This window comes from Malus domestica, chromosome 16 (genome assembly GCF_042453785.1).
Source record: "Malus domestica chromosome 16, GDT2T_hap1".
Classification (NCBI taxonomy): Eukaryota; Viridiplantae; Streptophyta; class Magnoliopsida; order Rosales; family Rosaceae; genus Malus; species Malus domestica.
Window position 1 is genome coordinate 28,006,806 of NC_091676.1, and position 70,460 is coordinate 28,077,265.

Here is a 70,460-nt window from a genome sequence, read left to right on the forward strand (position 1 = left end):
AGGATGAAACTTTTGGAATTATTCTGACCCGCAGCAAAGAGAAAAGAGATGTCCTCGCCGTACTGAGAACGTACAGCGTCGAGCCAAGAGGTCAACTGAGCGATAGTTTCCGCCGATAGGTCAGCATTTGCCGCTCAGTGTGTCAATTCATTTTTGAACTTGGTTTGAACTCGTCGGTATCGACTCATTCGGCAGCATTCTAGTTCAAAAAGATAAAAATGGCGACCTGATAATTTCCAATTCAGAACAACTAATATGGAAGGCAAGTGGATTCTACCCTCGACCCTAACTGACCTCGACCATATATTTCTTCGACCAATAACTTTGGTCATCATGTCAAGGTCGTTGGTCATCAAGTCAGAAAAATGTAATAAAAACATGTATGGCTAACAACATCATTTCAAGCCTTGGTTTTACCAAAAAGCCATTTGTTGGCATTTGTTTGAAATTTTATAGTCATGGCCAACATCATCATTTCATGGGAATAATATACATATATATATATATATATATATGTATATATATATATATATGTATGTATATATGTGTGTATGTCTTGTCACATCGGGATACCATAGATATATACACCAGTCGGTTATAGGGATATATATATATATATAGCTCTTCAGGATGCCATTACCAAGAAGTGATCAGAGCATTCATGATTTATGGCAGGCCCAGCTACCAAGAGTCAGGGTTTTTTTTAGTAGCCAAATGACAGTAGTGGATGGTTGATGACAGGCCAAACTTGGCCGAATGTAATTATTTCAGAAAAGTGTGCAACATCTTTGATGGATGACAAGCCGAGCTGCCATAAGTGGTTTGTCTCGGACTCTCGGCCCCTATTTTTTCTCGACTCTCCAAATTTTTCTCGACCTCGGCAGTTGAGAGCTACGCCAGGTTTTTATTGGCTACGAACATTAATTTCCTAAACCTTCGGCTTACGAGCCGAAGTTCAAGGAAACTGGGGGGCAATGTTTGGACCCAAATTTACACCATCGGCCCGTGTAATCAAGGCCGTTAAGTAAGCATAGTTCTCAACCGTCGGATGGAAAAGTGAAGATATTTTTGTTCAAGGATAATATTATGGTTTTTATCATAATTATCTTTTAATATGAATTATCTTGGCATATTCTTAAACGGGATGGATAGGATGCAGATTATATCCTCAAGTAAGAGGTACAGTTCAAATTAATTTGGATGTCTGGCAATGAACGTGCAGATTGAAAAGCTTGGGGATTTGAGGATTTTAAAGTCATGGTCTTGGATAATGATGGGATAAGGAACCTAGGTAGACTAGGCCTTTTTGCATGGTGATGGATGTTGTCAGATGGGTTTAAAAGCTATTGATGGAGTTTTGATGATAAGAAGTCTAGGTGGGCTAGGCTTTTTATGAGATATGATAAAGCCTAACTTTTATTAGGTTTGAAAAGTCAAGGAAAAATATCACGGATCAATTTGAGGGATGTGCCTTGGTTTCTGATGTGGATCAATTTCAATTCCACGAATTAGAGTTGCAATGGAACTCTGCAAAATTATCTGGCCATGCCAAGCAAAAGATATACAGCTACTATAAATACAAGAGGTCATGCACCATTCAAATGGCCTCCAATTCAACACACAACTGCCCTGCGCAAACTCTCTCAACAACTTGAGATTTTTATTTTCTCTTTTCGCTGACACATTTTCCGTTGGCATCAACAGCACTATGAAAGCAACCGATGATATCTTCAGTCGGCATAGATAGCTCTGTCGCCGTAAAATCAGCCGATCTCGCAGCATCTTCCGTTGGCATCAACAGCATTGCGGCGAGGACGGTTGGTTACCTATCCAAGTCTTGGTCGAAAAGGGTTTCCGAATCCTTATTGATTGAGGTCATCTCATTGACCTTCTCAGCGAAGTGAGGTGTTACAGCTTACTGAGCTCGGCGCATTGCACGCCGAGTTATTTTATGATTGGATACTCTCAAGTGGGATTTAGAGTTCCGCAGTCAGACAGCCGAACCACGTTCACTATTAAGACTCATATCCACTTCGAGTATTTGTGCCCTTACACTTTGGTGTCGATTCGGCGTGAGTTTATTCTGACGAATACCACCCCTATGACCGAATCCGACGACGACGATTTGTGAACTTCGTAAGAATAGTAGCCTTATCTTCAAGTTCGAGGACCCAAGAGGCCAAGACGTGTTCCTTCCTCGGCCGCAATCGCAAGACGCAGAAGTCAGCCGCGCACCCAACGCAAATCAACAAATTTACTCCTCGGCCGACCAGTTGGCACGCCCCGCATTCAACCGACGGACGTAGTTAGCTTATAGATTACTCGGCCTGCGCGCCACGTAGGCTTGGTAATTTTTGGGGTCAACACAACTTAAGTCAAGTTCAGGAACACCAACTCTGGCATCAACGCCTTGCCCATCCCTCTGAACATGTGATGACCAAGTTGTTTCCCTTTTTTTGTAAAAACACACTAGAGTGTGAAACTTGTCAAATGTCAAAAGCCACTAGACTTCCTTTTGTTTCCTCTAATTCTAGAACTAGTAAACTTTTTGAGCTTGTTCACTCTGATATTTGGGGTCCTTCTCGTGTAGAATCCTTTATTGGGTATAGATATTATGTTTTACATTTATTGATGACTATTCTAGAGTAACCTGGTTGTATCTTTTAAAACTTAAAAGTGATTTGTTTGATGCTTTTAAGGACTTTCACAACCTAATCACCAATCAATTTTCATCTAAGTTATATATGTTAAGATCAAATAATGGTACCGAGTACACTTCCAATAACATGAGTAATTACTTGAACAATCATGGCATTTTGCATCAAACTAGCTATGTTGGTACACCACAACAAAATGGTATGGCAGAGAGAAAGAATCGAGACTTATTGGAGAAGACTCAATCACTTATGATCCAAATGAATGTTCCTAAGAAATTTTGGTCTCAAGCTCTACTCACTACCACATACATCATTAATAGACTGCCAACTCGGGTGTTGAATACTAAATCTCCTTTTGAAGTCATGAAGGGCAGGCCTATAAGCTTATCACTTTTGGTTGTACTTGTTATGTGCACATTCAAGCTCTTCATCGTGACAAACTCGACCTCGAGCTGTCAAATGTGTGTTTATGGGATACGCCAGTTCTCAAAAGGGTTATAAAGTGTACAACATTAACACGGGGAAGCTGGCAGTCTCTAGAGATGTGTGATTTGATGAATATTCACCTTATTTCCACAAAGGGTTGGAGACTAATGCTAATATGGAAGATCTTATGGACCTATTTCCACTACCTATTCCAGCAGAAATTCATGAAGTCACTCATGCTCATATCAGCACTGATAATTCTCAACTCATTGAGAGTGCAATTGATGCAGTGCCAAGCTCCTCTGAACCATCAGAAGCTTAACCAAATCAACAAGATATAAGTGCACCAAGAAGAAATCCTACACGAGATAGACATCCACTAGTGAGGTTACAAGAGTATGTTACTTACACTGCAAGGCATCCTATCTCTGCAGCCATTTCTTATAACAGATTCTCATCTTCTCATACTTCTTTCCTTAACAAATTGTCCCACACTTTCGAACCAAGGAATTTTCATGAAGCCACAGGCATGCCTGAGTGGCAAGATGCTATGACTAAAGAGCTTCAAGCTCTGAATGACAATCAGACATGGAGTGTGGTGGATCTTCCAAATGGCAAGAAGGTCGTGGGAAGTAAGTGGATATATAAGACCAAATTCAACTCCAATGGAAGCATTGAAAGACACAAGGCTCGGTTAATAGCTCAAGGCTTTACTCAAACCTATGGCATTGACTATAAGGAGACCTTTGCTCATGTTGCCAAAATGAACACAGTGAGGGTATTGTTGTCTGTGGCAGTCAATAATGCATGGCCCTTATTCCAAATGGATGTGAAGAATGCATTTCTTCATGGGGATCTTGAAGAAGAAGTGTACATGAAGTTGTCTCCTCGTCATCCAAGAGAAAATGAACCCAACAAGGTCTGCAGACTTCACAAAGCCATATATGGTCTCAAACAGTCCCCTCAAGCTTGGTATTCGAAGCTTAGTTCAGTCCTTGAAGCTGCAGGGTTCAAAAGGAGTCATGCTGACTCTTCTTTGTTTGTTCGAAGTAGTAGTGCTGGCAAATTGGTTGTGCTTATATATGTTGACGATCTAATTATTACAGGTGACAATATAAGTGAAATCAAGACGCTTAAGCAGTCACTTCACCAAAAATTTGCCATTAAAGACTTGGGGCCCTTGAAATACTTTCTTGGAATTGAGGTGGCTACCTCTTCAAAGGGATTGTTCTTGAATCAAAGAAAGTATGTTCTCGATCTTCTAGATGAAGCTAACATGATGGAATGTAAACCAGCTCGGACACCCCTAGCTAGCAAACTTCAGTGGCATGAAAAAGGTGAACCTCTCTCGGACCCTAGTGTTTATCAACGAATGGTTGGGAAACTTATTTATCTCACCATTACTAGGCCAGATATCTCATATTCAGTTAGCATAGCCAGTCAGTTCATGCACTCTCCTACTCTAGTTCACTGGGAAATCATCAAGAGAATACTTCGATATCTCAAGGGCTCAGTAGGAAAGGGGATAATTATGAAGAACAATGGATCAAATCACATCTTGGCCTACACAGATGCTGACTGGGTTGGAATTGTCCTTGATCGAAAATCCACAACAGGTTTTTGCACATTTGTTGGAGGGAACCTTGTCACTTGGAAAATCAAGAAACAAACTATTATTGCTCGATCTAGTGTCGAAGCTGAGTATAGGGCTATGGCAACAACAGCCTGTGAACTCATATGGTTGAAAGGTCTTCTTTTCGAGCTCAGATTCACAAGCATGGCACCTATGTCCTTGTATTGTAATAACCAAGCTACCATGCACATTGCCTCCAATCCAGTATTCCATGAAAGGACCAAACATATTAAAGTTGACTGCCATTATATTCGTGCTCAAGTTCAATCCAAGGTGATAGACGCCGTGTTCACACGCAACCACGATCAACTTGCTGATTTATTTACAAAAGCACTAGACTCTACTCAGTTTCAGCGTTTGTTGTGCAAGCTTGGATCAATCAATCCCCTTGATCCAACTTGAGGGGGTGTATTGAAACCGGTTTGTATGGATGGGTTGTATGTATGAGTTGTCATCCTCACTTTAGCTAAGTCATAGGCTAAAGTCACTTTCCATAGCTTGTCATTCACCTTACATCAACCTTTCTTAGTTGCTTGTAAAAGCTTCTTTACTTGTAATTTGGTTTTTGCTTTTCCACTTGTTAGGGCAGATTTTAGGGATTGTGTTTGTGTAGTTATCTTACAATCTATTGTAGCTTTCTTTTGGCTCTCTATAAGAGTTGTCTTCACTCTCTTGTAACATTCATAATGAAATATACAACAAATATTGAAACCAAAACTCAACACATTCCAAATCTCACAACATTGGGGGAAAATGTCACCAGTATAAGTTCATTCTTGTTGAATGCAGCCATCCAACTACTATGTTGGATTTTGGAAAGCCGAGAAACCCCTTGTTCCGAACAAAACTTTTGCTTCTTTCTGAAATGGAGCCATTTCAGATAAACAACTTTCAGTGGAGGTGCAAGAGCATGGATATAGTGAAACAGAAAAGACCAGATAATATCGTTACGAGCTTTTTAATTGAGCAAAATACTTGTTGGTATCCTCGGAACAGTTCAAGGGCATTTGGGATGCAATATGTTGACAAAGTGCAGAAATCAGATTCAATTCATGACTAGTATTTTAACAAAGGGCAAGACGACGTATTTCTCTACAGACATCTATTAGAGGAAACATGTCCTCAATATTCACCAGACATTTGAAGAAGATTCGAAATTGATGACAGGGATCAGTTTGTGTACCGTCAGAAGTCTGAGAACCACTATGACAGTGGTTGCAGTGAATATAGTCTCTGTGCAGATCCAAGTCGAACCAAGTAGACCAAATACGCACAAGAAGAAAAAAAACATTAGCTGCCCTGCAGAAAATCATTCGGCAAACTGATTAAGAGTTTCCATACCAAAATACAGCGATTTATACAAAATGGACAAGATGGAAAATGAAACAAAAAATGTAAAGAAATTGAAAGACTAATAAAATAAGATTGTGACCAAAGTCTCATCACAGCAAACATACAGGATGCAATATTCGTCCACTTACCATTCCTGTGAACAATACTGACACAACACCAGACAGGCCAAGACCACCTGCAAGCATGTAATTAGACAGAAGATAGTTCTACATCAATTTGCAGATACACTAGAATTAACTACCAATTTATGCTCATACCCCAAAATTGACTACAAAAATGACTGAATTCGACTTCCTCAGGCCAACTCCCTTTCTCTTCCCCTAATGCACCTCCAGCTCCCTTCCACTTCCTCAGGCTTTCCCAGAAATTTTCCCAGGTTTTACCCATGAACTTTACGGGTATTGAGATACACTCAAACACCCGGTTCCACAGATACACTCGGCTCATCTCCTCCATCCGATTTAGGTCCGCACCTTAGAAACGCCCGTATCCACATAGGTACCGCCTAGGCGCTAGGCCACAATCCACCGCTTGACTAGCGCCTATCGTCTTTTAGAACATTTTGTGCACCAGATCAAGCGCTAAATTCTTCTTGTAACAGGTTAATCATCACTTCTTATCTTTAACTCACATCACGCATGTTACGTCATGTGAGAGATAATCAAGTGCAAATTATTACATGTATTCAATTATTTATCACTTCATCCTTGATTTATGACTTACACCTCGTGAATCAGGCTTGAGATAAATAAGATGAGATATATAAAACTGGATGAAATATTAGTCAATAGTAAGACCCAGGTAGATCCCCAGAGTATTTTATAACCCCCATTTTACCTTCTAGAGTCTCATGATTAGCAACATAAGATGGCTACAAAACAAAATGAAAATATTATGTTGTTTAACTGCGTCTGTAAAACCTATTACATGAGTAAACGCATCATAACGTATGGAGATGGAGACTGAACTTCGTCAAGAGAGAGCGACTGCACAAGTAGAAGTAGCAGCCTCACTCATTGACAATTTGATACGTGCAGAGTTAAATATATAAAACCTGCAGTTGGCAGTCGGAGAGTCACTGCAGACAGTCCTTTCTGGCACTCCACGAACGAAAGATGATCGTGCACTTGTTCCGTAAAAACATGAAGTGAGAAATGTTGCTGGCACTCCACAAACGAATGATGATCGTGCACTAGTTCTGTTCAAACATAAACAGAGAAATGTTAATCACTGTAAAAATTGATAATCTTTATAAATCAGAGCAATCAAGGAACATTAATCCGAAAGTCGAGGCAAGATTATTATCAGAGCTAAGAATCAATTTTCCACTTAAGACAGACTTGTTCAAACATTCATTCAAATTGGCAATAACAGAAGCAGATTAGCACAACTAGAAGCTTGTACTCAGATGTATAAAGCAAATCATATACAAGTTTTTTGATCCAGTAGAATTGTATCACTTCCAAGATGTCCGTCTGAAAAATCATTAATACTAAAACCAAAATCCAACATAAATGCAAATAACGCTGTAGCAGAAAATCCGATTAAACATCAAAACACATCTCAACCTCAATGCAGCCAACTTCTGCAAACCAGCAACAACCATAATGTACTTACATATCAACGCAACAAACTGTGATTCAGCTTTAAAGTTCAGCAAGATCCGATAAGTCAACTAGTTCCACAACAAGACAGAAAGAGATAAGTAAACTAGATTGATAAATGAAGGACAAGTAAGCAAATCATACATGTGTATAATCCGTGGAAAGTAAATATTGTAGCATACAAACCCGAAGGCACAATTTTGGCAGGAATATATATCTGCATGAGGTGGTGAAATATATCTACACGAGGTGGCTGCACACAAGAGCTGTAAAATTTCTTATCTATACATAATCAAGCATGCCTTCTGCTCAGGCGCCATGAGTTGGGCTCATGATATCTGTCATACAGTGGTTCAGTACGTTCTTGACGTTTTCCGTTGCTCATCTTTGTAGGATTTGCCGCCTTAAAGAATCTTGGAACCTGCTCCATCAGCCACATGGGTTCTATGGCACTGACCTCACGCATGTACTCCTTCGTGGTCATCACAAGCTCATTGTAGATGACCCAAGCTGGTTGTCTCTGGAAAAGAACGCTGCTCGGGTGGATATAAACTTGCTGATTATCGACTAAGGTTCTATAACCCTCCTTTGGATCCTTTCTTGCTACTCTGAAGAAGCATCCAGCAATTATTGCCTTTCTGACCATTACGACATTTCTTCCTGCACTTACAACCTCTAATTCATACTTGCCCATGACAGTAAGAAGCTGTTTCCTGATATCCCTTGCCCTGCTCAACGACCGAAACTGTAAAAAGTTCTCAGAACACCAGGGTTTAGAAAAATCCTTGGCTTTCCAAGCCTCGTAAACAGTGAGCAAAGTCAGATGGTCTCCCTCAGGCTGGAAAAACTTGGCCTTCTTTTGATCTGCTTGGCTTTGTTTTGCTCTAGGCCTGTAGAAGATATTTCCGGCCTGAAGCATGGCAATGATTGTCACAATCTCATCACTGCATCCAAGGTTCGCACTGGCAAGCAGCATTTTCGATAAAGGTGGATCCAGAGGCAACACTGCCATTCTTCTACCCAATTTGGTCAGTAACCCCTCCTCATCCAAAGCTCCTAGACTTTGCAGCTGTTTCATGGCAGACTCGAGCGCCTGGGATGACGGTGGATCCATAAAATCAAAAGATTTGAGGTCGTGTATCCCCATTGCTTTCATCATAAGTGTAGTATGCACAAGATTTGTTCTTAGGATTTCTGGAACCGTGGTAGGAGACATCTCATTGTGAAAAGCGCTCTCAGTGTAAAGGCGGTAACATTCCCCAGCTCCTGTCCGCCCAGCGCGCCCAGCTCGTTGTTTGGCTGATGCTTGAGAAATTGGAGTTACAACCAGTAAATCAATCCCAAGCTTTGGGTTAAATACATTTTGCTTTGCAAATCCCGGATCAATTACGTAGTATATCCCATCAATGGTCAAAGAGGCTTCAGCAATATTGGTAGCAACAACCACTTTTCTCTTCCCTGAAGGAGCAGGCTTGAATATCTTCGATTGCTCTGCACTCGGTTGGGCACCATAAGCTGGTAGAATAATCAATTCCGGAGCTTCTCTACCGAGTACTTTCATCCTTTCATACAGAGACTGACAAGCAAATTCAATCTCCTCCTCACCCGTCAGGAACACAAGTATGTCACCTTCGGGTTTAGTCAAGTGAAGTTGCAAAACAGTCAATATAGCTGCATCCAAGTAATCACTTTCTGGCTGTTTCGAGTACATTAATTCTACCGGATAAGTTCTACCAGGAATCGTAAATATCTGACAATGAAAGAAATAATCTGAAAACTTCACTGCATCCAATGTGGCAGAAGTAACAATCAAGCGAAGATCAGGTCGCCTTTCAACAAGTTGCTTCAGCAATCCGAAAAGAACGTCAGTGGAGACTGTTCTTTCATGAGCTTCATCAAGGATGATCACGGAGTACTGAGACAGGTTTTTATCACTCAAAATTTCCCTTAAAAGCGTCCCATCGGTCATGTACTTGATCACAGTATCCGGTCCAGTGCAATCATCAAATCGTATAGAGTACCCAACTTCCTCCCCTAATCGACAACCAAATTCCTCAGCAACTCTCTTGGCCACAGACGTGGCTGCAACTCTTCGCGGTTGAGTGCAACCGATTTTTCCCCTTGTGGTGTAACCTGCTTCAGCAAGATATTGAGTTATCTGCGTAGTTTTACCCGAACCAGTCTCACCAATGACAACAAGAAGCCGATGTTCTTTCACAGCCTGAATCAGTTCTTTCTTCAACCTGTAAACTGGTAAGCTCTGGCGCTGTTCGCAAAGAGAAAGGCTTGAACTCTGCCCAAGATCCAGGGCTCCTTCGTAAGCACTCTTGTTCCACTCGGGCCTGTCATAACCCGAAAAGCGAGCAGCAGTAGCACCCTGAAGCTCTTGTGCAAAATGCCTCTCACCCCTTCCCGGCATAGGGTCTTCCCAAGCGCGATTCAAATCCTTTGGAGCTGCATTGAGCCTCATGTTCTCTTCCACTCTTGTTATTTCTCTACTCTCCTTTTGCAGCGCTGATCGAAGAGCTGCTGCACGACTCAATGACCCGTTGGGATTCGGCACAATCCTAACCGGTGACATATCAATCGAGTATCCACTCTGCCCTTGCAAAAGTGCTAATTGCTCCTCATCAAACTCGGTCTCATGCTCTTCTTCCCCAAAACCCTCTTCTCGAAATTGCAATTCGTGTCCATCACGCATTGCAGCACCCGAAACACCGGAGGCAATCAGCTGCTTCATCTCCCATCTCTCCTGCTCATCCTCTTCCGAATCCGAATACCTCCTTCTACATCGGTACCCGGTCCTAACATCGTCATCGTCATCGTCATCCCTCTGCCTCTTGCTCCTCTGAATCCTTTCAACTCCTTCCTCAATGGCGGCAGGGTTCTTGTGAGAGTGAGAGTGAGAGGGGTTTCCCTTTGGAGGAAGAATAGCGTGGATGATCTTCAACAAGGAACGGCTGAGATATTCCGGCATGTCCGCACCCTTTTGTTTTAAGGTTGCCTGGAAGTCGTCGACAACGTCGGAGTTGCGACCTGTCTCGGCTATGAACTCGGCCAAGACTCTGTCGGATATGCCGAGGTTAGCTTCGAGTTCAGAACAAATGTTGGAGACAAGCGAAAGGTATTCGAGCTTGTTGAACGCTGACCCTCCTTCCATGTCTCGCTCTCTCTCTCTCTCTCTCTCTCTCTCTCTCTCTCAAAGGAAAGGAAACCAAGGCGGCTGCTTGGTGCTGACTAATTTATCTTTTCCTTCTAGGATTAGGAATATTCTTATTTTCTTGCTAATCAAGTAAAAACAAAGTTAAATTATTATAAGATTGGTTCGGACAAAAATCCTACTTGCATAAGAGGTCGGTTGTGCTACACGGTGTATCACCCTAATGATACCTTGATTTGATACGAAACTTTAACGAAAAACTTTCAGTGTTCATTTTAACGAAAATTCATATTTTTACATTAAAAAGTCAATCATGATACTATTCACTTTACCCTTTATTTTATCTTTATAATTAAAACTCAAATGTTTCAAACCCTTTTCATTAGTTTTCCTTGTATTGTTCTCCTACCAAACTGAATAAATCAAACACAAACATCCAACATAATTAAATAAAATTGTGTATTTTTTTCTCAAAAAAAATAAAAATAAAACTGTGTAAAAACAAAAAAAAAAATTGATGTGCTTGTCGATTCTCATTTTATGTTTTATGTGCATACACTACGATATTTTATGTTATTTTTTATTTTTTGTCAAATGATATTTCATTATTAGAGTAAACTTCTCATAGATTCCTTGAAGTAAATTAGCTTTTGATTTCCCCTCCAAACTTTTCAATTGGATAATTAAGGACTCAAACTAATTTTTTTTAACCGATTTCCCCCTACTGTTAATTTTTTATTCATTCCATCTAAATTTATGTTAAATAGAAGCATGTGCACAACATATGAGGGCAATTCAATCGCTTTGTTCTTTAAAATAATTGAAAACTCTATATTTCTAAAATGTCGACCTATGCAAAATCTATGTTATTTTATACCTTTTATGTTTGAAAGTCTAGCGAAGTGACCATTTTTTCCTTAAAAGAGTCATTTAACGTTAATTTAGATGAAATTTATGAAAAAATAATGGCAGGGAAAAATCAACAAAAAAAATAGTTTATGTCCTTGATTTTCCAATTAAAAATTTTGGAGGGGAAATAAGCAGTTTACCCTCATTATTAAGATGTGAGAGATAATGAGGATGTGGGAGATGTAGGGTTAAAGACTAGACCGTATCGCCCAAAATTTTACTACGAATTCGTTATCCTTGACAGACTTTACCTATGAAATAAAAGAAAACTACCGAAAAGTTCAAAAAAACTTTAGTTTTAATGAAAAATAACAAATAAAAGTGTAGTGAATAGTACCAGAAAAAGGTAAAAATGTGTTTTTTCATTAAAAATAAACAGTACCGGAAATGTTTCGTTAAAACTCCCATGAAATAATGATGGCAAATGAAGGAACCAAACCAACGGATGATGGTAAGAGAAAAAAACCATACGGGGCAAATGTGATCGATGAAACTATTGTACATGACGAGACAAGAGAGCAACTTTTTTCTTTCAAGTCGTAACAAATACTCATTCAAAAGAAACTAACACAACGGAGAAATACAAATTTAGAACTTCGGATAAACATTAGTCGCATTTACTAATGAATAGTCGGACAATTATAGATCTACCCAAAAACACTTCAGATATGACAGTAAAAAATCAAACCAAAAAGGTACACCAGGCCATTGATAAGACGACCGCTTCGAGTCCGATGAATGCTACAAAAATCGATTGATGCGTCCCAATAATCTCAGGCGCCTAAATGGCTGAACAATGTCAAAAGAACAACAGTTAGAGATCCAAATGTGCTTACACAAAACGCACAAACAATACACAAGAAGGTTTTATAAATTTATTCGAGGAAAGTTATTTCAAAAGAAGTTAGCACCTTTAGCAGAAGGCTCATCCTGTGGTTTCATAGCCGGGAAGAGTAGAACTTCCTGTCCAACCACAAACAATACACAGTGAGAAACTGCTCACACTTAACAAATACAAGATGAGAGAGAGAGAGAGAGAGAGAGACAACACACACACAAACCTTAATATTCTGTGAATCAGTTAACCACATACAGAGCCGGTCAACGCCCAAACCCCAACCACCAGTTGGAGGTAACCCATACTCAAGAGCTCTGCAAAATGTTTCGTCCAGTGCCATTGCTTCATCATCACCTGATTGTCGGTCCTGAACTCAAAACCATATATCATTAGAAAACTTTCCAAACAGTTTTCAGTAAGATACCATAACTAAACAATTAAGTGATACCTTGAGTTGATCAGCAAATCGTTGGCGTTGTACCACAGGATCATTCAATTCTGTGTATGCATTGGCAAGCTGGAAAGCAAATGAAAATTGTTAACAAGTTTAATGACAAAGAAAAAGGTAGTCAACAAAGAAATCATTCAAATCTTCAAGTTGGTAAGCATACTTCATGCTTGTTGACAAACAATTCAAAACGTTCAGTCAGCCCAGGTTTTGATCGATGCCACTTTGCTAAAGGACTCATTATCTCAGGATGGTTAATGATGAACGCGGGATTTACACACGTCTCTTCCAAAAAGTGCCCCACAAGCTGCAAAAATAGAAAATGAACCAAAAAGTAAAAACTGATGATCAAGTCATTTTCCATACCCATCACACATTAAGATTCCAAGCAAATTACTAGGTTTTTTCTTAACTGACAAATGGAAAGAAAATATAGACATCTTTAAGACCTTTTGATAATTCGCCAAGCAATAACTGACAAATGCAAACAAACCCCAGAGCAGGACAGATGCAATGACGCAAGATTCATGGGAATTGTTATGAACAAAAAAATGTCATATCAGAAAGTATTATAACTGAAAATTGTCATCAACACTAGAAATTTGAGAAAAGCATAACATCGCATTGATTACAATGCCAGTCCCTGCCATCACATAAAACCAGAGGTGGTATCCTGATTCATGTACTTGATTTTAAAGAATATATGGGAGGAAGAAGAAAATGAGTTACCTTGTCCAACAAACGAGTTGTTGTTTCAGGAGGGGAACATTTGATATCAAATTTCTTGCACGCATCCTTAAGATATTGGTTAGCTTCTGCACTGGAGAGATTCTCCGGATTTATGTTGAGACCTGCAATCTTATTTAATTCCTCAACCATGTCGATCCTTCTGCAGCAGTAACAGTTAAAACCACCAGATAAGTTTTTTAACACATGTTTAAGCTGTAACATGCATGACCAAAATACAGTTTACAGACCTGAAAGGAGGAGTAAAGTCAATCTCAATTGGATCTTTGTCGAGCCCATTCGAATGATACTTGATTTTATATCCACCAGTTAGTTCCTTGACCATCCCTATTTTAGACTCAATATATTAGCAAACAAATCCAAGTACTCTCAAAAGGGAAAGGGATAAGGTAATCTATCTTCAAGACATGCATCATTTGAGCCATACCACTCAACATTTCCTCAGTCAGTGTCATCAAGTCATTGTAGTCTGCATAAGCCATATAGAATTCACAGGTAGTGAACTCAGGATTATGAGTCAAATCAATGCCCTCATTTCTAAATTGTTTTCCAATCTCATAAACACGATCCAGGCCACCAACAACTAGCTGTTTAAGATAGAGTTCAGGTGCAATGCGCATGAAAAGCTTCATGTCAAGTTCATTGTGATAAGTCACAAAAGGACGGGCAGCCGCTCCACCAGCAATCATATTCATCATAGGAGTTTCGACCTGAGGGTGGGAGAATGTAGAAGCAAATGACAGATAGAAAAGACACCAAAACGTAAGAGACTACCAACAAACGAACATGGAGACGCAGTGAATACAAAAGGCAACCTGAAGAAAGACTAACCTCTAAGAAGTCCAGATTGTCCAGGAACCTTCTAATATATTGAATGACCTTAAATCTGGTCTTGAATATTTGTCGAACCTCATTAGTCAATATTAGATCCAAATAACGTTGACGATAGCGAGTTTCCTACCAAGAAAGACAATTAACATGTAAAACAATAGAAAATGAACCACATAAAATCTTGAGAATATAAAGGGAATAACGTCATATGACTATTTACATTTAAAAAAAAAATAGTCATAACCAACTCAAAAATTGATCAAACAAAACAGAAACGAGGAAAAAGGGTGGAACAAGACAATAGAGTCAACAAACAAAAACCTAATAGAGAAATGGGGGTACAAAGTTGATTTGGTAGTTATCTCCAACACTTCAAAAAACTAAGTATGTCTACATGATTAAACTTTCAAAACAAAGGTCAATACCAAAAGGACCAGAAATATACTTTCCTGAGTTTATAAAAAAAATACATCAAGTTGCTGTAGCATAAGATTTATAAACAGAAATCAATAATGCAAAAACAAGAACGCATGTTTTAGATAGATATAAATCATTAGTAATTCCGACCCAAAACTTTAATCTTAGTGTGTTCAAAGCTTAGCAAAAAAATAATTGTAAAAGTATTTTTTTCAATCGATACCTGGTCTTTTAAAATGTATGCTTCAGGATTCCTGGGACTTCCTGGGACCCATCGATCAGTTTTCTGCAGAAGTGTACGTAGTGGTGTCATGAAAAGAGCCCAGGTAGCATAAACAAAGTCAAGATACAATCATTGCTCACCTTCACATTAGCACTATCAGAAGCAGGACCAGGTTTCTGCCTTGGCATCATATGAAGACAATGTGATAACACTATAAATGATCTTGGGAAAATGCTCAACTCCCCCCTCTTAGTCTTTCCTGTGAGATGAAAAAAGAAAAACAAAACAGAAAACTGTATAATTCAGAACAACTAACAGATCATAATCCGAAACAAAGCAAAATCCAGCAGAGCATGCATCATTAGATGCCTAAGGACATGTTACATCACAAGGCCCCATTGAATTAGAGAGAAACCACAAAAGTAAAAAAGCAGATGTTCTAAGTTGATAATGGCAGAAAGCTCAGAACGATGTCATGCACATGACCGGCCTATACTGACAAAATGAATTTTCGGGACCCTAAAATTAAAGCTTCAGTCAACTAGACTGGAGAGCAGGAAAGCCAAACTTTTTATAACATTAAAGAGTGAGATAACTTGAAAGTTGTTTTGCATGAAATTTTCATTAGATCCACAATCAGTCAGACAAATAGCAAATCCACAATGAGTGCAAGCACAAAGAATCTTGTAACTCTGGCTTATGAGTATGAGATTAAAGAAAATATGCAATATAATATGGCAAAAATGCGAAGACTAGGAACCCAGCAACCTTGTAATTTTTTTTCTCTTTCATTGTAGCTTTTGAACCTTCTCCCTTATCATTTTTTAACCAAATAAACGTTCTCAAAACACACAAACATGGAGTGGCTAATCAAATTGATCAATAATCTACAAAACATAAAGCAACTAAATCCTTCCACTGATTGGCCACACAGTGAATACCAATTCAGCAATTTGTTTTTCTTCTGAAAAAAAAAAGGAAATTCTTAACTATTATAATATATGGGGAGAGGATTTGAACTCGGCTCAAGGGCTCGCATTTTATATATATATATATATAATCATATCATTCAAAAATAAATAACCATAACTAACATGTAAAGGGTAAATGAACAGCTAATACAAACCTGGAAACCCAGTAATACCAACAATATCACCACGCTTAACACTAGAATGGAACTTAGAAAATTCAGATTCATCCAGCTCTGATTTTCTGCATGAAAAACGAAGTCCTTGTAAAATTGACAAACTAAATAAACCCAAGAAAGGGGATGTACTAATATAACTCAACCACATCTAATGAGAAGCAAAAAGCTTGCATCTACCTAAGCAGGGATAAATCCAGAATTTCCATGGGAATCGCAATCCAGCAATCCTTTAAGACAATGATCAGATTTCTAATTTATGCAAGACTAATTTCACTATATCATGTGATCACAGAATTTCAATTTCATGGAATTGGGAAATTAGATGGAAGACAACTAGAAGAGAAAGGATGGATAGAATCAGGGGCTATTATTTGCACACAAAAATAAGTATTTGACATTAAATGCAATGGCAGAAAAAGTGGCTGATTATATTGTCCTAGCTACTACATTTTGATGTATTATATTCATTTAACACATGAAAAGAAACGCAGAATTAGAGATGAAGATAGTAAGCCACACAAGTCCTTTATTGACCAAACTACCAAATGTCCAACAACACTTGATAGAGCATAATCAACAAACCATCACTTTTTGTAGCCAAGTTAAATTTTCCATATAGTAATGACAAAGCTGAAACAAGTTTACCATTTCTTTCATTTCTTACAGGACTACAAAACAAGATACTGGGGAAAAAAGAGAGAAGAATAAGAAGAAAGTGAATATTCAATGTGGTCGTAACTAAAAGAGTGTAATTGGACAATAACACAAACATAAAACTGTCTTAAAATTGACATTCATCCTTCTGCATTGAAATTCTTTATTTTTCATTAAGTTTAATCTCACATAATATTGTCTTAAAAAGAACATTCATCCTGTTGCTAATTAATCAATTAGTTATTGAACAGCATCAGATAGTTTGTAGTTTTTAGTCCTTCAGAGTTCTAACAAAGAGAATTAAAAAACACACTGGCCTCCAACTAAGAGAGCATATTTCCCAATTGGTAAACCACACTTCAACAAAAAGAGGAAAAGAACTGTTAGAAATGCACAAAGAATAGGAGCTAGAACAGTTTTATACCTTAAATCAGCCATCACTTGGACCTTCTCACCATCAGGTCCTCCACCATGTAAGTCATAAAAGAAAAGTTTTGAGCTAGACGATCTTTTACTCATGATTCGCCCTTGCATAGGAGTAAATTATTCAAATCAGCCAAACTAAAATGAAAGTGACGGATGATACCATATAAATATTAGCCCATAAATTTATATACCAGCCAATGAAACACTGATATCCTCAAGATGCTCCCCATCGCTTAAGCCTGCATACTTCTCTACACATTCGCACACGGTGATTGAACAAGAGAATTTGTGAGGATATGGATTTTTATCTACCTTCTGGGTAGCAAGATACTTCAGTCTGTTTTCATAGTATTGCTGCAAAAGAACAAATAGTCACGATGCTCAGGTCATAATTAGGTAAGATTTGAATTCACACCAAAGATTTAGATGGAAAAACTATATTACAACACAAATTAGAAAGTACCGTTGGATCCATTTCGTCATCTTCAGTTGCTACATCTTTCTTAACTTGCGAGCTTGCCACGGCAGCAGCCTGCAAGATAATATCAAATTTATTTCATATAAAGATTCCATAATCAAATACGGTAAGCAATCTCCTAGACAATAAGCAATTACACACTATCATTCAAGTGTATCCAGATTTCAGGTGACAATTTAGTACCAATTCACACTAAACATATTGATTTTATGTATCAACAAAACACCAAATATATTTGGGTTAATGAGAAACCAAAACTTATATAGGCAACAAATGTATCAGATTGATTAGCATAGCATTAATGCAAATTCGTGAAAAAAGTAAAAAAAAAACATTATGCTGTATCATGACTTTGCGTATCAACTCATTTCCAGGGTCAAAAATTGATTTTATGAAACAAATTAATAACCAAAACATACTGAATAACCGCAAAAAACACTACTTGCGTAAAACTAGATAAAATACTTGGTCAAATTCGGATAAGAAAACCGATTATGATGTTCACGCCCATTATCTATCAACATACGTGACGGAACCCGCCATCACTCTATAACCAAAGAAAGAAATAACAGCATTGTAAGACAATAGGTACCTGCTTGGCCTTCTCCTCCTCTTTCCGGCGCCTTTCTTCTTCCCTTTGCTTGTTCTTCAACTCCTTCTTCCGTGCACTGTAAGCACCCCACAAAAAATTCAACACAATCAAAACCAAGAAATAAAAATTAACAGCTTTCGCAGCTAAAACACAAAACCATTTGGACTAAAAACAAAATAAAAAATAAACATGGCCGGAATTGGATATCTTTAATCGGTTCACACGCAATCTTTTATTTTCCCAGGAACCAAACAGGGGTTAATCGGGACGTACTTTTTGCTCATAGCTCCTTCCGATTCCAATGTCAAATCTGCGACCGCTTTCGCCGTTTTTTCGGGTGTGCCTGCCATTGTAGCGATTCAGTACTAGAGCGGGGAGCGTTGAGTGAGAGGAGGCTTTTCTGGGGTTTTTGTGTGGCAATGGATGTGGAAGCTAGCTAGGGTTTGCAAATGGGTATTAAAACATTTGAATCCGTTATAGGCCGGTCGGGTCGGGATTAGGATAGGCAATCTTACCTAATTTATCCATAATCGTTTATGTTCATGCCTACATAATCGTTTACCTGTTGGTTAATTGCCTAAACGGTTATATACATACTCATAATCTTTTATAAATGGTTAACCATATCCATATTTGCATACTCATTTAACTACAATCGCTTAATACCTATTTATCATTTTTAACCCGTTTATCTTTTTTTTTTTTTACCATTATCCCTTTTCACCCGTTTATATGTTTTTTAACAACTTGAAAATTAAAAAAAAAATTGTCCATAATTTTCTTTTTTTTGACAATTAAACACCGTTATAGTTACATTCATCATACATTTCAGTATTTTAATTTTTGAAGTCCTTATATCATTCTAATAATTGAAATAATAGTTTACGAACGATATTTTTAACTGTTACCAATGAAGGTAATATAATATTTGCTAAGTATTCTTGGGTTACGAAAACTGTTTAGAAGACAGTATTCTTGGGTTATTTAACCCATAATGTAAGGTATTAACATAATATATATAATGAGCTACATTATATTATAATTAGCTATATAAACCATGCACTATAGTCAATAGCATTGATGTAAGTTTTGTCTGATAAAGAACATGGTTTGTGTTAATTTTACGTGTTAGAGTTATGTAAAAATATAGAGAATAATCTAAATGATGACTTTGAGGTACGCCTTGAATTGTTTCCTTAAAGTGTTATTTACCCCCACTCGAATGAGTTTGCTAAAGGGTTCTTGGCAAATCACTTTCAGGATACAACAAAGTATGGAATATTCGATTAGCAAAACCGAATTGTATTCCCTTAGAAATAACTAGAAAGAAATTGTATGAACATGATAGAGAGAGAAGAGAGAGCAAAGAAATTATGTATACAACAAATTTCTAAATGATTTTCTCTTCTTCCAATGTTATCAATATATAGAGAGAATTGCACATGATTAAGTTAATTACAAATACATAACTTTTGAAGTCATATTAGTTCTAGAGGTCATGTCTGTTTGAACATATACAAAGTATTATCCAAAAGACATTTTAACGAGTATGCCTGATGGAGAGCACCAATAACCTAAAGGCCATATTTGTTAGGAGAAGGATTACACTTGTTGACCATGAATCATGTCTTTTCGGCAACAATCAAAAGATGCAGCATTCAAATTGAAGAGATGTGATTGTTGGGTTAATAACACAACTTCCCATCCCATATCAAACAGCCCCATATATATAATTTTATTTTTAAAATATTAAACATTACATATATAAAATAAATGGGTAAACAGTTACCCGTTTATAATCGCGGTTAATACTCATAACTACCCATTTAAATTTCACTGGTAAACGGTTATACCCATAACCGTTTATTTATCTAAACGGTTACCAATAACCATAACCGTGAAGTTTAAATGGGTGGGTAACCATGGTTACCCATAACCCTGGGTATTTTGCCCATCCCTAGTCGAGATAAGGTCGGGTCTGTGATGGGTTAGTGTCAATACCTTCCTTTATATTGGGTCAATGATGCACTCATTTTTCCTTCTCTCTTTCCGAACTTGCCGTCCAAAGTTTCACTTTTGAATATTTTGTTTTTTAGGTGGACCTTTCGATCAAGGTTGGAAAATATGTTATACGCTAGTCAGATGGCGAGTTTGAGCTTTTTGTATTGAGAATTTGAAAAAGTCAAAACATAAAACTTAAGCAATCGTGACATTGCCATCATCACAATCTAATACAGCAAAAATAAGAAAAACCCAAAACTAGAAAACCAAATTCAAAAGTTTACTAATTCATATACGGGTTCTTTTTTAATAAGTTACCCAAAACACCCTTTAACTTAATTAAAAAAAAATTAAAAACAATGGAAACATGTAACAACTAGTCCTTAATTTTACGATTTTATTAATTTTAAAGGAGTGAATGGACGAAAATACCCTTAGAGGCGAGATTGTTGACTTTCATTGACTAGCATTTCAAGACGCGTATGAGCTATTATTTTACCCCTAACCTCGAGGTAATCAAAGGTACGAACGAATAGGCATAGACGGAATCGAATTTGAAGTCACGATGAAGATCTTACGGAACTTTGAATCCGAAAAATACTTTTGTGAAAATTACTATTTTATATTTTATATTTTTATATTATTATTTTAATATTTCTGATTTGCTATTTTAAATATTTTAATAATTTATTTTTGGCTATGGAGCCCACACATCTCAAAACTCTCCACTCTCTCTTTGCCGTGTGTATCTTATCCTTCTTCCCTCAATCTCTCTCGTCCCTGTAATCTTTCTCAGTTCTTTATTACCCTATCACTCACCCTCCCTCTCTGAGAACCACAACATACCACCAGCGCCACATCGTCGTCACTCTGGCGAGCACCATCACAAACCCCACCTGACCACCTATGTCAGGAACTTAGAACCCTGGACTGGACACCCTCTCTCTCCACAGTGGCGCTGCCACTATTCACAAAAATTCCTCCGGTGAGTTCTCATCGTCCCCAGCAAAGGTAAGTCCCCAAAACCCCCCAAGATCTTCATAGATCGTGCTTAGGAGTACAATTAAGATGTTTTTAAGAAGTTTTAGTGTTGTTTGGATGCAGAAATACCACAGGAAAACTTCCCCAATTTTCCGGTGAAGGACCCATGTGTTTGCATGCTATTTCCAGCCAACTTCGGCCACGACCCAGCCTTTTTTTGGTACGAATCTCTTCTCCTCACTCGAAGCTTCATTTCCATAGGTTGAACGTCAATTTTGGTTAAGAATCGAGCTTGAACAAAGCTCATGAAGTTTCTTGGCCAAACTCGGCCCAATCCGGCCTTCTTCTTCGTTGGGTCCTATAACATCTCACATCGACCAACAGAGACGGGATGATGTGCCTTATATGTACATGCCCACCTCCATATAGCATGAGGCCTTTTAGGAACTCACTGGTTTCGGGTTCCATTGGAACTCCGAAGTTAAGCGAGTTCGAGCAAGAGCTCTCCTAGGATGGGTGACCCATTGGGAAGTTCTCGTCTGAGTTCCCAGAAACAAAACCGTGAGGGAATGGTAAGCCCAAAACGGACAATATCGTGCTACGGCGGAGTCGAACTGGGATGTGACATAATGGTATCAGAGCCACTCTGTCGTTCTGTGCGAGTGTGCCGACAAGGACGTCGGGCCCCTAAGGGTGGTGGATTGTAACATCCCACATCAACCAACGAAGTGGGGGTGATGTGCCTTATATGTACATGCCCACATTCATATAGCACGAGGCTTTTTGGGAACTCACTGGCTTCGGATTCCATCGGAACTCTGAAGTTAAGCGAGTTCAGGCGAGAGCATTCCTAGGATAGGTGACCCGCTGGGAAGTTCTCGTGTGAGTTCCCAGAAACACCTCTGTGAGGTACCGTTTGGTACATGGGACTGGACGGAACGAAGTGGGATGAGGCATTCCGTCCGATGTTTGTGCGCCTAAAACGGGTGGAACGCGCTGTTCCACATGATGAATTTTGGGTGAATTTTCGTTCCGCCTCACCCCCTGGAACGACTCGTTCCACATCCATAGAACACAAAATTATAACCTTTCCGTCTCCTTCTCATTCCTCCTTGTTTCCATCCGAGGGCATCTTTGCTCCCTTTCCATTCCATCCCGTCCTGTCCCTTCCCGTCTCGTCTTGTATGCATACCAAACGATACCTGAGGGAATGGTAAGCTCAAATGTGACAATATCGTGCTACGGTGGAGTCGAACTGGGATGTGACAGGTCCAGCCGACCCGCAAGCCCAAACGGGTCAACCCAACCCAGGAGGAAAAAAAGGCCTAAGCCTAAACCTGGCCCAAGCCTGACCCAGTTCCGAAATGGGCTCAAAATATTCTTGGAATATTCCCTAGAATATTCCTAAAATATTCCCTGAAATTTGAAATTTTCTCGGAAACCCTCATATGTTAATTTCGATGCCTCAAGTCTATTTTTCACATCTATTTAGTGAAACTTTGAAGTTTTAACATAGTTGACTGGCTTGGCGTCTCGGTTGACTTTTTGAGTTGACCATTGACTTTCCCGTTGACGTTTTACTAAATTTGCCCGAAACCTCTCTTAGGGTAATTCGACTCCTGGTTCCAAATCCGCACTCCATTTTCCCAAATTCAATCATTTTAGTACGATTTTACTAATTATTCCCTTTATGTGCTTAGGTGCTTTTGTTAGTGGCGATCTTGTCCTCCCTAGTTCGAATGGCTCTTCGGCGACGGAGTATTTGTGAGTGGACCCCTTCTTAAATTGCATGATTCTTTATTAAATGCTAGGCTTGCATTCATGAAAACATGATTTCATGATTTTACATTTTATGCATTATTTATGATTTATTGAATTTACGTTTTATGAAACGTTATCAATTAATGGATTTACGCTTACGAAATATTACGAATTTACAAATATGTTTTATTATGACTTTGTGAATATGGTTTATGATAATAATTTGAGCTAGAACGCTCCTATGGATTTATGATGTGATGCTTTGAGCTTTTGAGCTCCGATGATTTGATATGAGAAATGTGATTTATGTTTTATGTGCTTGCTTAGTGGGTAATCATACAACACATACACACAACCTGGTATGTATATGTCTATGGCCATAGGACAGTTGATGAGTAGTGAGATATTTATGACATACTCCCAGCTTCACTGGCGAAACTAGTGTCAGACAACTTCACTAGCCACGGCTAATGTCAGTGTGTTATGTTATGTTTCTTCTCTGGCGTAACCCAGAGTTGTACAACTTCACCTTCGGGTGATGGGACCTACCATATTTTTTCACTGGCGTAACCCAGTGTCGTACAGCTTCACCCTCGAGTGATGATTATGCCTTCAGGAAACTATGATACCCCTAGTTGAGTACTTTATTATTTTGGATTTACGAAGGTTTTATGGATTTGCCTTTAGGCGACTATGTTATCATTACTGAGCATTGTTTTATACATACACGTTTTAGATGTTTTCATGGCACGTTAGGGTTTTCAGAAAAATCTAGTACGTGGTATTATATATATGTGTTTTCAAAATAGGGGTTTAGTATGTTCAAAAGAAAAATGGTTTTACTTAGTATTGTTATTATAAACTTTGGTCCACTCACCCTTTTGTTTTGTGCCCCCTTTAAGACTTAGAATCGAGGCGTACGATCTCGACGTTAAGGCACACTCGTATCAGTAGCTTCAAGTTCCCCTCTCGGTGTAGGATCCACTTTCTTTGTAATCTCATTATTTTATAATATTCCTTTCATACTATTCTTGATTAGTTGTATGCTCTGAGTGTCAAACCGCCTTGCCCACCTAGGTAGCTTCCTAACCCCTACCCGATTTTTCTCCACATATTGGCTTAAATCACATCGATCTTCCACCACCTAGGCGGATTGTTAGAACATTGCCTATGAATTATTTCCTATGCAAGTTTTTATTTTGGCAAATTTTGGTCTTCTGCTTATACTATTGTTTTTTTTTTGTTGCGTAATTATTGTATTACTTGTTTACCTAAAGTCATTTTTTAGTTTACAAAAATACTATTAGGTTCTTGACATTTATCGCCTAGCCCAAAATTGACCATACAAGTTGAGTCTATTGTCTGATACTTCTAGGCGAATAAAAGATGGGAAATTTTATTTGAACTCATGTAACATCTTTCTATACCCAACTTACTCTCTACATCTATATTATTTTTTATTAAAGAATTAATATCTCTTTAAACCCAAATTTTTTACCTAAACTACCTTCTTAAATCCAATTCAAAATGTAAATTTATCTTTACACCCAATTATAAATAAAATCTCTAATTGAATAATATTTTTTCAAAGAAGCTCGAAAATAAAAACATTACGCATCCTTAGCGCCCCCCTCCTCCTAGCATCTTCTATGGCTACTGTTTTTTTTGCTACAAAACCAAGATATTTGCTCTCTTTACAAACCAAGACACAGGTTCTCTCTCTCAACCAAACCAGTTACTTGGGTTGCTATCAACACCACCACAATAAATAACCCCCATCACCTTCTCTTATCAAACCAACTTTCCTCTCTGCAAATTTTTGTTCTTTCGAAAAAGAACAACTCCACTGTTAATGTAAGTTGTCATTGTTTGCCTGATCAATTGTTTTCTCAAAAATTTGAAGCACTCCTAGTTTTGGAACTAATTATCTGGGATTAAGCAATTCATCTTTTCCTTACTTTCTGATCAATTTGTTTCTACAATTTGTTGGATTATAATCAATGAGCTAATTGATCGTTTAAATGGCTGAAGAAGTTAATTGTAAATTCTAATGAGAAGCTACAACCATTAGAAGCTGCAAAACTAAGTGCTTACAGATGCAAGTATAAGAAGAGCCATAAGACCAACCAAACCAGCACGACAACAAATTGTCAAACAAGCACGGTAACAAATTGACAAACAAGCATGGCAACAAATCGAATCATACCTTAGTTAGAGAAATTAAAACTTCAAAATCATCATCCATCGATAAAAAAACTTATTTTTCTCTATAAGAGCTACTAGGATTTTAGCTAAAATGAACGTAGGATAACAAGGAGTGATGTATGGTTTAATTATAGTAGGTGGGTTTATTGATACATTTTAGTTATATTTTTAATTCATCTTACATGGGTTTAAATAAAATTTCCTCCCATTATAACATTTTAAACCAATAACACGAGTCATGTAGAAAGGTGATTTTGTCGCTTATCTTTTAGAACTTGAACGTCCATGTTTCTCTTTTCTTCTTTCCTCCCTCTTAAGAATTACTTTGTATGCAAATTTTATTTCCAAAATTTTAAGTCTCATTATATTTATTTATTTTTGTTTGGAAATTGTTACGTTAGTATTTGTTTTTTTTAAGGGAAACTACTGGTAGCAAGCCAAGATTATCCACCATTTCTGAGCTCAAAGAGGCTTTTAGAAATTTCACTCTACTCGTGATCACAGTCAAGTAAACTCACCAACTCGGAGCATCGAACCCCGGACCTCCCACATTTTTTTGTTTATTAAGGAGCCACAGTCCACCCTCACCAATGGGTCACTTGATGTGGTTTACATTAGTATTTGTTTACCTAAAGTCATCTGTTAGTTTACAAAATTACTATTAGGTTCTTAACATTTTTGCAAGTTACTAACAAATTAATACATAGGAGAAATTTCACGTATGACTTTCTAGACGTGCTGGCCTCTGCAGCACAATCACACCAAATGTAGGCTAGGTTGTATTATGTTTCACCCACTTCAAATTGACTCCATAAGTTGAATTTATTGTTGCATACGTCTCGATGAATAGAAGAATTCCTCCTCCGGTATGCCGCCATAACATTATAAGTCAATAACGCGATGTCATCAATGGCGTAGAAGGTGGGATGTAGTCCATGGAGGTTTTCTATAAAGGTAGTGCTATCTATGCACTTATTTTTACTTCTCACACATCCCTCTCAATTTTCGGTTGTTCGAATCTAATGAGTTGGAGATGATCACTGACAAAAAATTAATAAGGCTGTATTCGAAGTAAAAATGGGTTTGTGAATAGAACTATTCTTTTTGTAAACTCATGCTTATAGCTTGCTCAATTTCAATAGAAATTATTATTTAATGTATATTTTATAGAGGATAGGTAATAAATAATACGTTTTATGCTAAAAATTATAAATTAGTTCTCTCTCCAATCTCTCTTTATCCTATTCTTTAAGGAAAAAGATCATTTACCCTATATAATTTAGCCTTTGTGCTTCTTACTCAAGAAAAGAAAAATAATTTCTTTAAATCCACAATTAAATCATTATCTCCGCAATTTCTTAATTTCCGTTGTGATTTTCCAATAAATGTCACCTTTGGTACTTTCTTAATCTCTTTATTATTTACTTATTCTTGATTTAATTAGTAGGTTAATTATTTATATGGTCCTTGAATTTATTGGTTAGGGTTATGATTTTGAGTAGTGTTCTAAAACATGGCCTAGGAGCTAGACGGCGGTGTTCCGCCATGATTATCCCGAAATCATTTACTAAATCGGCAAAGCTATTAGGTGGCGTAAGTCAGACACCTAGGCGGGCTAAATGGTCGTTGGGCAGGCTAGATGGAAGTTGGACGGTCTGGGTGGCCTGGGAAAATACGATTGCCTACCTAGAAGCAGGTAGACACTGGAAAACCTGGGCGCTATGTGTTTGACCGTCTACTCTAGGTGTGACGATGGTCTACGAGAGAGAGAGAGAGAGAGAGAGGGAGGGAGAGAGAGAGAGAGTGTGTGTGTGTGTGTGTGAGTGAATATGCAATTGCAGATATGGTGATAAGTAGACGGCTGCAATGGTTTTTGCTTAGCAGCTTAAGGTTTTTTTTTTTTTTTTGAAAGTGAATCAGTGATTGGGAATCGGGATGGCTAAATACAAGTGTATTTGGTTTTTTTTTTTTTATTCTAATAGGATAATAAATGGATTAGATGACTTTGCGTTTTTTGTTAGGATCCATTATGCCCATCTATAATAGACTTAACAATTCTATTTAATGTTAAAACAAGGAATGCAAGGCCCAACTTGCATTTTATTTAGGGAACTTTAACGAAAAGCACCCGGTACTGTTCACTTTAATGAAAAACCACATTTTTACACTAAAAAGTCAATCCTGGTACTATTCACTTTACCCTTTATTTTGTCCTTATCATTAAAACTCAAAGTTTTCAAGCCCTTTTCATTAGTTTTCCTTTTTATTTATAGCCTTACAAAATGATACAAAACTAACAAAAAGAGTCTAAATTTTTACATATTTTCATACATATATTTTTTATCTTTTTAAGAAATAACATATTATTCAATGTTTATTTACATATTATATAGTAAATTTACTTAAATCCGCCTAGGCTGCCTAGACTCCCGCCTGGGCACCTAGGCGCCAGGCCCCAGTCCGCCGCTTGACTAGCGCTTAGCATTTTTTAAAACCTTGATTTTGAGAATAGTTTATATTATATTATTGTTCTTTTATATTGATTATTATATAAGTTTATATAAGAAAAAAATAAATAAACATATGATTTTATTGTACTATTTTCAGTTAGCCCACACAAAGAAAAAATCCTTAACTCCACCCTTGGATGTCATGTGATAAAGCTAAAACACAATTGCGCTAATTCGATAGAGATCTCTACACAATAGCAAATTAAGTGTACGTAAGTAAGCCCTTATCCTGATATGCATGCTTAAATTTTTTTGAAACTTTTCAAACTAATGTAGTTTAAAAATAGTCGGTTAGTACTACAATATGGTGGTATTCCTCTTCATTTGTTGTTATGTTACATCTCAGTCTCAACTCCGTCATAGCACGATATTGTCCACTTTGAGCTTACCATTCCCTTATGGATTTGTTTCTGGGAACTCAGACGAGAACTTCCTAGTGGGTCACCCATCCTAGGATTGCTCTCGCCTGAAGCTTAACTTTGGAGTTCTGATGGAATTTGAAGCCAATGAGTTCCCAAAAGGCCTCGTGCTATAGGGAGGGAACTATGTACATATAAGGCACATCACCCCTTCTCCGTTAGTCGATGTGGGATCTTACAATCTGCATCGAACGGCAGAGTGGCTCTGATACCATTCTGTCACATCTCAGTCTCAACTTTGGGCTTACCATTCCTCACGAATTTGTTTTTGGTAACTCAGACGAGAACTTTCCAATGGGTCACCCATCTTAGGATTGCTCTTGCCCTAACTCGCTTGACTTTGGAGTTCCGATGGAATCTGAAGCCAGTGAATTCCCAAAATGCCTTGTGCTATAAGAGGGAAGTATGTACATATAAGGCACATCACACCCTCTCTGTTGGTTGATGTAGGATCTCACATGTTACGTGTTGCATGACACTTGGTTTAACCTTGATAATTATCCTTGATAACGCTTTTGTCCCTATTGAGCTGTGGTTTCGCTCACCTTTTACATTTTAGACCTTGCAGGTTTGGTACAAGATAAATAAAAGGGTAGACGGGTTGAGGTTGTGTTAGACGGGAGATTTAAGGGTTTTATATATTTCTGCACACCTTGTAAAAGGAAGAGTTATATGTTCATTTTATTTTATTTCTACTGGTGCACTGGGCACAAGATTTATTTTTTTTTTCACCAACTCCGAGTCGGGGCCTAACAATATTGTATGTATTAAAACAAAGGAAAACTAATGAAAATGGCTTGAAAACTTTGAGTTTTAACGATAAGGACAAAATAAATGATAAAGTGAATAGTACCAAGATTGACTTTTTAGTGTTAAAATGTGGTTTTTCGTTAAAAGTGAACAGTACCAAGAGCTTTTCGTTAAAGTTCCCTTAAAACAATGAACCTTGAAATGACATTTCTCTAATTGGGCTACGATTCTTTTGCAACTTTTTACGATGGTTAGGATCTTCGTTGTCTGACTCTATCTTGTTGGGTTGTGAACTATTTTAGTACATATATGCAAAAGCGTGACGGGATGACACAAGCATAAAAAATCATATTAACATGCATAATTAGTGGAACATTGAATTCCGTTTAATCATATTAAACTAATCCACATGATCGTGATTAATCAATGTACTTGTGATCATGCAAAAATGAATGAAGAACACGTGCATGAACTTAGATTAGGTTTAGAACTCCAACATTAGATTTCATAAACGAACGGATTCATTGAGATTTCAATGTTCATTATACTTGCTTAAACTTCAATTTCAACCAAATATTCATAATATTTGCTTAAACTTCAATTTCAATCGATATGCAAAGGTCTTACGCCTCAAACTTTCCAGCTTTTCCCCGGAAACCAGGCCGGGACGGTGAAATAATGTACCAAGGAAATATCGGAGAGTACAATGTACGTTGAATAACCCAGCAACAGCGTTCGATTGTTACCCCCTAAGATTCCGAAAGCAACCTTTACTTTGACATAAGTTGCATCGTCATCTAACAAGCGGTATAAGTAGATACTCAGCGTAGAAAAGCTGCAAGAAGAAAAAAGAAAGAAATGAATAAAAAGTATGCCACATTGGAATTTAAACATACCAAAATGAAATCACAAACAAGTTGTGTACAATCCATAAAATCAACGCTAGCAAATGGCACGTTGAAACAAGTAAAGCTGGAAATCGGTCTTAGGTTGGAGTCTCCAGACGGAGTCCAACTTCCAGACCGCACAAACCAATGGTTCTTAGAGTTTTTGAGGGATTTTCTCATCTCCAAGAATATAGGCATTTGTTGTGCCTGAACAAAATTCGAGCCCTCGATAAAGATAAAGCATCCAACAAGCAATACTTGAAACAGCAGTATGAGGGCTTGAATTAGCGTGTGGAATGTTTGTAAGATGTTAACAGCAAAACTGATGAGGCAAATTAGGGTCACCTTTGGTTTTTGACATACTCTATTCCACTGCAATTGCATTCAAGTAGCAGTAGCAAGCATTTACCTTCCATATAAACATGTAAAAGGATGTGATTGCAGCTTTGCTGTTGAGATCGACAGATTTGGCTCTGTTCCACAGTACCAAAGCCAAAATTGTATGTCCCAAAACCTAAAACAATGCAAATACAGAATAAATCAATATCTGCGTTCTTGGCGCATTCTTCAGTTTCCAGTATCTGAACAAAGAGGTTATAGATGCACAAAACTCAATAGAAAGATGGGATTATGAAAACGCACTTAAGGTTCCCCAAAATATTATTAACTTCTCTTGAGAATATAGGAGCACCGCTTGTTCTCATGTAAAACCAAACACATGAAAAACTAATTCACATGCATACAATACAAACTGAAGTGGCCTCATATGACAGTTTAACACTTCATATGTTTGCATTTGAAAAGGAAGGCAATGAGTTAGAATCAGAAATTTAGAGTTAAAGAGCGATCGGTAGAATTTTAAGAACCCTTTACGTGGACACCTAAACTTCACAACATTACCAACTATTTCATAATAGCGAACGGCATGTGAAGGCAGAAAAGTACCAACTGAAAATAAATCATTAAATTCATGCTTTCCACTGCATTTATACGTTCTTCAGAGTTAAACGCGTATAATTCAAAAATTATAGAGAAAGGAGAAATTGTGCCATTCGGTAACCTAGAATAAGTGAAGATTGGTAACGCTCACTACTGTTCTCTTTAAATTTAGAAAACTGAAACATTACCGTGACGCATTTGCTCAACATGAAGCCCGATGATGCTCCCAATAAAACGGCAACACCATAAGCCATTTCAAGTAGCGAAATACAAATCCAAAAGACCTGCCCAAAGATAATTAGGATCAAAACTATATATGCTCGCTTACCACCATAAAAGTCCGAATACTTTACAGATGTACGAATACATGTATATCAGTGAAACTGTATATATGCGTGTATTAAAACTTAAAAGGCTACCCGCTTTTGTCCCATGCGTACTGTAAAAGACCGGATGCCGAATATTTTATCTCCATCAATATCAGGTATGTCCTACATGATTCCACGGTGTGAATAAAATCGATCATCATTTTTTTTTTTTTATCATAACTTCACGAAGTGAAATAATAGCAAATGCATAAATCTACTCGTGTTCTACTTGAAATGAACAAAAGAAAAGGTTTTACCTTAAATAATGCTATAACAACTGAGAAGAAGCTCATAAATGCAGTTGCAAAGATTAGTGGCCTCGAGAAGGCAGCTGGTCTTTTGTACACATGCATCTGGAAATCATTAGATAAATTAGAACTCAACCACTGAAAGAGCATCCAACTACATGACAGAGATGATCCGTTAACAGTATCTGTTGAGAGCAATCAATTATTATACTAACTACTTTATCCAAACAATTGCCCTTGCAACCGTCTTATGTGTGTGCACGCGCAGATATGTTTGTCCTACAAGCATTTCATCGGACACTGGCAACCATTGCTCAAGTGACAGATATCTTTCGATGATGTTATAGGTTGAAATTATAATAGCAAATGCCGCTCAATGTGGAAAATATATTGTGTAAATCAAGTATTTTCTGAGAGAATGAAACAATGGGAAGGTATTAATTGATTTCCTAATAGAAAATAACAAACCTGCATGTGCAGGAAAAAAGCAAGTTGGACTATCACTGCCCGAACAGCTAGGATACACATTGCAGCAACCACAGCAGACCTCTTCCATCTCAATAGTGGCAACTGCGATTATAAAAGACGGGTTCTGACTTATGCTTTAGTACAATCGCTAGATTTACATGGAAAAATTTTAGATACTAAAGTCCAGCCTTCCATATACTATGGAATAAAAACACTCTTAAACTAAATTTCATTCATCAAATTGGTTATCACGAGTGACATAAGCTTTCCTCATATAGATATTTAAGGAACGTCAATAAGATTACACATGAGCAAAAGCCAACTCACATTGATTGAATAAGCAGTTCCAAGTACAAAACTGACGAAAAGGGCCCAAAACAATGGCCATGAACCAACAACCCATCCAAGCCAAAAGCTCTGTAGAAAAGAATGGTTACGGTCAGAATGTTTTTCAGTCACAATATGATTACGCTTGATGTCTTAATTCTGATTTTGCATGTATATTAAGGTACTAGTAATTTGGTAGTATTCAGATGTCTGAAAAATCCGATGAAGTTTATTTCTTGCATGGAAACAATGACAATGCTGGCTACACAAATAGTTAGAGGAATAAGAAATAAAAACACTATCGAGAGCACTCGAATCCTTAACAATTTTAACCATAATAACTAAATTTCTAGTGAAGAACAGGAGGCAGTTTGCAAGCAAAAGTTAGGGAATCACATTACGGGCCCATTTGGTAATCTTATTTTCTTTGTGATTAAAGAGCAGGTGATGAAGAAGATGAAAGACGAGAGATGCAAAGCATAAAGGAAGAAGGATAATATAGTGGCTTTCAAAATAAAATCTAATAACAATTTTAAATGGTCTTCAGTTTTTAGTTTTAATTTTTTCTAATCCAAACATTGCCTTTGATACCATAATTAGAAAAGATGTCACAATCATGATGCCGGTTCCAACTGAATATTCCCCAGATGCCAACGGAAGATAAGGCTTGTTAACCTGCAACATACCATAAAATACAAGTATACAATTAGACAATTCACATATGCTCCAGTAAATAATCTTTTTGTTCATGACTTCCAAGAATATAAGCCAAATAATCCAAAGTGGCGCTTAATAAATTGAGCACAACTTGGTAATTGGTAACGTTTGAACATCCGTGAGTGTAGTGAGGGAAGCTTGAAATAATGGCTTAGTAGGCAGCTTGATAACTCTAGATAAAAGAACCTATCCTGGAATTCTACATGTAGAACCATCCTAATGGAATGCCCCCTTAAGATTCAAAAAGGCGACATAATTTACAATTCTTATTCCCCAATCATTGCAATTCTACCAGTAAACTCACAAAACCTACCTTGTCTATATCGATGTCAGACAACTGATTCAACCCAACAATGTAAATATTCATAAAGAAAGCAGCAACTACAGCCTGAAAATAAAACAACGAAGCATGTAAGAATAGCAATGACAACTGTACCCATGTAATCATTTAAGATTATCAACATCTATTAGAGGCATCACCTCCAGCACCCCTGTGAAAAATAATGGAGACAAATCTGACAGATTCTTGACTGCAAGGAGAGAAACTGAAATTATGCTCAATGCCTGTTTAGAGAAAAAAATAGGTCAGGTCTCTCTAAATCGATTTGAAAAAGTAAAGGAAAGGACAATAAAATAACAGTAATGATCCTAACTAATCTCAAGCACATATTAGTGGAGTTATATATCAAAAAGCTAAATTGGACAATGTCAAGATTGGTGATGATGATTCTGTCCCAAACTTAACTGTGCCTATAACTGTGTGCGGCCTTGAAAACCTGTAAAAAGCATCTATGGCATTTTTGATAGAGTTCCATATGCTTTTCGGATTATAGGCTTCAGGTTCAGATTCAAGAGGGTTGCCTGCAGTAGCATTCACCAAGAACTTTTTATCATGCCCCCTGTAGAATTTAGACTTTTCCTTAGTGCCTCCGGTATTTCGCTGAAAAAGATGTTGCTGAGATCCAACACCACAGTAACTTTCTAGGATATCCCATGCTCTGCACCTTGAAACTCTGACTGCTACATATGAACCTATAAGAACAAAGATCCGGGTTCCAGTAAGTTTCAATATTGAGAAAGGCAAATCATACATCAGTTTTAATATCAAATGAGAATTTGAAGCTTACTGTCTTACCGTTTCTTAAATTTCGATAAGCTAATAATAAGAGTAGATTGCACAATACATTGCTAAGTGAAGCGCCATATCAAATAATGCACAATATTCTGATTAACAGATGCTCCGGTTAGAAGATGTGATTACGAGACCTATAGACGCTCCAGTTAGAAGACCTACAGACACTCCGGTTAGAAGATATGATTACGAGACAGACGCTCAGGGCCAAAAGGGTAGAGCAAGACCTAGGAAGACCTGGACAGAGACTTTAAGAAAAGGCTTGGACTACTTGGATGTTGGATCTAACGGAAGACATGGCACAAAATAGAGCGCAATGGCATTCTAGGATTCATATAGCCGACCCCATTTAGTGGGATAAGACTTTGTTGTTGTTGTATTTGTTATTTTGATTAATAGATTTTGTGAGACAAAAATTCTTTCATATAAGAAAACATGAATCAGTAGGCCCACTGTGAATTACAGTACGCTTCTTATCCACATTATAAATCAGAATCCTAAACTAATGAGTTGTTATCTTGGAACTTGAGATGTAAGCCAGTACACTTTGAGCTAATTCTTTGAATAAAAACATCCATCACTACCTTGCTGTTAAAAACTTCCACCATGTGTAATCCCAACTAAGATATAAAGACTAAGAAGCCCAAACACATACAATGGAAAGTGAATAAAACAGTAAAGAAAGCTCTCTTACAGATCTCAATGTGCAGATTCAGCAACGCTGCATGGTTAGCTACAAACATTGATGACTATAATGTCTTGAAATAGTACTATCAGTATTTAAACAGCAATCACACTAAGCTTAAATTAAATACTATGCTCATATCCAGCATATGTTTGTATACAGCATACATGGAATCACAATACGAAATTTTTATTGCTCGAAAGTCAAAAGGGAGAATCAGACGTCGTGATGGGACCAGTCATACCTGAAAAGCAGTTCTTGTGGAGATTATCCCTTCTCCAAATGTTCCCACCTATGAATTTTTATAATGCATCAGAATTCACATTAAGCAGTCCAATTAGCAGGAATAAACTCACAACTAAACAATGAGTGCCCGTTTAATAACCATTTCGTTTTTTTTTGTTGTCGGTTTTCACTTTTTGTTCTATAGATAGTATAAAAGAATGTGGGAGAAAGGAGGAACCAAAAAAGGTGAAGGAAGGAAAATGACAAGAAAAAGTGAAAACTAAAAACCAAAAGCTGAAAAGAATTGTTAAGTTCTTTTTATTTTTGAGCTTCTGTTTTCATATGAGCTCCTTCATTTTTCCTTCCCCATTCCTCATTTCGCTCATATACCATCTCTATCTCTAGCAAAAGGAAAATAAAAACTAAAAAGTTTAAACGAAATGGTTATCAAATCTGCCCTAAAATACCAAATTCAATTCCATAAATGGTACAAGCAAAGGTAGAGTCAACTCAACCTAGTCACATCTTGAAATAACAACAAAAAGTAAAGAAGAAAAATTTTAAATTTAAGAAAACCCAGCCGAATAATTGTAAATTATTTCAGTCTGCTGATTCTAAAGACTAAAAAGAAGGAATCTTTGAACAGACAAAGATTTTCCCAGATAATAAGTACCTACAATACCACAAAATAGAATAAAAAATTAAAAAAATTAAAAAAAAAAAACAAAAACCAGCATTTGAAGCATCTGAAACAGTTACTAATTTCAGAGGAAATAAACAAATAAAGACATAATCAGAGACCTTAATAAATCAAGAACAAGAGAAAGCCAGAGAAAGAAATGAATATTTTCTGTAAAACTGATATCACAATACCCAAAGATGCTTTGGAGAAGGACCCAACAAGCGCAGAGTCCATGTGCTTCAGCCAACAAAGAAATCGATGCTTCAGTTCAACTGAGACCACTGTGAAAACTCACTGCCCTTAAGTAAGCACTCAGGAGAGGGAGAGAGGGAGAGTTACGTAATTAAAATGTAACCAGTGAGGTTATTTGATACCATAAACAATGAAATGGATGCGACATGCGAGTCCATTGTCCACGCGGGTACCAGTGGTCCAGTGTCCTTCAATTTGACCATGTGCCCTTCAATTTGTCCAGGCGGGTACCAGTGCCTTTCAACGTTCAATTTGACGTGCAGTGCAGTGCAAATTGCAATTCAGAAGCCCGTAAATGCTTGGGACCTTCGCTTCTGACATGCTGTAGGGTCGAACCTTGCAAACTCAACTGCTCATTACCTTACCAAAAATATCTGGACCAACAAAGCAAACTCTGACGGCGCTAGTAGGTAGTTGAATGTTGTTGTTAGCCTTATAAAGTTTGATTCAAAATCCAACTCAAAACATACCCCACCCATTCTAGGTTACTATATTAATCTCCACTTATAAGAAATGATCTTTCGTACGATTCTCGTCAAAGATGAATTTGAACCATATTATTGCTAACTCATTGTGAGGCTAAGCATACTCTCCCCCCTTAATGTAGACAATATTGTCTGTTAAAAGAAAATGGAATAAATTACTGAGAGATTATGTTTAATTATTTTGGTTGAAGATGATGTGATTATAGCATTACATTGTTTGCTAAAAAACAATTTCTTGTAGGTGTAATTTTGAACAAGATTATATTTAGCTTCTTTGGTTATCTAACGTCACTATTAGGTGGTTGAAGGTTGTTGTTAGCCTTATAAAGTTTCATTCAAAATCAACTCAAAACATACCCCACCCATTCTGGGTTGCTCAGTGATACTCATCTCCACTCAGTGGCAGATCCATGATTTTAAATTCGAGGGTTCCATTAATAAAGGTAAAAAAATTTATAAACAAAATTAACATTGAAAAGTCAAATATAATACATTTAATTCAAAAATCATAAGCAAAACAACATTACAAGCTATAAAATCCTAATTTGAGCGTCCACGATAGGATTTCATAGTCTGAAAATGTTCTATGATAGCTTCACTACCAATACATAAAAAAAGATATTTCTCAATATAAATAACCAAGTTGTCACTCAACCATCTTTCTCAATGAACAAATAGATGGTGCTATTGACTTTAGCTTGAAAAATCTCTCCATATTTTTTTATTTCTAAACTACACATTTAACAAAACAAACACAAAACATATACCAATTCTTAAAAAGGGTCATATTTTCTTTCTTCTCCGAGTTCGGTCTAGGCAGACTAGGTGGATTTAAGTAAATTTATTATATACCTTTAGTATTTTGGTGAATTTAAGGTATAAGATAAAAGTTCAAATAATTACAAGTTCATAGTAATTTACATAATATTTTTAGAGATCATATTGATTTATATTGAATTTTAAGACAAATAAGTGTGTTAAATATGTGGGTGTAGAAAGCAAAATGAGGCACTGGACGCATAAAGAGGGCAACCACACCAATTAGCAAAAATACACCTAGGGACTAACAACCCATTTTCTTTTTTGGAAAGATCAACTTGATGCTAGCTGTCCAAACGTGATTGGACCAATTAAAAAATACATTAAATGTGAAAGTTTGAGGGTGGTCAGGTGAGAATGAAATGATGAGAGAGACTCATTTAATCATCTTCTTCCTCTTTTCGTCTTTGCAATAACATAACCACGAAACCCATAAATTACAGAACACATTGCACATACCTCGTGTTCGAGTACGAGGGGTCCCTGAAAAATTTCTAGCAACGATTTAGGGTCGTCGAGGGGTCCTGGGACCTCCCAGGTTCCTCTGTAGATCCGCCACTGTCTTCACTTGTAAGTGAATGATCTTTTGTACGATTCTCGTTAAAGATGAATTTGAACCATAATATTGCTAACCCATTGTGAGGCTAAGCACACTCCTTCTTCCGTAATGTAGACAATATTGTTTGTTAAAAGAAAATGGAATAAATTACTGAGAGATTATGTTTAATTATTTTGGTTGAAGATGATGTGATTATAGTGTACCATTGTTTGTTTAAAAATAATTTCTTGCAGATGTAATTTGAACGAGATTATATTTACCTTCTTTGGTTAGAGATGGTTTGTGTCATATCGATTCTAAAGTCCAAGCTCAAACGTTTGCATTGACGTTTTTACCAGACGCGTGCGCCACACAAGCCGAGATCCAAGAGTGGCACGACATATTCTGTTGCTTGAGTCCTACCACAATGGTTGTCAGGACACGTGTGCAAATCTTAGAAGCCTCTTCAAATTATCACACTTTAATTCAACGGTACTATTATTTTCCATAATAATGATTTAAAAAAAATTGAAAAAAAATCATAATAATAAGAAATAATAAAATTTCGAATAGGAATAATAATTCTAACTGTTACACCCGATAACCTGGATAACCGCCCGAATGGATTGGATTTATGTATGAAAATTCAGGTATATTTTGAGTATGGAGAAAAACCGTGAATATTATTCGGTTATGGTTTTGGATATGGTTACAGGGGTCCCCAATCTATATCCGTATCCGAATACGAACCGAATAATATATAATATAATTATACTTATATATATATATATATGTATTTCATTATTCACCAAATCTATTACCTTGATAGTACAAAAATTGCATTGTGTGAGTTTTATTTTGTGGCAAAGTTAAAAAGTTTTGATATGAATCAAAATCTATAAGAATTTAATAGTATTTATGCGAGATATCAAATATCAACCAACATTATCAATGTTTAGCTTTAATTTTTATGTTCCACAAGATCCATTAATTAAATCATTTTATACATCAAATATTTAATGACGAAATTAATATTTACTAAATTATCATTCGTTAATTGGGCGAATATATTTTTTGTATTAATGAAGATGAATATAACCTTTAATCGATGGGAAATCCGTTATCCGGTGGGTATAGTTATGGATAATACTGTGAACACGGAAAATTCCTGAAACGAAAGAGACAAGAAACGACGCGCACAAACAAATATTTGGTGTTTGATGATTTTGGGTTACAATCTCTCTCTATTTTGATCCTCTGATTCGATCTCCGTAAGGTGTTGATTTGTGGGATGTGTGATTGATCCAAGGGTCGTCGAGGCTTGATCTTGGATGAACGAGGATGAACGGATCTTCAAGGGCTTTTGGGCTTGATCTTGAAGAATGGTGATTGACGGATCTTCAAGGGCTTTTGGGCTTGATCTTGAAGAACAGTGATGAACGGATTTCCGAGGGCTTTTGGGCTTGAACTCGAAGAACAGTGACGAACGAATCTTCGAGAGCTTTTGGGCTTGAACGGATCTTCGAGGGCTTTTGGGCTTGATCTCGAAGAACAGTGATGAACGATGAACGCTTTCTTCGAGGGCCGTCGAGGCTTGGGCTTGATGAACAGCGGATGAGCGGATTCGTTGATGTTGTCGATCCAAAGGGGCCGTTGGGGCTTGATCCTTGAGGATGAACAGTTGATGAACGATGAACGATGAATGCTTTCTTCAAAGGGCCGTTGAGGCTTGGGCTTGCAGGTGGATGATTGTTGATCCAAAGGGCCGTCGGGGCTTGATCTTGGAAGAACGATGAACGAAGAACGAAGAAGGCTTTCTTGATTCTTCGGGAACCTGGATGCTTGAAAGCTTCGGAGTTTCAGAGCTTCAGAGCTTCAAGGTGTGATATGAATTAGGTCCCCTCAAAATGAATGAAATGGGCTTGTATTTATAGAATTTTCCAAGGCCTAATTTTGAATATAATATCCCAGATGAAATAAGTCGTTTCTGCCAGGTGTTGACACGTGTCCTATTTGATGACTTTTCCAACTCATTTCAATTTTCGTTGAGTCACACGCTACGTGTAAAATTTATGTAATACATGAGCGTTGACACTTTGATTTATCGGTCAACATTTATTTACCGAAATTTCGATGTCTACAAATGCCCCCACTTCAAGGCACGTCGTATACATGTGCTTGTCACGTGTAGGAGATGCGTTTTGAAGTCCCTTACTGTAGATGTCGATCCAAGGGCCGTCGAGGCTTGAATCTTGAATTGGGCTGGAGATTTCTTCAAGGGCCATTGAGGCTTGTTCTTGAACTTTCGTTTGAAATTTCTTCAAGGGCCGTTGAGGCTTGTTCTTGAACTTTTATTTGAAATTCCTTCAAGGGCCGTCGAGGCTTGATCTTGAAGGTTGAAATTGGACCACAAGGAGCTTCATGTGGTAGATGATCTTTGGCTTTGGTAGTGGGTGAATCGACACGTATTTTGTTGCGCTTGTTGACTTTCCACAGCTTTGATCTTGAACTGGGTTGAAGGATTTTCTGGATTCCTCCAATTGTTGATTTTCCACAGCTTATTCTTGAACTAGGTTTTGATTCAAGGGTGGTAGACACTTAATCTTGAATCGGACTTGTGATTTCTTCCAGGGCCGTCGAGGCTTGATTTTGAATTTGGCTGGAAGCTTCTTCAAGGGCCGTTGAGGCTTGATTCTTGAAGGCTGACTCGAACACACGGCAAGCAGGCACGAGGTGAAGGTGACGACTTGTTGCTTTGTTCAATCTTTCTAATTCACACCTGAGTGGTTTGGTCAACGGTATGATCTTCGAGATTGATGGGCTCCTCTTCCAATTGGTGACTTGGTCTTTAAGGATTTGATTCAAGGGTGGTGAATCGGCACGTGCAGCCCACAACGCCTAGTAAGTCGACCCAAGAATTTGAGGGTCAAAACGAGTTCACCGTCCTCGGGCAGATGCGGCATCTTCTCGAGTTCTTCATCTTAGACTCTTTCTGCTGAGTTGACTGTGCGTGCTGCATTCTTCTCTGCTTGTTTCTTCAGGTAGATGTGGCAGCTTCTCGAGTTCCTCAGTTCGAACTCCTTCTGCTGAGTTGACCGTGCAGACCACATTCTTCTCTGCTTGTTCCTTCTGCACCTTGTCTCCACATGCTGCAAGGTATCATTTTCACTTGCCTTATCTGTCCTCCAAGCAGATATGGCAGCTTCTTTGAAAGTACAGCAGCAGTGGGAGGCGAGTACTCGATAGCAGTGTTAGGTAGGCAATCAGGGAAGGGTTCCAAGCAGTCGGTTCCTTACCCAAGTTTGAGTGGAGGTTCCGGCATATTGCTTTCTTTATCCTTGTCTTTGCAGGTAAGAACAAGGACAAAGAAAAGGACAGGGAGAGTGCATGATATGAGATACTCTTGCTTTCTACCCTGGTGATATGAGATACTTTTGCTTTGGAGTCATTGGCTTGCAGAGGTACCCCAAGGAATAAGGAACACTGAATGACTCGAGAGGTTTCGTTGGGAAAGCATTTTTGGAGATGAAGAAATGCTCTGTATGTCTGCCTTGCTATGGAAGGTGAAGGTGGACAGTTATAGGAGATCCCTTAATACCTGTAGAGGTACTATTCTTTCACTCGTGTCGGCAACTAACGCGTGATTGAACAGTAAACTTCACGTGCTTTCTCTTTCACCGAAAATCTTCGACAAATTGCCCGTGATTTGCGCAAAGTTGAGTGTGCATATGACAGGTGATGACGCGGCTGAAAAAGACTGGCGCCACTTCGATATCTGGGATCGGCGCTTCGACAAATTACCCGTGATTTCCGTAAAGCTGAGTTTACGTGTGACGGGTGCCGACACGTCTGGAAAAGCAAGATGCTTCTCCGATTTCTGAGCTTGCCTCTTCGATTTTTGAATGGCCTCTTCGAATTCTGAGCTCGCCTCTTCGATCTCTGAAATCCCGTCGAGTGCTGATTTTTTTATAGAGGCAAGCAGTTCATTTCAAAGCACACTTGAATTTTTTGCTTGTACCTTCTTGCACTTCTAAGATCTCGATTTGTCCGACCTCTTCTTTCTTTAACACCTTTGAAAATGTCTGGACCCTCCGATCGTCGTTTTGACTTGAATCTTGGTGAAGAGGCAGTCCCGCCTTCTCCAGACAATATATGGCGCCCATCCTTCATATCCCCTACTGGTCCTCTTACCGTTGGGGATTCGGTGGTGAAGAATGATATGACCGCTGCGGTGGTGGCCCGAAACCTTGTCACTCCCAGAGATAACAGACTACTTTCCAAACGGTCTGATGAGTTAGCTGTTAAGGATTCTCTGGCTCTCAGTGTGCAGTGTGCAGGTTCTGTGTCTAATATGGCCCAACGCCTATTTGCTCGAACCCGTCAAGTTGAATCATTGGCGGCGGAAGTGATGAGTCTCAAACAGGAGATTAGAGGGCTCAAGCATGAGAATAAACAGTTGCATAAGCTCGCACATAGCTATGCGACAAACATGAAGAGGAAGATTGACCAGATGCAAGAATCTGATGGTCAGATTTTACTTGATCATCAGAGATTTGTGGGTTTGTTCCAGCAACATTTGCCTTCGTCTTCTAGGGCTGCACCGCGTAATGGAGCTCCAAATGATCAACCTTTGGTGCCTCCTCTTCCTGGAGTTCCGCCGAGTGGTGTGGCTTCAAACAGTCAACCTCCGGCGCCTCTCATTTCTGGAGCTCTGCCGAGTGGTGAGGCGGCAGCTGATCGTCCTTGAAGATCCCCTCTTGTAAATTTGATTTGATTTGATTTTTTTTTTTTTAAGGTATGCATAATGCAAATTTATGTAAAATTTCCAGAAATAAATAAATAAATAAAATGGACTTTATTTCTCTCGATGCATTTTTTTTTGTTGCTGTATACATACATATATTATGTACATACACACCACATTATCATAACTTCATTTTCTTTTCTTTTCTTTTCTTTTCTCTTTTTTTTTTTTTTTAATAAATATATATATATATATATATTTTTTTTTTCTTTCTTTTTCTGCACATGGTGCCAGACGCACCATTCCCCTTTTTTTTTTTCACGTGGTGCCAGATGCACCATCACCTCTTTTTTTTTTTTTTTTTTTATATTATATTTTATTATTATTTTTTTCTGTATAAATTTAGGCGACGGGTAGAGGAATTTGCAGGAAGCGAAGCAAGGAGGACGGAGAAGATGGTGCTTCGAGCTTCACGACCGGCTAGTCGTTTGACGGCGGTCGTTGAAGTCGTTGGCAGCTGCGAGGCAAGAGACGGAGGAGGTAGGTGTGGAGGAAGAGTCCTAACTTTGAGTTCGAGGGCCGTGAGGACGTTGTCTGACGGAGATCTTGCCATCGTCGTTGGAATCGAAGCTTTTGAAGATCTTTCTGGTCTCCTCGGCGACGAAGCTGCACTCGTCGATGCGAGTAGGCGGCGGAACGGTGGTGGCTGCAATGCTGTGATCTCTTGAAGTCCCTGCAGCTTGTCTTGAAGGCCCGTACCAAGCAAACCGCCCCGAAATCGACCGATCTGAGGTTCCAGAGCAGCGCCGTGGTGGCGCTCCAGGAGGCGGCAGAGGCGTACTTGGTGGGACTGTTCGAGGACACCAACCTAAACAACTTTTAAAGAGCATCGAGCCATTGCTAAAGCGGAAGAGCCCAGCGGACGGCGTTTGGGTTCCTGGGAATTGCATCAAATGCCGGAGGAGCATGAATAGAACCCAGTTGCAGAAACAGCTTGTTAACAACCCCAAATCCAAGCCTCGGAATCGCCTCGGTGTTGAAACGAGGCAGAGGTGGATTGAACATACCAGAATCTTGGCAAATCGAAGCTTTGAGCACCCCCAAAGAAACTGTAACAATAACATGATCAGCTAACAAAACTGACCCATCAGAAAAATGGAGCTTCACAAGCCTTGTGTCGGATTCATAGCCCTTGTTCTTGCGATTATCCGGCTGCCATTGAATTTTTCTGACCTTCTTGCCCAATTGGATCAACCCAGGTGGGAGTACAGAGGCTAGAGATTGAACAATGCTCAAGTACCCTTTAGCAATGATGATTTCTTCGCCGGGAAACATCCGGTACTCGCTTTCTGCATTGTAATCGAGAGTTAACAAATCACCGGCTGATGTATAAGTCCTTTGGATGTTCTCATGCATTGCAAAGATGGCCTCTTGCAGCAACTTTCTGCTCCAATTTGTATAGCCACTGACCTGCTCATCTCGGTTTTTTTTTTTTCAAACCCAATACGTATCAAGGCCTTGCCTTAAGAAAGAGCCGACACTGAGCTTCCCAACACCGTCATTGCTTGCACAAATCCTGGAAGCGTCATCTCCGAGCTTACTGTATTCAAAATCACCATTGCACTCTCTCTCTGGACTTTCATCAAACACCTGCTTCCCCTGAGCATAATCCATCAAGTTCTTGAACAGAGACGAAATGGGGTCCACCACATCCGGTTCCAGCTCCAACCCACATTTCGCGACGGTGGTGGGCTCGTCGGAGGACCCGTCCATGCACTCCCACGGATGCGCTTACTCGAGGGTTGATTTCCTGAGCAATTTTATGAACCGGGCTGCCTCCAATGCCGTGGATCCAGGTAGCTCCCATCTCAATCCGGTCGCCGCCGAACTCCGACGTGTTGATTCTGTCGCCAATTCTCTCCTCGTACTCATCGTCACTGCGGCCTCTCTTCAACACCTTGAGCGCCGCCTCCTTGCTCTTCTCGACCTTCCCAAGCGCGATCTCGAAGCTGTCCCTGATCGTGACCTCGCGCTGCTTGAGCTCGTCGAGCGACGCCTTGGTCTCGTGCTGACCAGGAGCATTGGTGTTGCCTTTTATGCTCGTGCAGACCAGGAGCATTTGGTGCCGTGTTGCAGTTTCAGCTCGTGCAGGCAAGGAGCGTTGGGTTGTTGCCTTTTAGGCTCGTGCAGACCAGGAGCATTGGTGTTGCCTTTTATGCTCGTGCAGACCAGGAGCATTTGGTGCCGTGTTGCAGTTTCAGCTCGTGCAGGCAAGGAGCGTTGGGTTGTCACCTTTTAGGCTCGTGCAGACCAGGAGCATTGGTGTTGCCTTTTATGCTCGTGCAGACCAGGAGCGTTGGCTCGTGCAGTTTAGGCTCGTGCGAACGAGGAGCAGTGTGTCCTACAGTTTAGGCTCGTGCGGACAAGGAGCTGTGTGTCCTACAGTTTAGGCTCGTGCGGACAAGGAGCTTTGTGCCATGCAGTTTAGACTCGTGCGGGCCAGGAGAATTTGTGAATTTTGTCAAGCAATCCGGGAGAGGCGTTCCTCACAATTTTCATAACAAGGAGCTTTGACCGCGTGATTGAAGAAGTCTTCGGGCAAGAAATCACGCATCGTGATGGGGATGGACGATCTATATGTCGAAATTTCATCATCTTCAACACGTTCACGTTGCTTTGAAGGTTGACAAGAGCTGCTTTGCCCCCTTTCCGATTGGCGGACTTGTGGAGGAGACGTATGCTTCTTGTGCAATTTCTTAGGAGTGACTTGAGTCCATCCTTCAATTTTGCTTGTCTTGGACGATGCCCCCAGCGATTGAGGTGAAAACTTTGAGTCGGAAGAGCCAGAAGTGAAGGTGGTATAGTTTGACTTCGCCACTTCGTCAAGATCTAGCTCGATGATTCCTTTCTGAGCCAGCTTCATGATGAGATCTTTCAGCACGAAACATTTTTCTGTCGGATGACTGATGAAGCGGTGGAATTTACAGTATCTTGGACTGTCGGTACGATTCATCTCTTCCGGCCGTCTGCACTCAGGCAAACTGATCACCTTCTTGTCCAACAGGTCATCCAGCATGGCAACCACATCAGAGTCGGGGAATGGATAAGTCTTCTCCTCAAGCTCTTTCAAAGTGCGTCTACGCATCTCTTGATCATGAAAAGCTTCGGTTTGAATCGCCTTGCCTCGTGTGGATATTTTGACGGGAGCTGTGTTGACCGTCATCGCTTCCTTGGTGGGTTTCCATGCAGCCTTTTCCCCCTTTGTCCCAAGAACTTTGTCGTTCTTGTAGTCGGCGATCGGTTCTTTCTTCCCATGATGGGCGATGCTCAACTCCATGTCATAGGCGCGGGTGGCTAGCTCTTGGAAGGTCCGTGGTTTGATGCCTTGAAGGATGTATTGCAAACCCCATTGCATGCCTTGGATGCACATCTCGATTGAAGAGGTTTCCGAGAGCCTATCTTTACAGTCGAGGCTCAGAGTGCGCCATCTGTTGATGTAGTCAATGACTGGCTCGTCCTTCCACTGCTTTGTGCTCGTTAGCTCTAGCATGCTCACAGTGCGGCGGGTGCTGTAGAAGCGGTTGAGGAATTCCCGCTCTAATTGCTCCCAGCTGTTGATGGACGCAGGCTCTAGGTCCGTGTACCACTCAAAGGCATTTCCTTTCAGCGAACGCACAAACTGCTTGGCGAGGTAGTCTCCATCCGTCCCCGCGTTGTTGCAAGTTTCGACGAAATGTGCAACGTGCTGCTTTGGGTTTCCTTTTCCATCAAACTGCATGAACTTTGGTGGTTGATAACCCCTTGGCATCTTTAGGGCATCAATCTTCTTGGAATAGGGCTTCGAGTAGAACAAGGAGGTATGTGAGCTCCCTTCGTACTGTGCCTTGATGGTGTTGGTGATCATCTCCTGCAACTGCTGGATAGAAAGAGATCCCATGAGTGCCGCTGCTTGGTCTGGCTCCGGCTTTCCATCGATTTTCTTCACCGGGGGTTCTTCGTCTCCGCCAGCTCCTCCCTTTAGTGGATCATCCTCTGGGTCGGGTTTATCGCCGTCTTGTGCCTCCAATCGGTTGACTAGTGCTGCAATTTGCAAGTCTTTTTCTTCCACAGTTCGGGTTAGCCTTGCGATTGCTTCATTCATTTGAGCCAGCTGCTCATCGATTGAAGTTGCTCCAATGGTCATGACTTGCATGGCTGAACTGTCGCTTGAATCGGCATCGGAGAGCATGGATTCGGAGTATTTCCTTGGGCTTTCCCCCCTTGGTGCCCTTAGTGAGGCTAAGGTAATCAAAGGCTCGTGCCTTGGGTGCTTTTGTTCCCTTGGCAGAGTTGATGCAGAGGTGAAAGAGGCGGCAGAAGTAGCTCTTGCCATGCTTCGAGTCGTGATGCCCAAAGTGACACCAGTTGAGACGAGGACGCTTTTGTTCTTTGCGCCGGTTGCGGGAACAGTTTGAGCCTTCCTTGATGCCATTAATTTTGGAAGCGCGCTTGAATTTCTTGAACGGAGAAAGAGATGAGAGGCAGAGATTGTCCCACTGGGCGTGCCAATTTGTGAACACGGAAAATTCCTGAAACGAAAGAGACAAGAAACGACGCGCACAAACAAATATTTGGTGTTTGATGATTTTGGGTTACAATCTCTCTCTATTTTGATCCTCTGATTCGATCTCCGTAAGGTGTTGATTTGTGGGATGTGTGATTGATCCAAGGGTCGTCGAGGCTTGATCTTGGATGAACGAGGATGAACGGATCTTCAAGAGCTTTTGGGCTTGATCTTGAAGAATGGTGATTGACGGATCTTCAAGGGCTTTTGGGCTTGATCTTGAAGAACAGTGATGAACGGATTTCCGAGGGCTTTTGGGCTTGAACTCGAAGAACAGTGACGAACGAATCTTCGAGAGCTTTTGGGCTTGAACGGATCTTCGAGGGCTTTTGGGCTTGATCTCGAAGAACAGTGATGAACGATGAACGCTTTCTTCGAGGGCCGTCGAGGCTTGGGCTTGATGAACAGCGGATGAGCGGATTCGTTGATGTTGTCGATCCAAAGGGGCCGTTGGGGCTTGATCCTTGAGGATGAACAGTTGATGAACGATGAACGATGAATGCTTTCTTCAAAGGGCCGTTGAGGCTTGGGCTTGCAGGTGGATGATTGTTGATCCAAAGGGCCGTCGGGGCTTGATCTTGGAAGAACGATGAACGAAGAACGAAGAAGGCTTTCTTGATTCTTCGGGAACCTGGATGCTTGAAAGCTTCGGAGTTTCAGAGCTTCAGAGCTTCAAGGTGTGATATGAATTAGGTCCCCTTAAAATGAATGAAATGGGCTTGTATTTATAGAATTTTCCAAGGCCTAATTTTGAATATAATATCCCAGATGAAATAAGTCGTTTCTGCCAGGTGTTGACACGTGTCCTATTTGATGACTTTTCCAACTCATTTCAATTTTCGTTGAGTCACACGCTACGTGTAAAATTTATGTAATACATGAGCGTTGACACTTTGATTTATCGGTCAACATTTATTTACCGAAATTTCGATGTCTACAAATACTCGATGGTTAATTTGCGGTTATGGATATGGTTAATTTTCGTGGTCATGGGGATGAATATAACATTTCCGTCCCCAAACCGATCCGTTGCCATCCGTAATTTCGAACCCCTTCTTTGATTTTTTTATTTTTTTTTTCAAAAAATTGTAAGGTTTTTTTTTTTTATTACTTCCCACACCAAAACTCAATACAATCTTTTATATCCTTATTTCTTTACATTCTTATTTCATTTTCTACATTGTTTGTGCTTACAAAATTGACATCTCTTGTCGAAGGTCGACCACGGAAACCTACTTGAAAATTTAATATTTTTTATGGATAAAGACATGTGCATAATCATAATCATCTATTCTAAATTAATCTCATCCATTAAATAATTAAATTATACATCAAAAATAAAATAACTCATTGTCACAGTGGGGATAGATTGTGAATAGCAAGTGCGATGTTAGTCAACTATTTAAGTGAATGGTAGCTACCATAAGTCCATTCCTAAATCTTAATCCACCTTTTAGAGCATCTCCATTCTTCTGAAAAGTTAGGACCCAAATCTTATATTTGAGTTTAGATGAGGCAAATTATCTCTCATGCACCGGAGTGTGGATGCAAATTTCTTCCTCCTTATTCTTGGACAAACTTGCACCTACAAAACAAACAATACCCCACGATGAATTTTTTTAGGGGGGGTGTGCTTTGGCCGAAGAACCTCCGATGCCAAAGTTAGAATTTTGAGGGGAAAATGTTTGGAGAATTTACACTATATTTGGATGAAGAAATTTAAGATTATTAAGGAATTTTAAAATGATGGAAATTGAAATAAAGGGATTTTATTTTCTAGAATTTATGAATTTTGTTGTTTGGTTAACTTAAAAGAACAATGGAATTGAAAACGGAATTTGTTAATTTTAAACTCCCAATCATAGAAATTGAGAAATGACATCTATTTACATGGAATTTAAACTTGGAAATTGGAGGTCTCAAATTCCAAGTTTTTTTTCCACGCGGAAATTCTAAATTTCTATGTTATAAATCTAAACAAGGGAATTGGTGCATGTCAATTTATAATTTTGACTTTTATCCAAATTCCAAGTTTATTTCCCTCATCCAAAAATAGTGTACGAATTTAGAGAATTTAGCAAGAGAATTGGAATTGAGTTTTGGAGAGAATGAGGGTGTTTATATAGGGGTGTGGCCAGTCCCCTTGGGTGGAGATGGACCGGCCCCACTTGGATGGCTTTGTGGGTGAAGTTCATGATTTGTGGTTAATTAGCAAATTAATTGAATAATAAATCAATTAATCAGCTAATTAATATAATAAAAGGGAATGATTTGGGGGTTGCCTTGTGGAGAAGATTTGATGAGGATGAATGAAATAGGTTATAAATAAATACCTATTTTGGGCACTTTTGACTTAATTGAGGGATGATTACCCATTGCTCGCGCGTAGGAATTCTGGTGTGCCTCAAGGGTAATTTTGTCCTTTTAACCCAAAAATCCACGTGTTGCCTCTTGATTATTTTTGGCTCTACAAATGCCCCCACACCTATTGGACTGCTCGTAGAAAAGGGCAACATGTGTAAAGATTTTCTTGCTTTGGAAAACATATGATTGTTTCCTATTTTAATGTAGATTTCCTCTTTAATAGAAAATTAGATCCTTTTAGGAAAGAGAAATAAATTTATCTCAAAGCTTATTTAAGTCCACCTTAAGTGAATTATTAAATCAACTTTGGAGAGCGATTTATTCTACCCTACAAGAGAGAGAAAGCTTAGAGGATATGTGTTCCCCCTCCTCTAGCAATCTTCTACATCTTGCTCGTGCAAAGGATCGTCTTTCGTTACTTGCTTCGTCTTCTTGTTGCTTATAGGTAAGAAAAAAATTAATTTTCTTGTCTTCTTAATTTTTGGGAGCCTCGGGGCTTGAAACTTGGCTCAACGGGGGTCGAGAGGAAGTGTGAAAGAGTGGCTTGAAAAGCCATGGTTTCAAAGGCTGCTGTGGGGTAGCCTTGGCATTAGGGTAACTCGGTTCGGGCTGAAAGTTAGTGGCTTATGGCTGGCTCGGGCCAAGGAGCAGGGTGTGGGATTAGGCCTGGCGCTCGGACCATTAGTGACGGGCCAGGAGGTGAGGCGCGGACCTCCCTTTTATTTATTTATAAGTTGGGCTTGGGCCCATGCTTGAGGGAGGAGAGGAATAGGCTGTGGGCCGGTCTAGGCCGTGGCCCTTTTTTTTTTTTAATTTTAAGGCTGGGCTTGGGCCCGTGCCTGGTATAAGAGGAAAGAATGAAGGCCTAAGGTTTGGCCTGCTTGAAGTTTGGGTCGAGAGCTGCTCCTCCTTTTATGTGTGTATGTGTGTGTGTGTGCAACCACCTAATGAATCTTTCTTGCATCTTTGTAGAATTTCTTCAAGCATGTCTTCCTCGAACCACAAGAATGATGATGGTGTGTTGCCATTATACCGTTAAAGCAAGTCTTTGAGCAAGGTTAGTTACTTCAAGGCTGCTTACTTCAAGATTAGCTCTGATGACTTGTTTAGAGACTTCCTTGAGGCATATTGGCACGCTATTCCGTCAGGAGTGTGTGTGAAGCGTGTTAAGGATAGTAGTAACAGTGAGCTATGTGATGGGGCTTGGAAAGCCATTAAGTTCCACCTCTACTATTTTGTGTTGGGGTTTACTTTTCCTATGTCGCGTTTCTTTCAAGAAGTGCTTTGCTCCATGAGATGTGCCCTCACCCAATGTTCTCCGAATGCGGTCCATGTGATGGTACAATCTAAGCCAATTATTTGACTTAAATCTAACCATCAACGAATTTTGATACTTCTTTGACATAGGTCACATTGAAGGAGTTGGGCATCAGCGATTTCGCCATAGGCTTTTTGATAACTCAAGCAAGTGAGATCATGACTGGGCCAAGGAGACTTTGGAGATAAGTGGAGAATGGGAGTTTGATTCTTCCCCCGAGCTGCGTGTTCCATCAGGTCTTCATATTCGGTAAGTAAGCTGCTTAATCTCTCGGCTATTTTGTATTTGTGCTAAGCTGCTCTTTAATTTTCTGATTGTCTTCTTCTGCTTTTGTAGATTCGAAATTCAGCTCCACTCCTAAAACTTCTCCAGACATGAAGAAAGTGCATGTTGCTCTAGGTATCCCCTCCGAGTATCGTGAGTGGCGTTGGCTGCTTAGTCTTCTTCGCAGGGAAAAATGTAGGCTACCCCCGAGAAGAGAGATAAAACGAATCAAGGCTGAGGCGTTGGCTTGTCATATCACTATGATGGAACCTGCAACAAATGAAGGTGGGAAAAAGAGGCCTTCCCTGCTTGCTCAAGAGACGCATGCTGAGAAGAAGCCAAAAACTTCTTCCGCTACTCATAAGGGTTCACCAACTACTCCCAACCTTGTGATTGACTTGACTTCCTTTAAGGCCGAGAAAGAAGAGGCTGCTAGATCTGTGTTGGTGGTTCCTACCATTCCGAAGGTTACTAGTTCGATTGCTGATAAGATTGCCCAGCGTAGAAGTTCCTCCCTACCTCCGGTGCTGAAGTGTGTGCCAAAGTGTCCGTCTGAGACTAAGTCTGGTTCACCTTTGGAGAGGCTTGCTACTATGAAGAGTGACAAGGTGCCACTGCCTGCTAAAGTGGCGCCAAAACTTGTTCCCTTTGTTGCTGAGACTAACTCATTTGCTGAGAAGAAAGAGACTACTCGTGCATGCAGTTGTGAGAAATCAACCAAGTCTGTTTCTAAGGAAGTTGTTGAGATTTGAGTACTTTTGAAACCAAATCTGCTTGAGGACATGGACATATATGCCAAGTTTGTTGATGGTGTCAAAAGAGTTGTTGGCCCAAGTTCATTTGCGAAGCATACGACCAAGTATAGAATGACTGCTCTGCTTGCCATGATGCAGAAAATGGCACTTCTGGCAACCGAGTCTATGCTTCTTGATCAAGAGGATACTAAGGCTACCAAAGAGGTGGCAAGAACTGTGGCAGCCAAAGCTTACTCATTGGTCGAGAAAGTTAAGAAAATATAATCTAAGTGTACTACTTTGAAGGGGTCTAATATCTCTGCCCTCCACTTCTTTGCAGCTTGAGACTGCTCGTCAAGAGATCGTGGATTTGAAGATTAGGCTTGACGTGATCCAAGTAAAGTATGAAAGTGTAAAGAAGGAGATCAAATGTTACATACCTCAGATTCAAGATCTTGAGTGTGCCATCTCTGAATTCTGCTCCACTGCTTATGCAAAGGATGAAGAACTGATCGATGCTTACAACCAAGTGATACACTTCAAGAAGGTTATTGATAGACTTGAGCCTCAAGTGTTTGAACTTCAAGGTGCTTTGAAGATCAACGACAATTTGAAGAAAGAAGTGGATGAGCTACAGCTGGTTCGTGCTTGTCTACTTAAGGAGAATGAACAGTTGAATGGTTCGAGGCTGGGTTCGAGGCTTCGCTTACTCAAATTCAAACTGACTTCTACAAGCTAGGTTATGTAGATCATCTTTTTGGGTGGCCGTCTGACTTTGAGTTTTTTGGTAAAGACTTCAAGACCTTTTCTATTTCTCCGGAAGATTTACTCGCATTCACTTTTGAGTCTTTTACTGGTGAAGTAGTTGGAGAGGTTAGTGCCCAGGCTAGGGCAATTAGGGGTGAAGCGCCAGATGGTGTCACTGTTGAGGGCGTCACGACTGCTGAAGGTGTTACGACCAAGTAGTCGTGGATGTCCAAGCTACTGAAGAGTAGTCTTCTAGATAGCCCTTAGGATTTTCTTTGTTGCTTTTGCTTAAACCCCTTCAGTCTTTTTGCTAGTTGTTTATCAATTTTGCTAGAAAATTTAATAAATTTGTTTCCTTCGCTTTTCTCCATCTTCGCTTCTTTTGTTCATGCCCTAACCTTTAGACTTTATAGGCCAGTGGCGGGCGTGCTGCTTTTCTATAAGCAAACAGGCCTGCATAGACTACGCAGTCGTAAATGTGTAGAACTTTGCAAAGTTGTTAACCATAGGGTTGGCAGCTAGATGCTTTACTTACAGAAGCAGACAAGTTCGCGTAACCACTAGGCTGTTAACCTTGGCTTTCTGTAATTTCGTAGATTGCGTAGCAAGTATCACAACACTTTAGGACTTGTTCGGCAGTGGTGAAGCTTATCGACTACATAGCATGTCGGCAGTTGATAAGGCTTCATATATGCATGCTAGCTTGTTTAACCTTTCACAAGAATGTGCAGTTGTATAAGTTTAGCATGGCTTTATTGCTCAAAGGGCAAGCCGTAAGTAGTATTCTGGAAATTGTAGGCTACCTTAGTGTACTCGGTAGCAGCTTTAGGTTTCCAAGGCAGCCATCCATGGGGCGTACTGCGTAATGTGCCCCCTCAGTCTCTAAGGCCCAATTCCCCGCGGATTAGGCCAAAAGACCCATTATCGTGCCAAGCATCAACACTCTACTTTTGGTGGTACAATATGCCCATAGGCATCTGGGGAGTTCGTCTGGCCATTTTCCCTTCTTGTTAGTGAAAGATTTCTTGAGGCAGTCGGGGATCGTCTTGTTGGATGCTTTGGCTTGCCCATTTCTTTGAGGATATCTCGGCGTGGACATATGCTGCTTGATGCCATACTTTTTGAAGAATTTTGCCAAATCTTTGCCCACGAATTACGAGCCGTTGTCGGTGACGATGGACTGAGTGATGCCAAATCAGCAAATGATGTTCCTTCATATAAAGCACTCTATGTTCATTTGAGTCGTGGTCGTTATGGGCTCTGCTTCTATCCATTTGGTGAAGTAATATGTTGCCATGATCATCATGCTTCTGCCCTAGTAGTAGATGACAAATGTTATACCAGGTTGATTTCCCATTGCATGAATGGCCAATGACTCGTTTGCGGATGTAGTTCGCTGTAGGCAGTGCTGGTACCAGCTTGTAGCGTTGGCAGTGATCGTACTTTTGTACTAACTTCTTAGCATCTTGGTGCATGGTAGACCAGTAGTAGCCTACGTTAAGAGCCTTCTGTGCTAATGATCGGCCTCAGGAGTGATTTCCACAAATGCCTTCGTGGATTGAGCTTAGAACCTTCAAGTCATCGGGAGGCGCTAGGCAGCGGAGATGTGGACCAGTGTAAGATCTTCGGATGAGAATACCGTTCCACATGTAGTAGTGTACCACCTTTATTTAGAGCTTTCTAGATTCTAACCTTTCCGTGGAGAGTGTGCCATTGACTAGGTAGTCTATAATAGAACTTTGCCAATTGGGATTTATACTAACCTGTGACACTTCGGTTGCCGGTTCCGCCTCTATGTTTGGCTTGTCTAAATATTCCACCGGAATAGAGTGTTTGAGTTGATGGTCGAGGGCCGTGCCTAGGCTGGTTAATGGATCCACATGGGCGTTGTTAGCCACGGAACTTGAGTGAGAGTGTAAATTTGAAATGCCTCAAGTTGCTTGCGTACCTTCTCTAGGTATTGTGCCATCCTTGGATGTTTTTCCGTGTACTCCTCAGTAGTCTGGCTGGTGATTAGCTAGGAATCGAAATGAATTGCAAACTTCTTCACCCTCAAGTCTTTAACCATTTGAAGACCTGCTAGTAGGGCCTCGTACTCTGCTTTATTGTTGAATGCTTTAAAGCCCAGAGTGATCGCCTGCTCGAGCATTGAACCGTCTGGGATGACAAGAACCACACCTGCTCCCGAGCCTTTGTAGTTGGACATGCCGTCGACATGCAAATGCCAGAAGTCTCCGTTGGGGGGAGCAAGCACTACTAAGGTGTGCTCGGCAGTTTCTGGGGTGTTGTTGGGCTGTTTTGTTGCGTCACCTAGGCTATGCGTGAATTTTGCTATAAAGTCCACTAAGGCTTGGGCCTTTATAGCCGTACGGGGTCAAAAAACTAAACCGTATTGGCCAAGTTCCAAAGTCTACTTCATCACTCGTTGAGAAGTGTCCGGACTATGTAGGATTGATCGTAGAGGATATTGAGTCATGACGATGACTATATAAGCTTGAAAATATGGTCTAAGCTTTCAAGTTGCAACAACTAGCGCCAAAATTAATTTTTTGATCTTTAGGTATCTAGTTTCCACATCGAGAAGAGCTTTAGAAGTGTAGAATACAGGTCGTTGGGCCCCCAACTCTTCTCGTATGAAGGCAGAGCTCACTGCTACTTCGAAGACTGCCAAGTAGATGTATAAGTCTTCCGCTACTTCAACTTGGATAATAAATGAGGTGATGTAAGATACTTCTTTAGGTCTTGGAAAGCTCTTTCAAACTTTTCATCTCATTTGTCTCATTATGCCTTTTTGATGGCCTTGAAAAAGGGCTTGCATCGATCGGTGGATTGTGAGAAAAAGCGGTTGAGGGTGGCTACTCGTCCGGTCAAGCTTTGGATCTCCTTCAAGGTAATGAGAGATTTCATCTCTAGGATTGCTCGGATTTGCTTGGAATGTGCTTCAATTCCTCGTTAGGTTACTAGGTACCCTAAGAATCTGCCTGAAGATACTCCGAATGTGCATTTGATGGGGTTGAGCTTCATCTTGTACTTTATAAGGATGCTAAAAGTTTTCGCCAGGTTGTCGATGTGGGCTGACCGCTGCTTGCCCTTCACCATGATGTCATCGACATAGACTTCCATGGTTACCCCAATTTGCTTCTTGAACATCATGTTTACTAACCTTTGGTAAGTGGCTTTCGTGTTCTTGAGGCCAATAGGCATGACTTTGTAACAGTAGGTGCCTCGCTCGATCACGAACGTGATTTTTTCCTTATCAGGCTCGTACATGACTATTTGTCTAAGAAGCTGAGCAGTTGGTTCCCAGAAGTTGAATCTACTAGTAGATCGATTCGGGGAAGCGGATACGGATCTTTTGAGCATGCTTTGTTGAGGTTGGTGTAGTCTACGTAAACCCTCCATTTGCCATTCTCTTTCTTCACGACTAGCACGACGTTGGCAAACTATGCTGAGTGTGCTACCTCTTCTATGAATCCAGCCTCCAGTAGCTTGTTAATTTCTGCTTCGATGATCGCTACTCGCTCAGGTGCGAAATGTTTTCTCTTTTGGATCACTAGTTTGGTAGCAAGGCCGACGTGCAGCTTATGACAAGTTATCTTGGGATCAATGTTTGGCATGTCGGAAGGTGACCATGCAAAAATGTTACAGTTTTCCCTAAGAAAAGCTGTGAGTTCTTCCTTCTCAGCTGGGCTTAGACGTGAGCTGATTCTAGCCTTTTTTTTCGGCTGTTAGGGATTAAGAATGATGTCATCATCGTCCTCTTCGGGTTTCCATCCCATCTTGTCTGCTTGGGCGCCATCTTCTTGATTCGCTTGCTATAATTGCTATTTGGTATCCTATTCGTCCCTTTGGACCTCGGTAGCCTTTACGGGGGTAAAGGTTTTCTTCTTTGACTCCTTCAATACATGCACAGTGCATCGTTGAGATGTGGCCTGGTCAGACTTGATCTCTCCAGCTCTTCCTTCCGAGATGCGGAATCGAATCTTTTGATACTTGACAGAAGTGATGGCATTCAGCTTGATCAACCAAGGTTTCCCAAGAATCCCATTGTAGGGAGATGAGTCACTTACGATCGTGGACATTTACTTTGAGACAACTGGTGGTGTTTTCACGTCAAGTGCGATGTGGCCGATGGTAGTTGAGGTGTGCCTGTTGAACCCGGTGAGTACCTCTGCTCGACGTATAATTGTGCTTTCCAGACCCATCTTCTGAATGACTGAGAGTTGAAGTAGATTGACTACACTTCCATTGTCGACCATCATTCTGTCAACTATAGCATAGGCTAGTTGGACAGATACTACTAGTATGTCGTCGTGTGGATAATCGACGTCTTCTGCATCCTGCTCGATGAAGCCAATGATGGTTCCAGGTTGAGTGTCGGTTGTTTGGACATGTGAGACTAGTAAAACTTGCTGGATCTTCATTTTTTTGGAGTTGTTGGTGGCCCCTAAGTGTTCGGATTCGGCGAAAATGCCATTGATTCGAATCGCCTTGGTTGATGGCTCTTTATCATCATCTGCGTTCCTTCTAGGATGCACAGCTAGCTTGTTTAAGCATTTGTCGACCTTGCCTTCTTTCACGAGCTTTTCTAGGTAGTTCTTCCAAGTATAGCAGTCGTCGGTTGTGTTTAGGACCTCGGTGGAATGTGTATTATTTGGTGTGATCTAATTTGGAAATATCTCCCTTTGATTGTTTCGGCAACTTGAACCTTGGCTCATTCTTAATGTTGCGAAAGATTTGGTGGATCGGAATTGAGAACTTAGAGTAGTTCTTAGTCGTCAAGCCTTATTTGGTCGTGGGTCAGTCCTTACGTTTGGCCTTCTGCCTGCTTTTGTTGGACTGCTTCCCATCCTCCTTCTTTTGAGCCACTGCCGACTCTTTTCAAGGCTGCTCGGGCACTTTGTCTGCTTGTCGAGCTTCGTCCCAAAGTGTATGCTTATCTGCCAGAGCAAAGAAGTATGCTAGAGTTAGATATTATTTCATGATCATTTCTCCGAACAGTGAGTGGTTTGCTGGGAGTCCTTTTTGGAAGGCTGCACTTGCTATCGAGTTGTCGCATCCGACGATCTTCTCCTTCTCTACTTTGAACCTCTTCACGTAGTCGCGGAGCGACTCATTTGAGTTCTTCTTCACGTTGAACAAGTGGTTAGACTTTTCTTGATCGAGCGGTAGGTTGAGCATTCTTTGGTGAAAACCAAGGAAAGATCATCAAAACTTCGGATGGATCATGGTGGCAAAGTATGAAACCAATATTTTGCCTCACCTTATAAAGTGACGGCAAATATTTTACACATAAGGGCATCGTTATTCCAATAAAAGACCATCATGCTTTGGTAGTGCTTCAAGTGCCTCTCCGGATCTCCATCTCCTTTAAAAGATGTGAAATGTGACATGCTAAACTTACGTGGAGGCTCTGCCTACTCGATCTCGTCCTTGAAGGGTAACCTGCTCATGTTGGTCATGTCCCATCGTAATGCTTCGTCGGCCACTTCGTTGCATTGGAAATCACACAATCGTTCGTTGAAGAACCTTTCTACCTCTTCCTGAATTTGCCTTTGTTGGGGGTAGTGGAACTCTCGGCTGCCCCCGATCTTGGCCTACTGGTCTAGGCTTCTCTTTTACATACTCAGCTCGTCTACACCAAGGCTATAATGCATAAGGTAAATTCGTAGCAGGTAAGGGAATTCTTCGCAGGTTGCCGGTTGAACTTGAGTCGGATTGAGTGACAGCTTATCTTCGTATGTCGTGCTGCCTAATCCGATGTGATGTGGATGATGATCCTTGCTGGCCTAGTCGCGAATGAACATTTCGCTTAAAAGGCTGCTCATGTTGATTATCGGAGTGTGGTCCCAACCGTGAGTGTATACTCGTTCGTGGGCTTAGTCGAGAGTGCACACTCCTCTGCGAGCTAAGACAAAAGTATATGCTATCTTGGGGGCCTAATCGGGAGTGTACGCTGCTTGAACACTCTATTCGTGGATGGTCGAGTGGCTGCTTGTCGGGACGCTACTGGAGAGGTTCCTCGTCTACCCTTGTCCTACTTCGAGACACCTCGTATGGGGCACGTTAGATCTCGGTGTGCAGCAAGAGTTGATTCACCAAGGTTGTTTGTTGTGCAAGGGCGCTCGTCAACTCTATGACTTGTGGAGACAAGTGTTGTTCGCCATTCGGATTGGAAGAGCTTGGAAGGAATGCGCCTCCTTAAGCAGTGGAAGAGTGGTAGACTCCGAGAGTGAGATTTGAGTTGGGAAATGTCAAATCAGCGGAGAAATGTGGTGAAAATGCCCCTAGCTCGATCGTAGGTTCTGAAATTTAAAGCCGGGATGGTTGAACTAATCTTAGGCCGAATTGGGCTGCTTGGGAAGCCACGGGAGTATGCTGGGCCATGGGAGCAGGTTAGACCATGGGAGTGGGCTGCCTGGGATGTGGTGCATGCGAGTGCGAGGCTTGGGCTCAACTTGGCAACACATTGGGCTCTCATTAGGTTTAGGCGGTGCGGGCCAACTTGACTAGGGCTTGGGCCCTTGAAGGTTGAAGAGGCACGACTTAGGCCGTGGCCTTAGAGTTGTGGGTTTTACTAAAGGTGGCTGTTGTGGTGGCCACCATGGTGGTTGCCACGGTGGTGCCTCTCCACTCACCGCTATGTTGAGTCTTGTAGATCGTCGCACTCCTAATCCTTGAATGTTGGAATTTCCGTTCGTCGAGGTTTTCGAATCTCTTGCCATTGTACTTGAATGCGGAAGTCTTCTACGAGCGTTTGATCAAGTCTCAATTTGTAGATGCAAATTTTTTCCTCCTTGTTCTTGGACAAAATTGCACCTACAAAACAAACAACATTTTAGGTCAAGGCTAAGAGCCTCACGTGCCCACGATGAATTGGGGGGGGGGTGGCTTTGGCCAAAAGAATCTTCGATGCCAAAGTTAGAATTTTGAGGGAAAAATGTTTGGATAATTTAGAGAATTTAGCAAGAGAATTGGAATTGAGTTTTGGAGAGAAGGAGGGTGTTTATATAGGGGTGTGGCCAGCCCCCTTGGGAAGAGATGGACCGGCCACTTGGATGGCTTTATGGGTCAGTTCATGATTTGTGGTTAATTAGCAAATTAATTGAATAATAAATCAATTAATTAGCTAATTAATATAATAAAAAAGAATGATTTAGGGGTTACCTTGTGGAGAATATTTGATGAGGATGGATGAAATAGGTTATAAATAAATACATATTTTGGGCACTTTTGACTTGATTGATGGATGATTGTCTACTGCTCGTGCGTAGGAATTTCGGTGTGTCTCGAGGGTAATTTTGTCATTTTTACCAAAAAAATCCACATGTCGCCTCTTGATTATTTTTGGCTCCACACGGAAGATCTAGAATTTGAATCTTGATATTGGAGATGCTTATTTTTGGTTGTTAATTTGATCAAATTTATATTATATTGTTGAATTAGTTCATCTTGCCCAATTTTATCCAAATACAAAGGTCATACTTCTTAAAAAAGAACTTAAAAATGATATATTAGGATGTGAATATAGTAACCTTTTGAAACCCAATCTTTTCCCCAATATCATCTTGAATAGAGACCAGTCATCGCTCACATCCCACTCCCTCTGTGTCTGTTATACAAAATCAATCTTCCAATCCAACACCCTCTTCCATAAAAACAAACATCTCTTTCTTGTATCAAAACCCACACAGAAATGCACTCCTTATCTCTCGCTCCCGCCAAATCCAATCTCCTATGTTCCTTCTCCAACTCCTCACCCATATAGCTTCGTCTCCTCCACTGTAACAAAACCGAGAAATCCCATTTCTCTGAAACAATGGAAGGTACTCTCTTTCCATCTCGACCTGTGTATCCCATCCCAGCAAACAGACCAACGCAGCCAAACCCTCCTGTGAAATTCAATTCAACGACGCTGCCACCGCCTCCTCAGTCGCCAGCTCCGCCGTTTCCTATAGACTCCCTCCTCCAGCACCTCCTGAGCCTCTCCTCGCCGCCCAACACTCCCCACACGCTCAAACCCTTAAACCCACTTCACCAAACCAATGGCAGTCTCCTTTCTCTTCAAATTTCGGCGGATTCGACCTCCAAACAGCATCAAATGAAGAAACCCACTTCAGTTTTAGTCCCAAATTTCGAGGACGATCGAGAGCTGCTGAAATCAGGAGATGGGGTTCTCGACTTTTTGACTATAAAGGGTAAGTTGATGTTCAATTCCATTGTAGAGCAGCCTTTGCATGGTTTGGACTATTACTTTGGTTCTGTGAAGTTTGAGTTACTTGAAGTTGATTTGATTAGTTTGTTGAAAGCATTAGACCTTTCTGGCAATTGGGAAAGAGCATTTTTGTTGTTTGAATGGATTCTGTCCAACGTAAGCTCTGAAAATTTAAAATTAAATAGCCAGATGATTGAGTTAATGGTTAGAATTCTTGGGAGAGAGTCGCAGCATACGATTGCATCGAAGCTGTTTGATGTAATTCCCATAGAAGAATACACGCTGGATGTCCGAGCTTACACGACGATCCTTCATGCGCACTCTCGTACTGGTAAGTACGAAAGTGCAATTGACTTGTTTGACAAAATGGTGGAAATTGGAATCTCACCAACTTTGGTCACTTACAATGTCATGCTTGATGTTTATGGGAAGATGGGTCGATCTTGGGATAAGATTTTAGGCCTCTTGGATGAGATGAGGAACAAGGGATTTGAATTTGATGAGTTTACTTGTAGTACGGTGATATCTGCCTGTGGAAGAGAGGGTTTGTTGAATGAAGCAAATGAGTTCTTTATTGGATTAAAGTCACAAGGGTATGTACCCGGAACTGTAACTTATAATGCGTTGTTACAAGTTTTTGGCAAGGCAGGGGTATTTACAGAGGCCTTGAGCATATTAAAAGAAATGGAGGATAATAATTGCCCACCTGATGCTGTTACTTACAATGAGCTTGTGGCAGCTTATGTGAGGGCAGGATTCTCCGAGGAAGGTGCATCTGTCATAGAGACGATGACCCAAAAAGGAACAATGCCAAATGCTGTTACATACACAACTGTGATAAATGCATACGGTAAAGCTGGAAAGGAGGAGGAGGCTCTAAGGTTGTTCAACCGTATGAAGGCAACAGGTTGTGTTCCTAATGTTTGCACATACAATGCTGTTCTCGGACTGCTGGGAAAGAAGTCACTGCCCGAGGAGATGATAAAGATACTTTGTGAAATGAAGTCAAGTGGTTGTGCCCCAAACCGTATTACATGGAACACAATGCTTGCCATGTGTGGTGATAAGGGTAGGCACAAGTATGTGAACCAGGTATTTCGAGAAATGAAGAATTGTGGTTTTGAGCCTGACAGAGACACATTCAATACCTTGATCAGTGCATATGGACGGTGTGGATCAGAAATAGATGCTGCACAGATGTACGATGAGATGATCAAAGCAGGATTTACTCCATGCGTTACAACTTACAATGCACTTCTAAATGCTCTGGCACGGCGAGGGGACTGGAGAGCAGCAGAAGCTGCTATGCTAGACATGAGAAATAAGGGCTTCAAGCCTAATGAAACCTCGTATTCATTGATGATCAACTGTTATGCTAAAGGAGGGAATGTAAAGGGGATCGAGAGAATTGAGAGAGAAATTTATGGTGGTTATATTTTTCCCAGCTGGATTCTTTTGAGAACGCTTATTCTTGCAAATTTCAAGTGTAGAGCCCTGGACAGCATGGAGAGGGCATTCCATCAATTGCAGAACATCGGATACAAACCTGACTTGGTTGTATTCAACTCCATGCTTTCAATTTTTGCTAGAAACAACATGTATGATCGGGCCAATGACATGTTGTACATGATTCGTGAAAACGGCCTTCAGCCAGATCTCGTAACTTACAATAGTTTGATGGACATGTACGCCAGAAAGGGAGAGTGCTGGAAAGCAGAAGAAATCCTCATGGCCCTACAAAATTCTGGTGGGAAACCAGACCTTGTCTCTTATAACACAGTCATCAAAGGGTTTTGCAGGCAAGGGCACATGCAGGAGGCCATAAGAATTCTCTCGGAGATGACAACTAGAGGAATTCGGCCGTGTATTTTCACCTACAATACTTTCATCACAGGCTATGCAGGGCAGGGAATGTTCTCAGAAATAGATGAAGTGATTAGCTATATGACTCAGAACAATTGCAGGCCGAATGAGCTGAGCTACAAGATTGCGGTGGATGGTTATTGTAAAGCGAGAAAATATAAAGAAGCCATAGACTTTCTGTCCACGATTAAGGAGATTGATAGTTCGATTGATGATCAATATGTGCAAAGACTTGCTTCTCGCATTCGGGGCAATTTGGATTCATGAATTATTGACTGTTCACTGTTGGTTTCTTTTTGCTCTTTTTGTAATAGCACCTGCATATATAGGGTTTCCAGCGAATGTAATTGTAAAAGAATGTAACATTCAGCTATTTGGTTGTCCTATAGAGACCTTTGTTACTTTGTTGTTGGGTATTGTTGTGAATTTCTTAATGTAAGGAATGGTGCTTTCGTTGTGACAACAAGCGTTTGTAAATAGACATATATACCAAATTGACCTATTTCCGAGTTTGAAACCATTACTTATCAATACATATTCGATAAACATCGTAATTCGTAGTGCCAAAAATTCAAATGAAAGAGTTAAACCGTTGAATGATCAACGAAAGAGTATAATTCCAACTGATTGAAAACGAGTCATACCGTTGATAAGGTGTCGGGGTGGTTCGGGTCAGGATCCCATACGAAACTCACTACTCAAATCCCCAACCAATCCCTTTTAGACCGGATTTCCGAAAACCAAAACCGAACAGAAATTTTGGGATTCTTGAAAATTTTTCGGGATTTCTGTACTGTTGAGCTAAAAAAAAGCCCAAAAATTCAAAATACAAGTGAATTTTTTCTTGAGAAAGACAAGATTGCTCTCATTAAATGGTTTAGGGCAAAACACTAACCCCATGGCCAGCCACCTCCTCCTATACATGCCTCTATCTCCACCAAATTTTGGTAAATTTCCTGCTACGTCTACAAGCCCTAAACACTCACTCTTTTGAAAAAAGCTAACTTAAGCATTAGAGGTCCATTGGTCAAACCCCCCTCCCGTGGGCATGTGAAGCTTTGATCTTTGATCAAGTGTGTTGATTGTTTTGTAAGTACAAATTCGTCAAGACTAAAGACGACAGATTTTTGATACGACAGGTACAGTTTGGGATGTTACACTCAAGTTCTTTGAATTCCAAAGATGGACATATGAATGATATAAGGTTTTGCTTGATTTTACCTTTTTTAGGGTTGGACTTTCACACATTGAGTAGATGGAGTTGGATTTCCGGAACGAAAGACGTAGAGACTATAACATTTGAAGAGGGAAAGACGATGTAGTAGATCTTGGCTCAAGCTGGGGAGAGGCGGAGTCAAGGTGTAGAGTGATGAGATTGAGTTGAGAGAGCAACAATCCTGAAAACTAATTAAAAATTAAATACATATATATATATATATATATATATATATATATATATATAAAATTTATATTTCGGTACGGTTCGGGATTACTGAACGAAGGCATGTGGGATTCCGAATCCCGTATCGATTTTTGTTAGTGCATTTTAGTAGGTTTTTTGAATTAGTACATTGTGCATTTTGGGATATTTAAGGATGTCTAATCCATATCTTTGTAAATGTTAGATGGATTAAGGATGCTATATGAATTATAGTTCATCTTTTGGTCTTGGAAATGTTTTGTTTGAAGTGGACTTTGGGTTCATCTTTTGGTTATATGAGTATTTATGTGGGATTTGTGTTCATCTCTAGCTTACATCATGTGTTGATGTGGGATTTGTGTTTATGTAAAATTTGGTTTTTTTAGGTTGTATTATCTTCTAAAATTGGACCCTTTTAAAAATGAATTTTTTAATATTTTTTTAGATGACGTGGACTACTTTTGGTGGGAAAAAATTGTGTTAAAATTTATTTATTTTTTCAAAAAAATTATTTAAAAAAAATGATGTGGAAAATTTTTGGTGGGAAATTTTCTTGGCAGACCAACGTGCAAGTCCATATGTGGAGAATGTGGGACCCAACATAAGCCACGTTAGCATATAACGAAGGAATTGGCAGACAACGTAACGGAGGTAGAACATTGCAACAAATTCGTACATAAGGTATGGACATTGAAATTTTTTAAAGATGAGGTATGAAACTATGGATGACTCAATAGTTGAGATAGTTTTGTGTAATTTACCCTAAATCAAAATGCAAATGTCCTTGACACCAAGCAAACAGAAAAAGAAACACAATTCAAATGTACATATGCATCCATAATACAAATATACATCCACACATACAAATACATCTACCATGCAGTAAGAATGTTAGTTCGAGCACAATAATTTAAGCCAAAAGGGACTTATCAAGAGATTGAAAAAAAGGTCTAGGAAAAAGAGAGAAAAAAAGCAGGATGTAATTAAACACCTTAAGATCATTCTATCAAAAAAAAAAAAAAAAAATGAAATCGAAACTTGAATGTCAAATTTGGAGATCTAGGAAAGAAAATGACCTTCTCTTTTTAAATATGTGCCTTATCTCAATAGGTGAACCGTGGAGAGAAAGATCTAATTGAGAAATGCTCCCATGTAGTTGCAATAGGTGAAACCAGTTTGGTTTTTACTTCTTATTTAAAGACACATGTTGACACACCCCAACCAAGATCAAGGCATGCTGGCCATCACGTGAAAGTGACGTAGCCATGTGCACAGTGCGGAAGCGATAAAGATAAGAAATATACGAATAATTGAAAACCAAATTACTAGAGTGCACTACTAAACAGAAAGTGATAGGAGTTAGTTACAACAGTGAACACTCCTAATCAGAGCATAAAGTCTAGATGCAGTCCAGTAGGACAAGTACTAGTTATATAGTACCAGGAATGTCCTACTATTATTTAGATAAGTCAGAACTGCCGACGTCCTCAAGCCACCAACAACAAGCTTACTTAAAACCTGGAGGGGCGCAAAACAGAAAACGTGAGTGGGCAAAACAAATGTTTTACAAAACCATTTCGTTTATCAATATACTAACCCCTCGTTATAAAACATGTATAATTTTCCTAGAATCAAGATATAAGCATAAACCTATATATATATATATATATATATATATTGTTGATGCACAAAATCGGCGAGGACTTTGGTACAACAGAAAGTTTTAAGTTTGTGACCTTTGCTAGATTGCTCTGGTCACTAGTGTGGATAAGTATGTAAATGGATAGAGACAGGGAAGCAAACACATGATGTACGTGGTTCACCCAGATTGGCTACGTCCACGGAGTAGAGGAGTTCTCATTAATTGTGAAGGGTTTACACAAGTACATAGGTTCAAGCTCTTCTTTTGTGAGTACTAGTGAATGATTTAGTACAAATGACATTAGGAAATATTGTGATAGAATGATCTCTATTTATAGAAGAGAGTTTCTAGTTTCATTCTGACATTGACACGTGTCGTGTTATGATTGACTTCTGCTGTTGACACGTGTCGCACTATGATTAGCTTCTGATGTCGACACATGTCGCACTGTGATTGGCCGCCTGGTTGGAGGGAAACTCTTTTGGGTCCTTGATGGTATAACGTTGACTGGTGCTCAGTAGTTTCGAGATTGGTCAAGTATGGTACAAACAGTGCTCCCCTAAATTCCCGAGTGAGGGAAGCTCCTCGATTGGGGACTTGCAAGATCCAAGCCATTGAGTAATCACGAAACTTCTAAGTACCGAAATATGGTATCATTTTCACTTGCCTTATCTATCTCATATGTAGATGTGACATATTCTCTAGAAGTACTTTTCCTCCATCCAGGGGTGGTATTTTTAACCGAAGAAGATGCACAAGGTAATATATCAATTTCACTTGAAGCTTACTTGTAGTTTCGGGCTTGGTCAAGTGCGATACAAACCCTATAGTAGGAGTCCCCCAAGTCGCTGAGTTAGGAGATTTGCCGAATGAGGTAACAGACAAGGTAAGCAATTAGACTTCCAAGCAAGCAACCTGGATCGGAGGTTCGACTTCGGCTTCCGGTTGATTGTTCTCCTTCTCCTTGTGTAGTAAACAGCAACAAGGATAAGGAAAAGCAAATGGAGAAGAGATGATATGAGATACTTTTACTTTTGAAGAAGTAACTTTCCACAGGCTTATTCTTGAACTAAACTGCAGGGTTTTTCTGGTTTCCTCCAGAGTATAAGGCTGACTCAAGAATTTGAGGGTCAAAACAAGTCCATTAAATCTAGAGTACGTTCAATCCTGATGATATGGGATACTTTTGCTGTTGACAAAGTAGTGGATGTATCGGCACGTGTTTTGTTATGCTTGTCTCCACATGCTTTCTTGTATCCTTTTCACTTGCCCTATCTGTTCCTCAGGCAGATGTGGTATATTCTCTGGAAGCATAAGATGTTGAAGACGAGTACTCGAGAGCAATGTGATATGATATTAACTAGCACTCAAATTAACCCTCTTTTTATCAATTGTAGTAAGTATGTAAGTAGGGATCGTTCTAGGCCGGGGATTAGGAGGGATTGCTAAATCACTTGAAAACTGACTCAAAAACGTAAAAACAAAGTTTAAAACACTAAACTAGACTCAAAGAATGTAAAATTATAACTTAAAACACCAAAACAAACCAAAAGACTCAAAATAACACAAAAACACTCAAAACTGCCTTAAAACCACTTTCTGGGCAGTTTTGAACTCTAAACAAGATTTTGACGAAAATAGGTTTTAACTTGACTCAAAACACTTAAAAACACAAACTAACACACTCTCTAACTAATTTGACACTTGAAAACAAAGGGGGATTTGGTTTTTACGAAATTGAAAACAAAACATAAACTTGTAAATCAAAACAGATTTTAAAACGAATTTGATTGAATTGAATGGATAGAAAGCTAGCTAAGGGGTTCATCTCCACACATGTTACACTTGCACTCTCAACCAACACACACAAATCAATGTAATTCACATAGATAAGTAAATTGAATTCATAACTTATGAAACGCAATTAGAAGTAATCAATTCATATCGCAAGCATAAACATGTATTTCGAATCCCCCCTAGCCAAGGGGGGGTTTAGTTCCTCATACTCGCAAAGCAAAGATACATAAATTTAGAAATTAAAATCCAAAGAAAAAAAACACCTAGAACGCTCCAACTTGGCAGCAAGCTCATCAACGAATTCTCCTTCCTCCTTGCTGCGGCAGAGAACTTTAGAACAGGTTTTTGGGGTTATTTGTGGTGTAGAATGGATGGGGAATGGTATGGAAAGGTTTAGGGTTGATGGGGGTACGGCTAGGGATGATTTTGGGCAGAATTTTGGGACTATGGTGATGGAAAGGTGCGGCAGAAATCAAGGGTAGATTTCTGGCGTGAATGATTGTGTATGGGAGATGATATCTGATCTAGGGGTTATAATGAGTATATATAGGCATCCAAAACCCTAGGGTAATCAGATTAGGGTTTCTAGAAGCCCAAATCCACCAGAAATTAGGTTAAAACAATAAGATATTTAGTGGGAATAAGGCCTAAGGTGCGGCTAGGGTTAGGGTTTAGAGATGGGCCTTCTAGAATGCCTTGCAAGGCAAGGAAATCAGATATTCTAGAGGCCTAGGTGCGGCTAGGGTTAGGGTCCACAAGGAATTAGGGTTTAGGTCATCTAAAAAGCCAAAGCCAAGAATAGAAACTCTCGAAAATGGAAACCTCCAAGAATAGAAACTCTCGAAAATGGAAACCTCCAAGAATAGAAACTTCCAACATTAGAAACTTTGGTTTCCAAATCTGAATTCTTTGTTCTTCACTTTCATTTCTTCATTTCTTAAGCTCCTTTGACCTTCAAACTCGTCCATTCCTAGTGCTCCATTAGCATACACTCCGTTCCAGCTCAACTTTGCTCTAAAATGCTCCATTTTGCACTTTTTTGCATACTTCGTCTCTAAACCTGAAATTGCACGAAAATGACTTTAAACACTAAAATAACTAAAGAAAAACAACATAAATGCTTAAGAACAAGCCAACTAAGTCGCATAAATATGCTCCTATCAAATTCCCCCACACTTAGCTTTTGCTAGTCCTCGAGCAAAACAAAGAAACAAAACAAAACAAAAACACAATCTAAACCTTCCAACATTTGCCTCAGGGATTTCCAATGCGCATGACATGTTAAAAATCATCACTCCCACAGATTTTAGTCATCTTCACACTTAAGCACATACTTAATCACAGTCACCACGTACTAGTTCACATTTAGCCAATTAAAACATGATTTTGAATGTAGTAACATGCCTTAGAGAATGTGCTCAATTCCTTACTAGATATGCACTCAATTTTCACTCAGATTTTCTGACTACACACCCTATACTAGTTATATGTGAGAAGATTGATGTAAATATGAAAACGAATGCTCACATATATGTATAACAAAGAAAGCACTTTTCGGAGTTAATAAGCATGTTTAGATATAATCTCATGAATGGAATGTTACTACTTAGATGCGAGAACCAGTGACACCATATGCTCATACCAATTTTAAACTCCACAAATTGAAACACATAACACTCAAGATTAAAGTCAAGGGTTGTAACGGGGCTAGGGGAGTTGGCTAACAACGAAAGGATAGGGAAAACAAACGTTCTTTAAGCAATAGTAAGCAAAACAATGAAATCGTACTTAGAATTCCCCTTAGCATGCAGAAATTAACTTTTAAACACAAAGGGAAGATTCAACAACAATTAGGGCCGAATTCACTGTTTTGGACCCTTCCTTCAACAAACAACACTTAAGAACTCTTTTTCACATCTTTTCAACTCCTTTTCATTCTTTTCACAACTTTTTCGTTCTTTTTTTTTTCTTTTTCTTTTCCACGAAATTTTTCTTTTTCTTTTCTTTTTCGTGCCTCATTCAAGACTTTGGCACACCCACAACAAAACTCACTTCCCCCACACTTGTTTTCTGCCAACAATGACCAAAAGGAATTCATTTTGAGTCATTCATTACTATGCTTCAAGAACGAAGGTATGGATGGTCCTAATCTAGGCTAGGTGAGGATAATGTGGGTTAACGAAGAAAACATAGGCTAAACAAGGCTCAACGGGGTTAAAACCTACAAAAACGACTGCATGGAATGAAGGCTTTTTTGGCTATGGTGGTAACTACTAACTTCATCTTGAATATGTGTTATGTAATTCAATAACATGTTTTGAATGAAATTGGCATGAGTTCTAGCATTTGGAACTAAATGATGAAACGCCTTCTAAGTAATAACCAAGCAAAGAATAATGAGATCATGCAACGACTTTAGAAAACAACAATGCACAGATTTTAACTCTCCAAATAAACGTTTAGGCTCAAGTCTCACAAGGTTGTAGCGTTTGTTTGAGTTCCTTCCTTCAAGCATGTTACAAAAACTAATTTTTTTTTTCTTTATGATTACATGTGAATTCATAAGTTATAACCACAACCAAGCATAAACCAAAGAGTAAATCAAACTTTTATCCATGTTTATAACTCGCTTTAACAATCATGCAATTACAAACCGAATCCTCATCATTGTGTTGGAAGGTACCCTAAGACACAAACAAACACACAAAAACAACTCTTTTTGGGTTTTTAAAACAATTTTTCCAAATTTTTATGGGATTTTCGGATTTTTGAATCAAGACACACTAAAACAGCTTTAAAACACCTAA

The 70,460-nt window shown here is 39.6% G+C and overlaps 6 protein-coding genes, 1 long non-coding RNA gene and 1 pseudogene across 10 annotated transcripts; 2 read left to right on the forward strand and 6 right to left on the reverse strand.

Moving 5' to 3' along the window:
- Positions 1–5,351: 5,351 nt before the first annotated feature.
- LOC103453841 (uncharacterized) lies at positions 5,352–6,815 on the reverse strand. 2 transcript variants are annotated; one of them, XR_011577551.1, is made up of 4 exons: positions 6,327–6,815; positions 6,198–6,244; positions 5,900–6,015; positions 5,352–5,576 (listed from the first exon to the last, which is right to left on the reverse strand). XR_011577551.1 is itself a non-coding variant. In XM_070815902.1 (4 exons), exons 1-4 carry the CDS (start codon positions 6,523–6,525, stop codon positions 5,517–5,519), a joined length of 417 nt encoding a protein of 138 aa, XP_070672003.1. In that variant the 5' UTR covers positions 6,526–6,664; the 3' UTR covers positions 5,352–5,516. The 2 variants fall into 2 exon arrangements, 1 of the variants encoding a protein (XP_070672003.1); XM_070815902.1 differs by having other exon boundaries at positions 5,900–6,010; positions 6,327–6,664.
- A 34-nt stretch (positions 6,816–6,849) lies between these two features.
- LOC139187465 (probable pre-mRNA-splicing factor ATP-dependent RNA helicase DEAH5) lies at positions 6,850–10,912 on the reverse strand. The gene is made up of 2 exons (XM_017336963.3): positions 7,818–10,912; positions 6,850–7,267 (listed from the first exon to the last, which is right to left on the reverse strand). Exon 1 carries the CDS (start codon positions 10,831–10,833, stop codon positions 7,966–7,968), a length of 2,868 nt encoding a protein of 955 aa, XP_017192452.1. The 5' UTR covers positions 10,834–10,912; the 3' UTR covers positions 6,850–7,267; positions 7,818–7,965.
- Positions 10,913–12,245: 1,333 nt separating this feature from the next.
- On the reverse strand, positions 12,246–19,005 carry LOC103453842 (lysine--tRNA ligase, cytoplasmic). Its single transcript, XM_008393428.4, has 17 exons — positions 18,817–19,005; positions 18,544–18,619; positions 17,937–18,005; positions 17,665–17,827; positions 17,472–17,574; positions 16,373–16,458; positions 15,387–15,505; positions 15,247–15,309; positions 14,607–14,732; positions 14,203–14,485; positions 14,006–14,102; positions 13,758–13,917; positions 13,192–13,335; positions 13,029–13,097; positions 12,804–12,947; positions 12,654–12,705; positions 12,246–12,531 (listed from the first exon to the last, which is right to left on the reverse strand). The coding sequence occupies exons 1-17, from the start codon at positions 18,891–18,893 to the stop codon at positions 12,524–12,526; spliced, it is 1,839 nt and encodes a 612-aa protein (XP_008391650.1). The 5' UTR covers positions 18,894–19,005; the 3' UTR covers positions 12,246–12,523.
- Positions 19,006–21,359: 2,354 nt separating this feature from the next.
- On the forward strand, positions 21,360–23,539 carry LOC108175132 (uncharacterized). The gene is made up of 3 exons (XR_001791954.3): positions 21,360–21,555; positions 21,649–21,745; positions 23,226–23,539. It is a non-coding gene; the product is annotated as an uncharacterized lncRNA (long non-coding RNA).
- A 6,134-nt stretch (positions 23,540–29,673) lies between these two features.
- On the reverse strand, positions 29,674–36,409 carry LOC103453843 (homogentisate phytyltransferase 1, chloroplastic-like). Of its 3 annotated transcripts, none has more exons than XM_070814934.1 (14): positions 36,223–36,409; positions 36,040–36,129; positions 35,186–35,233; positions 33,870–34,156; positions 33,605–33,688; positions 33,438–33,512; positions 32,999–33,082; positions 32,408–32,497; positions 32,081–32,182; positions 31,622–31,717; positions 31,416–31,487; positions 31,185–31,280; positions 30,467–30,571; positions 29,674–30,005 (listed from the first exon to the last, which is right to left on the reverse strand). In XM_070814934.1, the coding sequence occupies exons 2-14, from the start codon at positions 36,080–36,082 to the stop codon at positions 29,964–29,966; spliced, it is 1,224 nt and encodes a 407-aa protein (XP_070671035.1). In that variant the 5' UTR covers positions 36,083–36,129; positions 36,223–36,409; the 3' UTR covers positions 29,674–29,963.
- Positions 36,410–43,038: 6,629 nt separating this feature from the next.
- LOC103423625 (probable polyamine oxidase 5) lies at positions 43,039–44,805 on the reverse strand (annotated as a pseudogene).
- An 11,993-nt stretch (positions 44,806–56,798) lies between these two features.
- Positions 56,799–57,897, reverse strand: LOC139193098 (uncharacterized). The gene is made up of 3 exons (XM_070816060.1): positions 57,760–57,897; positions 57,528–57,656; positions 56,799–57,380 (listed from the first exon to the last, which is right to left on the reverse strand). Exons 1-3 carry the CDS (start codon positions 57,895–57,897, stop codon positions 56,799–56,801), a joined length of 849 nt encoding a protein of 282 aa, XP_070672161.1.
- A 2,360-nt stretch (positions 57,898–60,257) lies between these two features.
- Positions 60,258–63,311, forward strand: LOC103453837 (pentatricopeptide repeat-containing protein At2g18940, chloroplastic). Its single transcript, XM_008393418.4, has one exon. It carries the CDS (start codon positions 60,536–60,538, stop codon positions 63,059–63,061), a length of 2,526 nt encoding a protein of 841 aa, XP_008391640.1. The 5' UTR covers positions 60,258–60,535; the 3' UTR covers positions 63,062–63,311.
- The last annotated feature ends 7,149 nt before the right edge of the window (positions 63,312–70,460 follow it).

Excerpts from the sequence above, each read along its gene's own strand:
- LOC103453841 (XM_070815902.1), bottom strand. The coding sequence starts at position 6,525 with ATGGAGGAGATGAGCCGAGTGTATCTGTGGAACCGGGTGTTTGAGTGT. Across the intron at positions 6,245-6,326 it reads TTTTTGTAGTCAATTTTGGG|GTGGTCTTGGCCTGTCTGGT; the intron begins GTATGAGCATAA and ends ACATGCTTGCAG. Across the intron at positions 5,577-5,899 it reads TGGTTCTCAGACTTCTGACG|AAAGAAGCAAAAGTTTTGTT; the intron begins GTACACAAACTG and ends GCTCCATTTCAG.
- LOC139187465 (XM_017336963.3), bottom strand. The coding sequence starts at position 10,833 with ATGGAAGGAGGGTCAGCGTTCAACAAGCTCGAATACCTTTCGCTTGTC.
- LOC103453842 (XM_008393428.4), bottom strand. The coding sequence starts at position 18,893 with ATGGCAGGCACACCCGAAAAAACGGCGAAAGCGGTCGCAGATTTGACA. Across the intron at positions 14,733-15,246 it reads CATACATTTTAAAAGACCAG|GAAACTCGCTATCGTCAACG; the intron begins GTATCGATTGAA and ends CTTTCTTGGTAG. Across the intron at positions 14,103-14,202 it reads GACTGAGGAAATGTTGAGTG|GGATGGTCAAGGAACTAACT; the intron begins GTATGGCTCAAA and ends AGTCTAAAATAG.
- LOC103453843 (XM_017336620.3), bottom strand. The coding sequence starts at position 36,082 with ATGGACTCTGCGCTTGTTGGGTCCTTCTCCAAAGCATCTTTGG. Across the intron at positions 32,498-32,998 it reads TGACATCTTTTCTAATTATG|AGCTTTTGGCTTGGATGGGT; the intron begins GTATCAAAGGCA and ends TCTTTTCTACAG. Across the intron at positions 31,718-32,080 it reads CTTTTTTCCTGCACATGCAG|ATGCATGTGTACAAAAGACC; the intron begins GTTTGTTATTTT and ends AATGATTTCCAG.
- LOC139193098 (XM_070816060.1), bottom strand. The coding sequence starts at position 57,897 with ATGCTCAACCTACCGCTCGATCAAGAAAAGTCTAACCACTTGTTCAAC. Across the intron at positions 57,657-57,759 it reads TCGGATGCGACAACTCGATA|ATAAGCATACACTTTGGGAC; the intron begins GCAAGTGCAGCC and ends TTGCTCTGGCAG. Across the intron at positions 57,381-57,527 it reads AAGCAGGCAGAAGGCCAAAC|ATCACACCAAATAATACACA; the intron begins GTAAGGACTGAC and ends TTTCCAAATTAG.
- LOC103453837 (XM_008393418.4), top strand. The coding sequence starts at position 60,536 with ATGGAAGGTACTCTCTTTCCATCTCGACCTGTGTATCCCATCCCAGCA.